Raw genomic sequence first — 72,089 nt, forward strand, 5'->3', positions numbered from 1 at the left:
GGTGTCTTGATCTATCTCTATAGATCTTGATGCCTAATATGTATGCAGCTTCTCCAAGGTCCTTCATTGAAAAAACTCTTGTTCAAATAGGCCTTTATGCTCTCCAACATCTCTATATCATTCCCCATCAATAATATGTCATCCATATATAGTACGAGAAAAGCTACAGAGCTCCCCCTCACTTTCTTGTACAGACAGGCTTCTCCGTAAACCTGTATGAACCCAAACGCTTTAATCACCTCATTAAAGCGAATGTTCCAACTCCGAGATGCTTGCACTAGCCCATAGATGGAGCGCTGGAGCTTGCATACTTTGTTAGCACCTTTAGGATCGACAAAACCTTCTGGTTGCATCATATACAACTCTTCCTTAAGATTCCCGTTAAGGAATGCTGTTTTGACGTCCATTTGCCAAATTTCATAATCATAAAAGGCGGCAATTGCTAACATGATTCGGACTGATTTTAGCTTCGCTACGGGAGAGAAAGTCTCTTCGTAGTCAACTCCTTGAATTTGTCGAAAACCCTTTGCGACAAGTCGAGCTTTGTAAACGGTTACATTACTGTTTGCATCAGTCTTCTTCTTGAAGATCCATTTATTTTCTATGGCTCGCCGGTCATCGGGCAAGTCCACCAAAGTCCATACTTTGTTCTCATACATGGATCCTATCTCGGATTTCATGGCCTCAAGCCATTTGTTGGAATCCGGGCCCGCCATCGCTTCTTCATAGTTCGAAGGTTCACCGTTGTCTAACAACATGATTTCCATCACAGGGTTGCCGTACCACTCTGGTGCGGAGCGTACCCTTGTGGACCTTCGTGGTTCAGTAGTAACTTGATCCGAAGCTTCATGATCATCATCATTAACTTCCTCTTCAGTTGGTGTAGGCATCACAGGAACAACTTCTTGCGTTGCGCTACCTTCCTGTTCGAGAGGGGGTGTAATTACCTCATCAAGTTCTACCTTCCTCCCACTTACTTCTTTCGAGAGAAACTCTTTCTCTAGAAAGGATCCGTTCTTGGCAACAAAGGTTTTACCTTCAGATCTAAGATAGAAGGTATACCCAATAGTTTCCTTAGGGTATCCTATGCATACGCATTTCTCCGCTTTGGGTTCGAGCTTTTCTGGTTGAAGTTTCTTCACATAAGCATCGCAGCCCCAAACTTTAAGAAACGACAACTTAGGTTTCTTGCCAAACCACAGTTCATACGGTGTCGTCTCAACGGATTTAGACGGTGCCCTATTTAAAGTGAATGCTGCAGTTTCTAATGCGTATCCCCAAAATGATAGTGGCAAGTCGGTGAGAGACATCATAGATCGTACCATATCTAATAAGGTGCGATTACGACGTTCAGACACTCCGTTGCGCTGCGGTGTGCCAGGCGGCGTTAGTTGTGAAACGATTCCACACTTTCTTAGGTGTGTGCCAAACTCGTGACTCAAATATTCTCCTCCACGATCAGATCGTAGACATTTTATTTTTCTGTCACGTTGATTCTCAACCTCACTCTGAAATTCCTTGAACTTTTCAAACGTCTCAGATTTGTGCTTCATCAAGTAGATATACCCATACCTACTCAAATCATCGGTGAGAGTGAGAACATAACGATAACCACCGCGAGCTTCAACGTTCATTGGACCACACACATCAGTATGTATTATTTCCAATAAGTCGGTGGCTCTCTCCATTATTCCTGAGAATGGAGTCTTAGTCATCTTGCCTATGAGGCACGATTCGCATGTGTCAAATGATTCAAAGTCAAGAGACTCTAGCAGTCCATCAGTATGGAGCTTCTTCATGCGCTTAACGCCGATATGACCAAGGCGGCAATGCCACAAGTATGTGGGACTATCGTTATCAACTTTGCATCTTTTGGTACTCACACTATGAATATGTGTAACATCACGATCGAGATTCATCAAGAATAAACCATTCACCAGCGGAGCATGACCATAAAACATATCACTCATATAAATAGAACAACCATTATTCTCTGACTTAAATGAGTAGCCGTCTCGCATTAAGCAAGACCCTGATACAATGTTCATGCTTAAAGCTGGTACTAAATAACAATTATTAAGGTTTAATACTAATCCCGACGGTAGATGTAGAGGTAGCGTGCCGACGGCGATCACATCGACCTTTGAACCATTCCCGACGCGCATTGTCACCTCGTCCTTGGCCAGTCTCCGCTTATTCCGCAGTTCCTGCTTTGAGTTGCAAATGTGAGCAACAGCACCGGTATCAAATACCCAGGAGCTACTACGAGCGCTGGTAAGGTACACATCAATAACATGTATATCACATATACCTTTAACGTTGCCGGCCTTCTTGTCCGCTAAATATTTGGGGCAGTTCCGCTTCCAGTGACCTTTTCCCTTGCAGTAGAAGCACTCAATCTCAGGCTTGGGTCCGTTCCTTTTCTTCTTCCCGGCATCTGGTTTACCGGGCGTGGCAACAACTTTGCCGTCTTTCTTGAAGTTCTTCTTACCCCTGCCTTTCTTGAAACTAGTGGTCTTGTTGACCATCAACACTTGATGCTCCTTCTTGATTTCTACTTCTGCAGACTTGAGCATCGAGTACAACTCGGGAATGGTTTTCTCCATCCCTTGCATGTTGTAGTTAAGCACAAAGCCTTTGTAGCTTGGTGGGAGAGACTGGAGGATTCTGTCAATGATAGCATCATCCGGAAGTTCGACTCCAAGTGAAGTCAGACGACCGTGTAACCCAGACATTTTGAGTATGTGCTCACTGACAGAACTGTTCTCCTCCATCTTACAGCTGAAGAACTTGTCGAAGACTTCATATCTCTCGACACGGGCATGAGCTTGAAAAACTAGCTTCAGCTCTTGGAACATCTCATATGCCCCGTGTTGCTCAAAACGTCTTTGGAGCCCCGTTTCTAAACTGTATAACATGCCACACCTGACCAGAGAGTAGTCATCACTCCGCGCTTGCCAGACGTTTAGAACATCCTGCGCTGCTGCGGGAGTGGGAGGGTCACCTAGCGGCGCATTAAGGACATAAGCCTTTTTAGCTGCTTCAAGGATGAGCTTCAGGTTGTGAACCCAGTCCGCATAGTTGCTACCATCATCTTTCAGCTTGTTTTTCTCTAGGAATGCGTTGAAGTTGAGGTTGACGTTGGACATCTACAATATTTATAAAGACAACTTTTAGACTAAGTTCATGACAATTAAGTTCATTTAATCAAATTAAGTATGAACGCCCACTTAAATCGACATCCCTCTAGTCATCTAAGTGATACATGATCCATGTTGACTAACCCGTGTCCGATCATCACGTGAGACGGACTAGTCACCATGGTGAGCAACTTCATGCTGGTCGTATTCAACCATACGACTCATGTTCGACCTTTCGGTCTCTTGTATTCGAGGTCATGTCTGTACATGCTAAGCTCGTCGAGTCAACCTAAGTGTTTCGCGTGTGTAAATCTGGCTTACACCCGTTGTATGCGAACGTTAGAATCTATCACACCCGATCATCACGTGGTGCTTCGAGACAACGAACCTTCGCAACGGTGCACACTTAGGGGAATACGTTCTCGAAATTTTAAGAGGGATCATCTTATTATGCTACCGTCGTTCTAAGCAATAAGATGTAAAACATGATAAACATCACAATGCAATCATATAGTGACATGATATGGCCATTATCATCTTTGCTCTTTCGATCTCCATCTTCAGGCATTGCATGATCATCATCGTCACCGGCGTGACACCATGATCTCCATCATTATGATCTCCATCATCGTGTCTCCGTAAAGTCGTCACGCCAACTACTACTATCACTACTACTACAGCTAACCGTTAGCAATGAAGTAAAAGTAGTAAGCACATGGCGTTGCATCTCATACAATAAATTAAGACAACTCCTATGGCTCCTGCCGGTTGTCATACTCATCGACATGCAAGTCGTGAAACCTATTACAATAACATGATCATCTCATACATCATACATGCAACATCACAACTTTGGCCATATCACATCACATGTCAAACCCTGCAAAAACAAGTTAGACGACCTCTAATTGTTGTTGCAAGTTTTACGTGGCTGATTTGGGTTTCTAGCAAGAACGCCTTCTTACCTACGTGACAGCCACAACAATGATATGCCAAAGCTATTTACCCTTCATAAGGACCCTTTTCATCAAATCCAATCCGACTAGAGTAGGAGAGACAGACACCCGCTAGCCACCTTTATGCACGATGTGCATGTTTGTCGGTGGAACCAGTCTCACGTAAGCGTACGTGTAAGGTCGGTCCGGGCCGCTTCATCCCACAATGCCTCCGGAAAAGAATAAGACTAGTAACGGCAAGCAAATTGACAAACCATCGCCCACAACTTTTGTGTTCTACTCGTGCATGGAATCTACGCATAGAAAACCTGGCTCGGATGCCACTGTTGGGTAACGTAGCATAAATTCAAATTTTTTCCTACGCATGTTCAGATCTTCCTATGGAGAGACCAGCAACGAGAGAGGGGTAAGAGCATCTTTGTACCTTTGAATATCGCTAAGCGGAAGCGTTGCTAGAACGCGGTTGATGGAGTCGTACTCGCAGCGATTCCGATCTAGTGCCGAACAACGGCACCTCCGCGTTCAACACACGTGCAGCCCGGTGACGTCTCCCGCACCTTGATCCAGCAAGGAGGAGGGAGAGGTTGGGGAAGAAGACCAGCAACACGACGGCGTGGTGTTGGTGGAGAGACGAGGTCTCCCGGCAGGGCTTCGCCAAGCGCCGGCAGAGAGGAGGAGGAAGAAGTGCAGGGCTGCGCCGAGGGAGAGGTAAAACTGTGTCCCCAAAGGCCAAAAGTGCCCACTATATATATAGGGGAAGGGGAGAGGGGGTGCCACCCCTAGGGTTCCCACCCTAGGGGGTGCGGCAGCCCTCCCAGATGGGGTTTGTGGCGGCCAGATGGGGAGGAGGGGGTGGCGCACCCCTCTGGTGGGCCTAAGGCCCACCTAAGTTAGGGTTCCCCCCCTCTTTTTCTTTCCCCTGCGCCATGGGCTGAGTGGGGATGCGTACCAGCCCAACTAGGGGCTGGTTCCCACCCCCACTTAGCCCATCTTACCTCTTGGGGTCGCAGCCCCCCTTCGGTGGTCCCCCGGGACCACCTCCGGTGGTCCCGGTGGTCCCGGTACGTTACCGGTGATTCCCGAAACACTTCCGGTGTCCGAAACCATCCGTCCTATATATCAATCTTTACCTCCGGACCATTCCAGAGCTCCTCGTGACGTCCGGGATCTCATCCGGGACTCCGAACAACTTTCGGTAATCTCGTATAACAATTCCCTATAACCCTAGCGTCATCGAACCTTAAGTGTGTAGACCCTACGGGTTCGGGAGACAGGCAGACATGACCGAGACACCTCTCTGGGCAATAACCATCAGCGGGGTCTGGATACCCATGGTGGCTCCCACTAGCTCCACGATGATCTCATCGGATGAACCACGATGTCAAGGATTCAATCAATCCCGTATACAATTCCCTTTGTCTGTCGGTATAGAACTTGCCCGAGATTCGATCGTCGGTATACCTATACCTTGTTCAATCTCGTTGCCGGTAAGTCTCTTTACTCGTTCCGTAGCACGTCATCGTGTGACTAACTCCTTAGTCACATTGAGCTCATGATAATGTTCTACCGAGTGGGCCCAGAGATACCTCTCCGTCACACGGAGTGACAAATCCCGATCTCGATTCGTGCCAACCCAACAGACACTTTCGGAGGTACCCGTAGTGCACCTTTATAGTCACCCAGTTACGTTGTGACGTTTGATACACCCAAAGCACTCCTACGGTATCCGGGAGTTGCACAATCTCACGGTCGAAGGAAAAGATACTTGACATTAGAAAAGCATTAGCATACGAACAATACGATCTAGTGCTAGGCTTAGGATTGGGTCTTGTCCACCACATCATTCTCCCAATGATGTGATCCCGTTATCAATGACATCCAATGTCTATGATCAGGAAACCATGATCATCTATTGACTAACGAGCTAGCTAACTAGAGGCTTGCTAGGGACACATTGTGATCTATTCATTCACACATGTATTAGTGTTTCCTGTTAATACAATTATAGCATGAACGATAGACGATTATCATGAACAAGGAAATATGATAATAACCATTTTATTATTGCCTCTAGGGCATATTTCCAACATCACTCTGAGGCCTACGGAGGACACCATGCGGGAGATCGAACTGCACACAAGGTATTGCAATCAGGTTTCTATTGGCCCACTCACTTCAAGGATGCCCGTAAGTTTGTCTTGTCTTGTGAAGAATGTCAAAGAATAGGTAATATTAGTAAACGTTAGTAAATGCCTATGAACTATTCACTTGTCATTGAACCATTTGATGTCTGGGGCTTTGATTATATGGGACCTTTTCCAAAATCCAACGGGTATACTCATATCCTAGTTTCTGTTGATTACGTCACTAAGTGGGTAGAAGCTATCCCCACTGGTAGTGTTGATCACAACACCTCTATCAGGATGCTGAAAGAAATTATTTTACCTAGATTTGGAGTCCCTAGATATCTAATGACCGACGGTGGTTCACAATTCATTCATGGTGCTTTCCGTAAAATGCTTGCTAAGTACGATGTCCACCATAGAATTGCGTCTCACTATCACCCTCAGTCCAGTGGTCAAGTAGAGCTAAGCAATAGAGAGATTAAACTAATTCTGCAAAAGACTGTCAACAGGTCTAGAAACAATTGGTCTAAGCAGCTCGATGATGCACTGTGGGCTTATAGAACTGCCTATAAGAATCCCATGGGCATGTCTCCGTACAAAATGGTGTACGGTAAAGCATATCATTTACCTCTTGAGCTAGAGCATAAAGCTTATTGGGCAATCAAAGAGCTCAACTTTGATTTCAAACTTGCCAGTGAGAAGAGGTTATTTGATATTAGCTCGCTTGATTAGTGGAGAACTCAGGCATATGAGAATGCCAAGTTGTTCAAGGAGAAGGTTAAGAGGTGGCATGATAAGAGGATACAAAAGCATGAGTTCAATGTAGGTGATTATGTCTTGCTATATAACTCTCATTTAAGATTCTTTGCAGGCAATCTTCTCTCTAAATGGGAAGGTCCCTATGTTGTTGAGGAAGTATATCGTTCCGGTGCTATTAAGATCAACAACACGGAAGGTAATTGTCCTAGAGTTGTAAGAATCAATCATTATATCTCACGTACTCCCATAAATGTTGAAAGCAATATTATCAATACCATAACTCCGAAAGAAGACCTAAGGGATATTTATCAGCCTGTTTCAGACTCCGAAAACAAAGAGGTATGTGATTCGGTAAGAAAACTGAGTCCAAAACTTTTCTAGTAGGAAATTTTCTCCGTTTTGGAATATTTGAAAAAATACATAAATTGGAAGTAGTCTGGAAAGTGCGCGAGGAGGCGACAAGCCTGCACGGTGCGTGCCCACCCCCTGGCCGCGCCGTGAGGGCTTGTCGCCACCTCGTGCGCCTCCCGGACTCCGTTTTCGTGCGGAGTACTCCTTCTGGTCTGGAAAAAAATCATTATATATACTCCCGTTTCGTCTGACCCCTGCATCACGCAGATCTCTTCTGTTTATCGTTTCAAACCTGTTTTCTGCCGCAGATCTAGGTCAAGATGTCGTCCCAGGAATCTGTGGGGGAGAACAACCTTCGTCAAATCTATGGAGAAGTTCATGCTAATATGAAAAGGATGGAGGTCATGGAGGCTAAGGAGAGGCTACCTAAAGAAACCAAGGGCAAAGCTAAGGAGAAGGATCAGGCATGGGACGAAGTGCAATCTGTGCTCAACAAGGAAGAAGTTGAAGAAGTGGATTTCCTCTAAACCTACCTCCACCTACTGTCTCCATCTTTGATTGAACTCTTGAGGTTTTGTGAAACAACTCGTGCTCGCAATACTTGTCTCACTCGTGAAGTTGTTTTGCTGGAAAAACATATCGCAGATCTCCAAGGTATAAATCAAAGATTAATGGCCCTCTTGGAGTCAAAGATTGCAACAACTCCTCCATCACCACCACCAAAGGAAGACAACTGAGCATTGGTATGGGCAATCTACTTGGCTTGTTCCAAGCTTGGGGGAGTTGCCTCGGTATCGTATCACCATCACATCTTTTGCCTTTACCTTTGTTTTAGTTTTCCTTTTCAGTTTTTCTTTCTCTAGTAGATTAAAAGTCTAAGTGTTTTAGTCTTGAGTTTTGCTTTGTGTCACCCCAATGTATTCGAGCTCGTGAGCCATATAATAAAGAGTGTCTTAGTTGAAGGGCTTTGCCTCTTGCCATGATCAAAAGAGTGAGAATAGAACAAAAGTATGAAAGATCATGTAATGATCTTATGGGAAGTGATGGCTTCACATATAAAAAGAATGAGGATTGAAACTTGTTGAGGGTAGGCAAACGTAGACCTTGGTCATTGTTGCAATTAATAGGAAGTGATAAAGAAGGAGAGGTTCACATATAAATATATCATCTCTGACACCATCTATGATTGTGAACACTCACTAAACTATTACATGCCTAGAAGTAGATGTTGGACAAGGAAGATAACATAATGAATTGTGTTTGCTTGGCTCTGAAAAATGTTATATGATTAGAGATCCCTTAGCATGTGATGATTGCTTCCACCTCACATTAGCCAAAACTCCCGCACCAAGTAGAGATACTACTTGTGCATCCATTAACCATCAACCCAGTTTTGCCATGTGAGTCCACCATACCTACCTATGGATTGAATAAGATCCCTCAAGTAAGTTGTCATCGGTGCAAGCAATAAAAATTGCTCTCTAATATGTATGATCTATTAGTGTGTGGAAAATAAGCTTTATACGAACCTGTGATGAGGAAGACATAAAAGCGACAGACTGCATAATAAAGTTCTTTATCACAGGGGGCAATATAAAGTGACGTTCCTCCGCACTAAGAGGACAGGCATCCGAACCTCAAAAGCGCATGACAACCTCTGCTTCCCTCTGCGAAGGGCCTATCTTGTACCTTTACTTTTTGCCCTTGAAAGAGTCATGGTGATCTTCACCAATTCCTTATTTCGCCTTTATCTTGGCTACCGTCATATGTTTGGGAAAGATCTATATTCATATGTCAACTTGGAGGTAGGCATTCATGAATTATTATTGTTGACATTACCCTTGAGGTAAGCAGTTGGGAGGCAAAACTATAAGCCCTTATCTTTCTCTATGTCCAGCTGAAACTTTGATCTCATGAGTACCACGTGAGTTGTAGCAATTGTAGAGAACGAAGGAATGATTGAGTCTGTGGATTTGCTTTACAAGCTCTTATTTGACTCTTTCTAATGTTGCGATAAATTGCAATTGCTTCAATGACTAAAGGCTATCGGTTGTTACTTCTCGGTAAGGTTCTTGATCCATGCTTTACTTTGTGAAGGAATTATCACTTTAGCATAAGAGATTATATGTTGGTATTGCTGTTCTGATCTTGATCATGATGCATGCATGTTCGTATCTTGTTTTGTCGACACCTCTCTCCCTAAACATGTGGACATATTTATTGAGCTAGGCTTTCGCTTGAGGACAAGCGAGGTCTAAGCTTGGGGGAGTTGATACGTCCATTTTGCATCATGTTTTCATGTTGTTATTTATCGCTTCTTTGGCTGTTATTTCACTTCGCCGTACAATTCTTATGCCTTTTCTCTCTTATTTTGCAAGGTTTACATGAAGTGGGAGAATACCGACAACTGGAATTCTGGCCTGAAAGTGGAGCAAAGTTGAGATACCTATTCTGCGCAACTCCAAATGCCGTAAAAATCAAGATGGATTTTTTTCCCGATTTATCAAAAATACTGAGCCGAAGAAGTGCCAGAGGGGCGCCAGGGGGTCGCCAAAAGACTGCACGACGCGGCCACCCCCAGGCGCGCCATGGGGGCTTGTGGGCACCCTAGCTACTGGCCCACTTGCCCCCCTCTTTTCCTATATGAAGGGTTTCGTCCAGGAAAAAATCAGAGAGGAGCTTTTTCGTGGTTTTGCCGCCGCCACGAGGCGTAACTTGAGGAGAACCAATCTAGAGCTCCGGCAGGACGATCCTGCCGGGGAAACTTCCCTCCCGGAGGGGGGCATCTTCGCCATCGTCATCCCCAACACTCCTCTCATCGGAGGGGACTCGTCACCATCAACATCTTCATCAGCACCATCTCATCTCCAAACCCTAGTTCATCACTTGTAACCAATTTCCGTCTCGCGACTCCGATTGGTACTTGTAAGGTTGCTAGTAGTGTTGATTACTCTTTGTAGTTGATGCTAGTTGGATTACTTGGTGGAAGAGTTTATGTTCAGATCCTTGATGCTACTCATTACCTATCTAGTCATGAATATGATTATGCTTTGTGAGTAGTTACTTTTGTTCCTTAGGACATGGGATAAGTCATGCTAATAGTAGTCATGTGAATTTGGTATTCGTTCGGTAATTTGGTATGTTGTATGTTGTTTTTCCTCTAGTGGTGTTATGTGAACGTCGACTACATAATACTTCACCATTATTTGGGCCTAGAGGAAGGCATTGGGAAGTAGTAAGTAGATGATGGGTTGCTAGAGTGACAGAAGCTTAAACCCTAGTTTATGTATTACTTCGTAAGGGGCTGATTTGGATCCACTAGTTTAATGCTATGGTTAGACTTTGTCTTAATTCTTCTTTCGTAGTTGCAGATGCTTGCGACAGGGGTTAATCATAAGTGGGATGCTTGTCCAAGTAAGGGCAGTACCCAAGCGCCGGTCCACCCACATATCAAACTATCAAAGTAACAAACGTGAATCATATGAACATGATGAAAACTAGCATGACAGAAATTCCGGTGTGTCCTCGGGAGCGTTTTTCCTCCTATAAGACTTTGTCCAGGCTTGTAACTTGCTACAAAAGGGATTGGTCCACTTTGCTGCACCGTTGCTACTTTTGTTACTTGTTGCTTGCTACGAATCATCTCACCACACAATCACTTGTTATCGACACTTTCAGTGCTTGAAGATATTTCCTTGGTGAAAACCACTTGTCAGATCCTTGTGCTCCTCGTTGGGTTCGACACTCTTACTTATCGAAAGAAGAAAATGCAGTCCAAGAGCAACCTCTTGGACTAGTCATGCACGATTCACACCTGGAAGGATGATGAAAGGGAGCCCATCCTCCCTAGGCATACGACTCGAGACTGTCGCCTGCTCCGGCAGGCAATAGGCAGAGAACCCTTTGGGGAAAAGGACGATCGGGAGGCTACCCCTGGGTATCTGAATATCGAGAAGGTCCTCATGATCTTTGTCGATGTTGAGTGTAAGAGCCGATTGAAGGTCATCAATCGGGGGGTGAACATGGCAGTTCCGACTATCACGAAGTATCTTGAATGGGCAAAGGCGCCCATCACATTCGATCAGCCGGACCACCCTGCCCACATTGCCATCCACGGGAGCCATGGCACTGGTTGTCGATACAACTGTCAATGGAGTCCGACTGCGTAAGGTCCTCATGGACGGTGGTAGCGGCCTCAACATGATCTACACCGACACGCTCAAGGCCATGGACACCCCGTTGTCTCAACTGAGCAAGAGCAACATGCATTTCCATGGGGTCATCCCCAGAAACAAGGCCGAGTCACTCGGCCAGATCGCCCCAAACATCGTATTTGGCGGCGAAAAAATTACAGGAAGGAGCGACTAACCTTTGAGGTGGTTGACTTCTGAAGCGCTTATCACGCCATCCTGGGTAGGCCTACCTATGCACGTTTCATGGCTCGACCATTCTTTGTGTATCTTAAACTGAAGATGCCAGGATAGAAGGGCATGATCACCGTTGTTAGAGCATATGTCTCCATATGTGGTTTTCGTAATTGATGACATTCCCTATGGACTAATGGTTGTCTTAAGTTATATTCGAAGGATTTTTCCATAGGCACTTCTTGAAGTCCATCTGTTGGTGTCAAGGAGTTTATATGATGACCAAGGTGGTATTCAAGGTATTATCCAAAGATTGGTCATAAAGACACAAGGTTGATCAAGACTAAGCAAAGACTAAATCAAGATGATCAACACACAAAGTGTACAAGATGTACCGAGAGGGATCAAGTGATCCCATGGTATGGTAAGCATTGACCATAACACTTTTGTGTACTAACCCATGGTCCTTGTGAGAGTTCTTTGTGGGGTTAGGTGTGTCTCCATGGGTTCGCGTCAAGAGGAAGATCTCATTCAACCTATGAAGGATGACATCAAGTGGTGATCATCATCAAGATTGCGGTGTGCAAGTTCAAGTGGACCATCATGAAGATATCATGCTTTAAGCTTGCCGTCCATTGTTGTGGTAATGGACTTGTGAAGATGTGCTAAAGAGCGGCTCACCCATAGTGAGTATGGGGGAGCAATCAATTAGTCTTCGTGAAACCAAGGCAATCAAGAAAGGTAGTTCATATTGAGGAAGCCAAGATCATCATCATCTAGCTCAAAAGGACTAGGTGCAAGGTATAGGTTTTCCTTTGATAGGTTTTATATTTTAGGACAGATTGCCGTACTGTCAAGAGGGGCTCTCAAGTGAGTGGCTTGATCGTATCTTTCATTGAGAGCTCAAACCATTTGCATCCTTGCATCATATTTCTTAGTTCTTATTTGGTGTTTCTCTTTGTGAGTTTTAGAGCTTATGGTCATCTTCATGACAAGCTCGAGTTCATCAAAAACGGAGTCCATATGCATCTTCTATGATGTTTTCGATGTTGAAGTTTTTGCTGGTTCTTCATTCATAGAGGTCTCACTTCTCTATATCATTGGCATTTTCTAACTGCATGTTCTTAAGATTTTATGTCACTGTTGGATAGCTTTTGTCATTGTGAATTCAACAATCTTGAGTTTGCTCGATTCGGAGTTCGTATGCGAAAGTTAGAGCAGTTTCAGTATCCAACAGTAGTACCGCTCCTAGAGTGGTAGTACCGCCACCGGAGCGGTAGTAATTTTTTACTACCGCTCCGGAGCGGTAGTACCGCTCTAAGAATGGTAGTATTTTTTTACTACTGCTCCCTTATGGTAGTACCACTCTAGGAGTGGTAGTACCGCTCCGTCGGACTTTATTTGCACGTCCTTTTTGGCCTGTGCATGGTTGGTGAACATACCGAGTGGTAGTACCGCTCCCATGAGCGGTAGTACCGCTCTGTGCAGGCTGTGATGCATAAAGGTTAGATTTTTCCCAACCTATGAAAGGGGGTCTTCTTCCCCATTGAACCTTATCTCTTTAGCTCGTGTTCTTCCCCCATTGTTGACCTTCTTCGAGCTTGCTAACTCTCAACCCTCCAATGATTCTTGCTAGTTCTTGAGGGAAAAGAGAGAGGAGATCTAGATACACATTTCCGCCAATCACTTTCTCCTCTATGTGAGGGGAACCCCTTGGATCTTGACCTTCGAGTTCTTTGTGAGCACCTTGTTCTTCCTCTCATATTTCTCCATAGCTTTTGTTGTTGTGGAGGGATTTGAGTGTGAGGGACTACCACTTCGTGTGTTCTTGCCATTGCATTAGTTGCATCGGTTTGAGTTCTCCACGGTGATACATGGAAGTGATAAGTTGAGAAGCTTATTACCCTTGGGTACTTGGTACCCTAGAAGCTTGGTAGTGCCTCAAAGCCCAATCATTGTGGTGTAAAGCTCCGGGCAAGCGTCGAGGTCTCTAATTAAGTTGTGGAGATTGCCCCGAGCATTTGTGGTCACATCGAAGCCATATGCCATTGTGGTGAAACTTCGTGGTGTTGTTGGGAGCCTCCAATTAAGTTGTGGAGATTGCCCCAACGTTGTTTGTACGGGTTCGGTGACCACCCTCAAGGGTCCCTTAGTGGAATCCCCGCATCTTGCATTGTGCGAGGGCGTGAGGAGATTACGGTGGCCTTAGTGGCATCTTGGGGAGCATTGTGCCTCCACACCGCTCCAACGAAAATTAGCATCCTCAAGGGTGTGAACTTTGGGATACATCGTCGTCTCCGCGTGCCTCGGTTATCTCTTACCCGAACCCTTTACTTATGCACTTTACTTTGTGATAGCCATAGTGTTTCTTGTCATATATCTTGCTATCACTTAGTTGTTTATCTTGCTTAGCATAAGTTGTTGGTGCACATAGGTGAGACTAGTTGTTTTAGGTTTTGTGCTTGACAAATTAAACTTTAGTTTTATTCCGCATTTGTTCAAGACTAAACCATAATTATTTTAAAGCACCTATTCACTCCCCTCTAGGCGACATCCATGTCCTTTCAATTGGTATCAGTGCTTGCCATATTTGGAACCTTCATGTTTGGGTCCATGATGTCATGGTTATGGAAGTTATTATTTCATGTGTTATTTCATGTGGTCATGCCTTGTCATCTTCCCTTGCACCCTTGTTTTTCCCTTTGTGAGAGTGTTGTGGTTAGTCCTCATGAGTTTGGTTTGGTGTGATGTGATGTGGTGATGTGGTGGTTGCCAACCTTGGGTTCAAGCCATGTTTGTTTTCAAACTAGATTCATCCAACCCCTTCTTCTCTTTTATTTTGAACCCATGTTGGAACTTGTTTTAAAACCTGATTTAAAATGTTGTTCTTTTAGATTTAATTCTAGTGGGTTTAACGATGTGTCAAAGGGGTTTTAAAAACTTTAATTACTTGTGGTTTAATCCCCAAAATAGATTTAAATAAATCTGTTTTACATTTATTTTAGTTGCTCCAAAAATCCTGTTTTCATTTTATTTAAATAGGTCATAATTCCCTTATGACTAGGGGGATTTTGTTTTTATTTTTGGGTTTGCATAATTGTGTAGATGATATTATTTTTCTCTGTTTTGTTTTAAAATAGTTAAACCCTGTGTGGTTAACTCTCTGTTATCTCGCGCCAAAGGTTGGGCTTCCTCCCCCCCGCAGGCCCAGTGCCTCTCTCGTCGTAGCACATCCCATCTCCCGTGTCCATCTTCTTCCTCCTTTCCAGCGAGGCACATGTCCCACTCGTCAACATCTCTCTTCCTTCCCCTTTCCACCCGTTGATCCTCCTCCCCTGCTCGTGCAGGCACATGGGTGCTGTGGCGCGTCCCTCTCCTCCTCCTCCTCCTATAAAGCCCCTCGATGTGTGTGCCCTTCCCTAGGGTTCCTCCTCGCCGCCGCCACCTCTTCTTCTTCCCCTGTGAGCAGATCTGAGAGAGAGAGAGAGAGCATGTAAGTCAGGGAGAGGTAGTGGAGGTTCAGGTTCAGTTCGTCAGGGCAGATCGTCGCCGGCCTCCCTCCTCGTCGCCGGCAGCGTCTCCGTGGCGACCAAGGTGTTCTCGGGCATGGAGCTCCTTCCTCCTTCCTGTTCCCAGCATTAGAAGAGAGGATCTTCCTCTCTGGCGCACCCTCTACGGAGGCTCCGTCAAGCTAGAGCAGGTTGCCGTGTCGCCCCGCCTCTTCTTCCTGCTTCATCGTAATCGAGCGCTTCCCCGACGTCCCCTAGGTGAGCGATCACCTCTCCTTCCCGATTCCCTGTGCGTAGAACCCCTCCTGGAGTCGTAGAATCGCCGTCGTCGCCTCCTGTGTTGTCAACGCCTTCGTGTCGTCGAGCCGTCATTGTGGTGCTCCTCCCGGTGAGCTTGGGCCAGGAATGGGACCCTGGTGATCCCCTCTTCCTCCCAGCAAGAGCCCGCTGCCCAATTTGATCTGTAGCATCGTTGGCAACCTTCCCCTGTTCCGGCCACCGTCGACTGGTAGGAATAACAGAGGGGGATACCTAAGAGGGTCACGTCCCCCTCTCTGTTAAGCAACGTTCGACTAGCAGAGTGGTAGTAGTGTGTTTTGGCGCAGAGCCAGTCGTGGGTTCGATACCCCAAAGCGCCACCCTTTTTTTGCTTTTGTTTTTTCTGCTACAGTAGCTCGACATGGAGAGATAACCCTATTTGCTTCCTCTGCTCTGTTGAGCGCGTGCACTAGTAGAGTGGTAGATGTGTGTGTGTGGGCTACCATGGAGACCTGGGTTCGATCCCACGGTCCTCCCCTTTGTATTTTTGTTTCCTTTTCCTTTTTATTTGTTTTCTTCTTCTTTCCTTTTCCTTAATTTCGATGCAAGCTTGCTTATTGTGTGGATCCAAGACCATGTAGTTTCTCCTTGTGCCTTATATTGTGGTGTAGGTAGTGCAAGCATGTGTGTGATGTGTGAGGGTGCTTATGTGTGTGTGCTCCACACACACATGGATATGTGTGGTGTTTTCCTACCATTAGAAAAGTGTGTGTATGCATATTTTGTGTGTGTGGTTGATCTAGCATGTGTAGGTGTTTGGTTTTTGTGTGTGTGTTTATACATATAGTTGTGTGTGTAAATGTGTGCTCATACCCATGTGTAGTTGTGGGTGTTGTGGTTATATGTGGGTGTTGTGGTGATATGTGTGTGCCTGGTGGTGTGCTAAGGCACAAGTGCATGAGGGCTACCCCTCATGTTCACCATTGGTGTTGTGAGTGTGAGCATGTGCAAGTGTAGGTGAGGGTAGTGCACATCACATGTGATAATGCACTATTGGAGCTCATATGATTCTAGGTAGATTTTCAAGCAAGCTTTGTGCCTAGATGATACATGAAAGTACCTATGTTTTATATATGATTTTGGGGTAGAATCATCCCACTAATCCACTGGTAGAATCAGATTTCACTTCAGAGCAACTTCATAAACTGTCATTTTTCTGTCTTGATGCTATGTTTAGAGCTTGGTGCCATGTGGTGTGTTGGGTCTATGAGGATGAATCCTTGATGCGGCAGTAGTGGGTGAACCCCTATACAACATGGAGTCTTTGTTTTATACATAGGAGTTTGTATGTGCTAGTTGTGCCTTATCAAAGTTGACATGTGGCTGAAATTGTCAGCTTTGTGAAAATCAGTGATTTTCACTAAGTCTGAGAAACTGCTGTTATTTTCTTCCCATGTTGATGTGGTTGCACAAGCTCATGTGTTGGGAATCAGACCCTGCAACAAACTAAGGTTTGTGAGATTTTGGGTTTGTCTAGCTCTCTGTTAAATTTCATGCACTTTCACTTCCTGTAGATATCATTTGGGAGTCTGTCAAAATGCTTTAGAGCATAAGCAGCTGGTGAAAATCTGAGATTTTCACTAGTCCCAGAAATTTGTTATTTTTGTCCAAGTTTGTGTCCACAGATCTTCTCATGTGTGATGCCTTTGCAGTAGCTTCTTGCTAAGGCTCGTAGAGCTTTTGAATGGCTTTTGCCACATATCTTGTTTGGTACATTTGGGTGGCTGTAGGTACTTTGAATGGTGTAGACAAACTGCTATGATGCTGTTTAGGACAGATTGCATGTTTTAGTGGTTTTGAAGCTTGTGTGAGCATTGTTGATGGTGTGGTGTGATTCTTTGCACCACTCCACTTATACTTGTTTGTTTGAACATGTGGCAACCCGGTAACACCAGAACAGTGCCATTGGAGTGTGCTTGTGGTGGATTTGAACCGTAGGACTCCATATCTTGTTTCGTAGTTTCCGGTTGATCCGTAGCTCCGTTCTCTACGTTCTTTATATGTTTTTGCATCGTTCGTGATGCACCTGTTCATGCCATCCTCATGCATGTCAAGATAGCTTAGTGTGAAGTTATGTCTAGAAGTTTATCTTATCATCTCATGCATAAGAGTATGACTAGAATAGTGATGCATGCTTCCTTCTCATTCTCATGCATCATGTTGTTTGTTGCATCATGTTGTGTTGGTGTTCATTGGCTGTTATTTTTATCTTGGGTAGCACCGATATCGGAGAGAGAGTATGTGGATTCTGGAGGTACGTGCATGACGATCAAGAGCAGTTCCAAGCTGAAGACATCACATGCAAGATGACCGTGACCTTGATACCGTATCTAGCTTTGTTATGCTTAGAATCACGTTTCCTTCGACATATGCTCGCTGCCTACCACTTGATAAAATGCCACATATCATTGCCATGAAACCCAAACACCTTCCCCTCCTAGCTAATGTTGTTTGGCTAAGTAGGCTTGCTCAGCTTCTAATGATTACCTTTGCTAGTTGTAGGTGCCAGCTATCTCATGTGATAACATGAGTATTTTGATATCATTATGATTAAACTGCTATTTAATAAATGCACCTATATTCTTGGTAAATGATGGAAGGCCTAGCCTTTTTCTGGGTGATTTGTTCCGTTATTGCCGCCTTAGTTTCGGCTACCGGTGTTTAATTCCATAACTGATCGCTCCTAACACGGTCGGGGTTGTTATGGGGACCCCCCTATATAAATCGTGTAGTGTTAAGGCTTGTCCGGCAGGACCCAACATTGGTTTTAATTTGCTAATCACCTAATAATAATTTTCATAGGGAAGAGCTACCCCTAGGATTTAATCAACAACCCGGGCCAGTGCTCCTCATGAGTGTTGGTCCAAACTAAGGAGACTATGGGACCACCACGGGGCAACCCGAGGTTTGGTATAACCCGTAGTGTGACTCATCCGTCGTGTCCCGAGACTGAGATACATGGCTCTTATCGGGGTCATCGACACGACGGGAGGTCCTGCTAGGTTCGTCTTACCTTAGCGACATATCTTGCGTATAGGAATCCCGGTGAAACTTTGGGTCTCTTCAAAGTTGAGGTTTTCCTCTAAGGAATCCGATGAGATCACGAGATTCGTGATAGAGGATTACTTTGCGGCACATGACCGTTTGTGATGGACTAGTTGGAGCACCCCTGCAGGGTTTAATCTTTCATAAAGCCATTCCCGCGGTTATGTGGCAACATGGATAATTTGTTAACATCCGGTTCTAGATAACTTGAACTAACTCTAATAAAACTGCCAACTGTGTGCGTAACCGTGACTGTCTCCTTCGAAGACCTCTCTTCGATCGGGAACACGGTGGGGTTATGTTTGACGTAAGTAGGTGTTCAGGATCACTTAGTGATCACCTAGACTTCGACCGTTCGCGTAGACCACCATATCAATAACTCTGATCTTCGTAAGTTAGCCACCATAGAAGCTTAGGATGCTGCAACCTATACACTAAACCTTCCTCACCCAATAACTTGACTAGATTCATTACCAAGGTCATCCGGTTGGTGAGTCCCCGTGGCTCACAATTTACTACAACACCCCAAGAGGTATAGGTACGCCCGATGCACGAGATCCAGATGGCACACAGCTGGCGTGGCAGTATGATGAGGAGAACGACCGTCTGTACGTGAACTATCCAGAGGACTGAGGCCGTGGTCGTGATCGTGCGCCAACATGCGGGATATCGTAGTCTTTTCCTTGTTTCATGCAGCCCGTAGCGGGACTATCTTGTCTGAATAATTGTGTGGATGTAACCCTGATATTATACCATGTTTGATGGCAAATGTATGCCCTATTTGTCAATCTTTGTTGATGTATTTCTATGATTATCTCAGTTGCGAAATGCTTAAATGCGCCTTTTTACCTTTTGGGGCATCGCCCCAAAATAGGAAAGGGCCGCATCTTAGTCGTTACATTTAACCACCTAGAGAGTAAGGATGTCGACTAGGGGTTAAGGATTCTCTAACACTCTTCATTTCGATGGCACAAATTTTGATGTTTGGGTAATTCGCATGCTTAATCACTTTAGCGTCATGGACCCAAATTTGGAGCGAATTGTAGATATGGGTTTTTCTCCTCTAAAGGATTCTCAAAATATAAATTTAGAGGATGAGAAAAACTCTTATCTCAATGCGCAAGCTTCTAATGTGGTTTTTGATGCTTTGAGCAATGTAGTTGTATTTCAACTCATGCCATTTTGGGATGATCATGGGTTGTGGACAAAGCTTCAAGACAAATATGGTACGTCCAAGATTTGTGGGAATGATTGTTATCCCTCCACCTCCGGTCGTGTGGTCTTCTCAACTTCATCTACTTCACCTACATGTTGATTGCCACAAGGTAATGATATGGTGAGTAGCGGAGATCATTGCAATGATGATAGTGGGCTTATTGTTGATGATCCTTCATCACTATATTATTACAATGCTTCATCTTTGGGCGTTAACACTTTGAGCAGTCTTAATGTTTTACATGCTTGTGTTGATAGTCCGTGCATATCATGTAAAAACCGCTTGACTAAATCTCGTGATGATATGCTTTCTATATCTTGTTGCCATGATAAAAATGTATCTATTTCCTCGAGTTGTTGTGCTAACAATGTAGAGGAAACCCATCACTCCATGGAACAAGATGTGGCCTTAAATGATGCTTCAACGGATCCCACATCATCATGTATTGTTTCTCACTTTTTCCTTATGGCTAAGGCTTCATAGGTATCTCCTACTTTGAATCCCAATATATCTCATGATGATGATGTTGATGATAATGAGGATCAGGATAAATATGAAGAGAGTTATGATATTGCATCCTTAAAAATTAAGGGTGAAATGATTTTTAAATCTATTTATAAGAATAAACATGCTTGTTCCAACTTCATGGAGATCATGTCTATTACCAGTGAGGGCAAGAAATATATTGAGGAGTTGGAAACTCACCTCGAGGAGCATGAGGCCACCATTGAGAGAATGGAAGGTCATGAGCGTGATTACGGTAATGAGATCGCGAGGCTATCTCAAGCTCTTGAAAATGAACAAACTACCAAGGAATCTCTTGAGGAGACCTTTGATCTAGAATTATCTAGATTAAAGGAATCTCATGATAGAGATCTCGAGGTGGCTAATGATTTTAGAACTAAAAATGATAAGCTTGAAGTTGCACATGCTAAACTCCTTGAGGACTATGAGCACCTCGAAAATGGATCAAGGTCTATTAAGAGTTCGCTCATCAAACTCACCGAGTCTCATGCTCAACTTGAAGCGTCATATGCTAAAGAGCTTGCCAAGTTGCCTTCTCCTCTTATTGTTAATAATGATGCTTGTGCTACTAACTCTATTTCTTGTGAAGCATCCATTTTAAAGGAGAATTTTGAGCTAAAGGCTCAACTTGAGTTGTTATCTAGCAATTATAGGAAATTGGAAGAAAGTCATGTAATGCTCACAAGCTCTCATGATGATCTTCTAGTATCCCATAATGTGCTAAAATTAGCTCATAAGGCTACTACTACCAAGGTAACATCAAGTAAGCCTCATGTGGACATTAGGACTATTTCTAGTCAAAATGCTATATTGCCATGTGCTAGTCCTCGTAATTCATCTACCCATAATGTTGCTACATCTTGTGATGAATTACTTTCCTTGCTTTGTTGCTCTAACAATGAAGCTTATACTTCCTCTAGTACTTGTGTTTATACTAACCATGTAGAGGAAATCGAAGAGCTCAAGGCCCAAGTCACTTCATTAAAGAAAGATTTGGAAAAGAGTCAGGAAGGGATGTCCACACTCAACAATGTCTTGTGTGGGCAAAAATCCCCAATTGACAAAGGTGGATTTGGTTTTAACTCTAACAAGAATAATAAGTCCAAAAGCTTCAAGAAGAAGGGCCAAGAACAAGTCAAGAATTTTGCCAAGATTTTGCTTCAAGTGCAAAATTGAAGGGCACCATGTTAGATCTTGCCCATTAAAGAAGAAGACACAAAGTCACAAGCAACAAGGGAAGCGGCCACAAGTTCAATCACATACTCAACTTCAAGTTGAAGAAAGGCCTCTTCCCAAGAAGACCTAAGCCAACATTCCTCAAGTTGAGAAATCAATTGGGAAGAAAGTAAAGGGTAGATGTTGCTACTTATGCCGTGAGAAGGGTCACTTCGCTTCTTCTTGCACGAGAGGTAATTTATCCAACCCAATCATTATTGATGATATCTATTCTCTTGGGAAGTATAAGGTTGGCATTGTGTTTGCCAAGTTTGTTGGTACTCAAAGTGGTGTCAAGAAAAGAACCATTTTGGTAGCCAAGCCTATTGTGACTAACCTCTTAGGACCCAACGTGGTTGGGGACCAACAAGCTCAAACTTGATCAATAGGTGATCGTGGAGGACATTGGAGACTTGGTTTCATCTTGAAGAGTTAAGGGACCTTCATAATTCATATTATTTCAAGTCAAGTCATTTGGATTATCGAGTTTCTATCTTATATCCAATGTGCCTCCTTACGGTAACTTGTTACTTCCCCCTTTGCATAATGTGGTTTTGTACCATGCATATGTTTGTATATGTTGTGCTCCCAACTTGCTTATCTTGAGTAATCAAGTATGTGTATATCGGTTTGCACAACATGTACATGTGAGTCTTGTATTGAGCCTCTTTGCATCTTGTTTGTATCTTTGTTGGATCTTTTGAGAGATTAATGGATTATCCCATTTTGGGGGAGTGATGTGCTCTGCACACCTCACAATCCTATAAATGTGTATACATGAGTAATACCACTTAGTATTGATATTACAAGTTTATCTAGTCTCCATCTGGTATGTCCTGCTCATGAGAAATTCATATTCTAAATGGTCCATTAATTATCTCTTGTTGGGTTTCATTTGCCACTTGTTAATAATGTTAGATCATTGCATTATGTGGGAGTAATATGCTATGTGCATATTACAAGTCTAGAAAATATGTATATTTGAGGTATTGCCACTTAGTGTTGATGTTGTAAATTATATTGTTCCTAGATGGCATGTTAGCTCTACAAGTGCCATTTGCTTGCTTTTTTTAGGAGTAAAGATGATGTTGGATATTTTTGCAATCTACCAATGGAAATTGTTGCCAAATACTCCTTGTCCTTTGACAATTGGTATTCCCTTCATGTGGTAGAAATTGCTAATCATCTTTACATTGAATTTTATGTATCGTTTGTCTTCCTTGCCTCTTGTGGATTGGTTTGAACATGTCTTGTGTTTCTACAGATATAGAGAAAGTGATGATACCGTCTTTTGCATTTTGTATTCAAATGGAAATTATATATAATGCACATCCCTTGGGGGAGTTATCCTATTTTCTTTGGAACACGCTCTTTATACGTCTATCATAAAATATTTTGATCCCCATCAAGTGTGTGTTGATGGGAGGCAAGTCTTGATCTTTACGATGCTTTGTGCCATCATGAAAATTTGTAGAGGGTTTGGTTTGTTTGGAACCTAGCTCTCTTTTGGAAACTAGATACCTCGTGTTTGTTTTCCTTCAATTGGTATCTTGTTTCCTTTTGTCTGGCATGTGTCAATGGATATCATTCTTTGATGTATATTTTAATTGGTATCCTTCAAGTGATAATTTTTTGTTTGGTATTTTATTTTCACTTGATACTTTGTCTTTTGGTGTCTTATCAACTATGTGTTGAGTTGATTTTTGAATGCCTTGAGCGTGCATATTTACTATATACATATAGTTTCTTTTGCATGCTTTCTTTCCTTGACCCTATATATAGGGGAAACTCCACCTTGTCATAAATTGGCTAAAGTGTGCATGAAATTCAATTTCATATCTATATGGACATATTTATGTGGAGTTTGTCCTATGTATTGTTGGTTTCCTAACTCTTTGGTCCCAATGAGTTTGGGCACAATTTTGTTTGTTTTGTTGTTCTAGAAACAATTGGAGAGGCATTGGATGCTCGGCTCACCTACAAGGAAGGTGTTAACACCATGTGCTTATTGGATCCAAGTTAGGATGATCAACGAACAACTATCTACTACATCAATCCAGTGCTGTCTTGGTAACAAGTATCTACTTTATGCATACATTTCTTGCATTCAACCTTTCATAGGTTGCATCATGGCATGAATTTCTTGATTCCTGCTTGTGGTACTTGTTTCCTTGCACAAAGAATCCGAACAATGATGTCTTATTGTTAGTTGGGATGTATTTGATGTTCATAAGTTGGAAGTTCATATTGTACAATAAGAAAATATTAGGCCATGTGCTATGCTTTCAAGCAAAGATCTTATTGGTATATTTATGACTTCCATTTGGATATCTTGTTTGTTCCTTCTTGTAACCATTTCGTGTGTACATCTTTCTTTGTGGATATATACCATCATGATTTTCTTCTACCTTTTACACATGAGAGAAGTTACATCTCTAGTTGATATCCTGTTTTCTTTCACGTCCAATGTTGCATTTCCTTTTTCAGTTTTTGGTGGCTTCGTGAAAGTATTTGTCTTGAGTGTGGATCTTTTATCCTTGCATCTTGATGCACTCATTGGTGGTGAAGATTATTTTTCCTCATACTTGTCTTGACAAGGGTGTTGACATTTTGGTTGGTATCCCTTCTCTTGACAAAGTTATTATTTCCTTTCTTCACCATGGGTTGTCACAAGCGTTGGTTCTCAATTTGTTTATTAGTAAGCTTGTGAACCTATTTGCTAGTAGTGTGTGTGTGGGAAGAATATGTCTTCTACTTTGTTCTTATTTCTTCAAGACTATATTAATGAGTAATGCTCATCCTCACCTTAGTCTTCTCAAGTGCCTTGCCATGACTCACACACATCATTTTGGTCGAGTCTACTCTTAAGTTGCCTCTTTTACATGTTGCTCAACCATATGTTTCGTGCAAGTGATATACTTATTGTCTCATCTATTTTATTGCACATGTTGTGTGCTTTTATTAATTTTGGGGGAGCAACGATCTTATTTTGTGCACTTGTATCAAATACAATAAAATAAAATAAAATCTTATTAGTGCAGAAATTATGGGGAGCTTCTCTAGTTTTGATAAAACACACTATTGTCCTTATCATAATATCTTTTATTCATGTTGTTCGAAGGACCATATGATTGCTTGTTCCTATTGGTATCCTTTGATTGTGTGCTTCTCTCGTTTGTATGTCTTTGTGACATACGATCCTTCTTGCAATCTTAGGGTCCTCGATATAGTTTGTTTTCCTCCAACGTTTATCATTGTATTTGTGTATTTCTTTGCACTATTGTTGAGAAGTACACACTTTTTGGAGGACCACCTACTATATTGGCTTTCTAAACTTTTTTTCCATTTTGGCAATCGATGCCAATTGGGGAGAAGTTTAGAGAGTTTAATTTGGTGATGCATAGAGGGTTTTGCTTTTATTGCTTAAGCATTTACATATTTTACGCTTTGGTGTGCGCTTGGTTATGCTTATTTCCTTATATAAAACCTCTTGTACTGATTGTCATCAATTACCAAAATGGGGGAGATTGTTAGAGCATATTTCTCCATATGTGGTTTTGGTAATTGGTGACACTCCCTATGGACTAATGGTTGCCTTAAGTTATATTCGAAGGATTTTTCCATAGGCACTTCTTGAAGTCCATCTGTTGGTGTCAAGGAGTTTATATGATGACCAAGGTGGTATTCAAGGTATTATCCAAAGATTGGTCATAAAGACACAAGGTTGATCAAGACTAAGCAAAGAGTAAATCAAGATGATCAACACACAAAGTGTACAAGATGTACCGAGGGGGATCAAGTGATCCCATGGTATGGTAAGCATTGTCCATAACGCTTTTGTGTCCTAACCCATGGTCCTTGTGAGAGTTCTGTGTGGGGTTAGGTGTGTCTCCATGGGTTCGCGTCAATAGGAAGATCTCATTCAACCTATGAAGGATGACATCAAGTGGTGATCGTCATCATGATTGCAGTGTGCAAGTTCAGGTGGAGCATCAGGAAGATATCACGCTTGAAACTTGACGTCCATTGTGGTGGTAATGGACTTGTGAAGATGTGCTGAAGAGTGGCTCACCCATAGTGAGTATGGGGGAGCAATCAACTAGTCTTCGTCAAACCAAGGCAATCAAGAATTGTGCTCCATCTTGAGGAATCCAAGATCATCATCATCTAGCTCAAGAGGACTAGGTGCAAGGTATAGCTTTGCCCTTGATAGGTTTTCTATTTTAGGATAGATTGTCGTACTGTCAAGGGGGCTATCAAGTGAGTAGCTTGATCGTATCATTCGTTGAGAGCTCAAACCATTTGCATCCTTGCATCATATTTCTTGGTTCTTATTTGGTCTTTCTCTTTGTGAGTTTTAGAGCTTATGGTCATCTTCATGACAAGCTTGAGTTCATCGAAAACGGAGTCCACATGCATATTCTATGATGTTTTCCATGTTGGAAATTTTTGCCGGTTCTTCATTCATAGAGGTCTCACTTATCTATATCATTGGAATTTTCTAACTGCATGTTCTTAAGATTTTATGTCGCTGTTGGATAGCTTTTTTCTATGTGAATTCAACAAGCTTGAGTTTGCTCGATTCGGAGTTCGTATGCGAAAGTTAGAGCAGTTTCAGTATCCAGCAGAAGTACCGCTCCTGGTGCGAGCGGTAGTACCGCTCGTGGAGTTGTTGTACCGCCCCCGGAGCAGTAGTAATTTTTTACTACCGCTCCCGAGCGGTAGTACCGCCTTTGGAGCGTAGTACCGCTCTAGGAATGGTAGTAATTTTTTACTACCGCTCCCTAGCGGTAGTACCGCTCCGTTGGACTTTATTTTGCGCATCTTTTTGACCTCAAACATGTTTGGTGAACCTACCGAGCGGTAGTACCGCTCCATTGAGGGGTAGTACCGCTTTGTGCGGGCTGTGAAGCATAACGGTTGGATTTTTCCCCACCTATAAAAGGGGGTCTTCTTCCCCATTGAACCTTATTTCTTTAGCTCGTGTTCTTCCCCCATTGTTGACCTTCTTTGAGCTTGCTAACTCTCAATCCCTCCAATGATTCTTGGTAGTTCTTGAGGGAAAAGAGAGAGGAGATCTAGATCCACATTTCCATAAATCACTTTCTCCTCTACGTGAGGGGAACCCCTTGGATCTTGACCTTGGAGTTCATAGTGAGCTCCTTCCTCTTCCTCTCATATTTCTCCATAGCTTTTGTTATTTTGGAGGGATTTGAGTGTGAGGGACTACCACTTAGTGTGTTCTTGCCATTGGATTTGTTGCATCGGTTTGAGTTCTCCAGGGTGATACGTGGAAGTGAGAAGTTGAGAAGCTTATTACCCTTGGGGTACTTGGTACCCCTAGAAGCTTGGTGGTGCCTCGGAGCTCAATCATTGTGGTGTAAAGCTCCGGGCAAGTGTCGGGGTCCCTAATTAAGTTGTGGAGATTGGCCCGAGCATTTGTGGTCACCTCGAAGCCATATGCCATTGTGGTGAAGCTTCGTGGTGTTGTTGGGAGCCTCAAATTAAGTTGTGGAGATTGCCCCAACCTTGTTTGTACGGGTACGGTGACCGCCCTCAAGGGTCCCTTAGTGGAATCACGGCATCTTGCATTACGCGAGGGCGTGAGGAGTTTAAGGTGGCCTTAGTGGCATCTTGGGGAGCATTATGACTCCACACTGCTCCAACGGACATTAGCATCCGCAAGGGTGTGAACTCCGCAACAAACATCTCTACCTCACTCAGTAGGCCGGTGAGACCAAGCAGGTTCACATCCACCCCAACGATCTGAGTGGCTCCGCAACAAACATCTCTACCTCACTCAGTGACAAAGAGGAAGCCGCGCACGTCCAGTTCCTCCGTGAGAATTGGGACATCTTCGCATGGAAGCTATCTGACATGTCGGCTGTTCCCAGGGAGGTGGCTGAGCACCGCCTCCTAGCGGACTCCAAGGTCAAGCTCGTCAAGGAACACTTGTGTCAATCCTCTGTGGAAAAATGCAAGGCGATGGGAGAGGGATCTCTTAGCTCCTAGGTGGCGAGTTCATCCGGGATGTTTACCACTCCAAGTGAGTCATGAATGTAGTCATAGTGCCCAAGAAGACAGTTCACTCCAAATGTGTATTGACTTGAAACACCTCAATCGAACCCGCCTCACATAGATCAGATTGTAGACTCTACTTCTAGATGTGAACGCCTGTTGTTCCTGGATGCATACTCCAGGTACCACCAATGTATGGACCCAATGAAATAAAAATGGACTTCGTCACCCCATTCGGGTGCTTTTGCTACATCACTATGCCATTCGGTCTCAAATAAGCTGGGGTCACTTTCCAGCGTATGATCCAGAAGTGATTACACGGACAGATTAGTCGGAATGTGGAGGCTTATATGGACGACATCATTGTCAAGTCCAGGAAAGGTTCCGACCTCGTGAATGACCTCGCCGAAACCTTCGTGAACCTACAACGATACGGTATCAAGCTCAACACGGCCAAGTGCACCTTTGGTGTGCCAACCGGCAAACTACTCGGTTTTCTCCTCTCCGAATGAGGCATCGGTGCCAACCCTGAAAAAATCGGCACTATAGTCCAAATGAGATGACCTGAACGCATCCATGATGTCTAGAGGCTTACAGGTTGCCTTGCGGCTCTGAGCCACTTCTTCTCAAGACTCGGCGAAAAGGCAATGCCTCTTTACCGATTAATGAAAAAAATCTGACACATTCGATTGGACCAACGAAGCGCAAATTGCATTCAACCAACATTAGGATTTGCTTTCCACCCAACTGTTGTTAGCTGCTCCAGGTTGCCGGGAGCCCTTGCTCCTGGACATCGCTGCCACTAGCCAAGTGGTTAGCATCGTTCTCACCATAGAGCGTGAGGAAGCACACAAAGCATACAAGGTTCATAGGCCCATCTACTACATCTCAAAAGTGTTGATACCCTCAAACAAAGGTTCCCGCATTACCAAAAATTGGTCTATGGTATCTACCTGACCGTGAAGAAGGTGGTCCATTACCTCCAAGATCACTCGGTCACAGTTATCAGTGATGCCCCCTTCTCGGAAATCCCGTATAATAGAGACACCACTAGCAGAGTGGCCAAATGGCCGATTGAACTCCTCCCGCTGGAGATCAAGTTTGAAGCGAAAAAAGCAATCAAGTCTCAGGCCCTCATGGATTTCCTGGCCACATGGATAGAACAAGAGAAGCCAGCCCCTTGTTATCCCCGAGCATTGGACTATATTCTTCGACGGATCCAAGATGCTCCATGGGTCAAGGGCTGGAGTAGTCCTTGTTTCCCCCATGGGAGACCGATTGAGCTACGTGCTCCAAATCCACTTCGACTCATCTAACAATGAGTCTGAGTACGAAGCCCTCCTGTACGGGATCCGTATGGCCATCTCACTCAGTATCCGATGTTTGATGATCTATGGCAACTCGGATATCGTCATCAATAAGGTAACGAAGGAATGGGACAATCGGAGACCAGCCATGACAGCTTACTGCAATGCAGCCATGAAGCTAGAGAAGATTTTCGAAGGATTGGAGTTGCACCATGTGCCACAAGCCAAGAATCAGGCGGCCGACAACTTGCCAAGATCGGTTCCACTCGACGAGCCATTCCAAAAGGTGTGTTCCTTGAAAACTTACGCGCCCCTCAGTTAAAGACTATCCTTTTACAAAGGAGCACCCACAAGTAGTCGATCCTACAAATCTGACTTAAATCAACGTCCCCGCCATGGTCAACCTCGTCCATGAGATGTTGGTCATTACGCCCGAATGGACTCAGCCTTATCTGGATTACTTGCTCCAACAAGAACTCCGTGAAATCAAAGAGGAAGCCCGCCGAATCGTTCGTCGGTATAAAGCTTTTGAAGTTTTGGGAGACAAACTATACAAGAAAAGTGCTACATGAATCTATCAGAAGTGCATTTCTCTGGAGGAAGGACTGTAAATATTGCACGAGATTCACTCGGGAATGTGTGGTCATCACGCGTCCTCTCGGATACTGGTGGCCAAGGCGTTCCAAATATGTTTTTATTGACCCCGATCCAATGAGGCAGCAAGAGACCTGGTCGAGATATGCGGCACATGCCAGTTCTACAAATATTAGTCACACAAGCCTACACCCGCGCTGAAAACAATTCCGCTCACCTGGACTTTCGCCGTGTGGAGTCTCGACATGGTCGGCCCTTTACTGACTGGGTCGAGTAGATTCACCCACCTGCTAGTAGCGGTGGATAACTTCAGCAAGTGGGTCAAAGCAAAGCCCATCAAAAGCCTAGGTTCAAGAAGTGCCATCACGTCACGATATCATCACCGACAACGGATCCAATTTCGACTTGGATGAGTTCCGCGAGTTCTACCATTCCCAAGGTACTAGGGCTAATTACGCCTCTATGGCTCACCCGGAGTCGAATGGACATGCAAAGTGAGCGAATAGTATGATACTGCAAGGATAGAAGCCCCGATTGATGAGGGATGTCAAGTACGCCGCACACGCATGGGTAGAAGAACTGCCATCTGTCCAGTGGGGCATGCGGGCAACTCCGAATCATTCCACCAGGCGTACCCTGAAACGTCCATTTTGCATCATGTTTTCATGTTGATATTTGTCACTTCTTGGGCTGTTATTTCACTTCACGGTACAATTCTTATGCCTTTTCTCTCTTATTTTGCAAGGTTTACATGAAGAGGGACAATGCCGGCAGCCCGAATTCTGGCCTGAAAAAGCATCAAATTTGAGATACCTATTCTGCGCAAGTCCAAACACCGTAAAAATCAATGAGGATTTTTTCGGATTTATAAAAAATACTGGGCCAAAGAAGCGCCAGAGGGCGCCAACAGGCACCCACAAGCCTGCTTTGCACGACCACCCCCGTGGCCGCGCCATGAGGGCTTGTGGGCAGCCTGCTGGCCAACTGGCCCCCCTCTTATGCTATATGAAGGGTTTCGTCAGAAAAAAAATTAAGGAGGAGCTTTTTCATGGATGCGCCACCACCACGAGGCGGAACTTGAGCAGAACCAATCTAGAGCTCCGGCAGGACGATCCTGCCGGGGAAACTTCCCTCCCAGAGGGGGAAATCATCGCCATCGTCATCACCAACACTCCTCTCATCGGAGGGGACTCGTCACCATCAACATCTTCATCAGCACCATCTCATCTCCAAACCCTAGTTCATCACTTGTAACCAATCTCCGTCTCGCGACTCCGATTGGTACTTGTAAGGTTGCTAGTAGTGTTAATTACTCTTTGTAGTTGATGCTAGTTGGATTACTTGGTGGAAGAGTTTATGTTCAGATCCTTGATGCTAGTCATTACCTCTCTGGTCATGAATATGATCATGCTTTGTGAGTAGTTACTTTTGTTCCTGAGGACATGGGATAAGTCATGCTAATAGTAGTCATGTGAATTTGGTATTCGTTCGGTATTTTGATGTGTTGTATGTTGTTTTTCCTCTAGTGGTGTTATGTGAACGTCGACTAAATAACACTTCACCATTATTTGGGCCTAGTGGAAGGCATTGGGAAGTAGTAAGTAGCTGATGGGTTGCTAGAGTGATAGAAGCTTAAACCCTAGTTTATAAATTACTTCGTAAGGGGCTGATTTGGATCCACTAGTTTAATGCTATGGTTAGACTTTGTCTTAATTATTCTTTCGTAGTTGCGGATGGTTGCGAGAGGGGTTAATCATAAGTGGGATGCTTGTCCTAGTAAGGGCAGGACCCAAGAGCCGGTCCACCCACATATCAAACTATCAAAGTAACGAACGGGAATTATATAAACATGATGAAAACTAGCAGGACAGAAATTCCCGTGTGTCTTCAGGAGCGTTTTTCCTCCTATAGGACTTTGTCCAGGCTTGTACCTTGCTACAAAAGGGATTGGGCCACTTTGCTGCAATGTTGCTAGTTTTGTTACTTGTTGCTTGCTACGAATCATCTCACCACACAATCACTTGTTACCGACAATTTCAGTGCCTGCAGATTTTACCTTGCTGAAAACCACTTGTCAGATCCTTCTGCTCCTCGTTGGGTTCGACACTCTTACTTATCGAAAGGACTATGATTGATCCCCTATACTTGTGGGTCATCATACCCCTTTCTTCATAGTGTACGGATCTGAAGTTGTTATGCCGAGTGACTTATGTCACAACTCCCCATGTATAGCAATACAATGAAGCTCAAGCGGAGGCAGCACATCAAGACAGTGTGGACTCTTGGAAGAAGACAGAGAATTGGCCCTCATTTGGTCCACGCTATATCAGCAAGATCTGAGGCGCTACCATGATAAACAAGTCAAAGGGGAAGCCTTCTAGGAGGGTGATCTGGTCCTCCGACGGAACCAGCAAAATCCCCACAAGCTAGCACCTCCATGGCAAGGTCCCTTTGCAATCTCCAAGGTCCTACACAATGGAGCTTGTCGTATTTGCAACCTCAAAAATGAGATGGAAGAGCCCAGAACCTGGAACACGGACCGGCCCCACAAGTTCTATACATAGACCATGTATCTTTGTTTCTGTAACAGTTTCGAATGATTTGACAAATAAATAGTTTTCCTTCTTCACCTTTTTTGTCGGATTCGGCTCACGTTGTTGATTTCTTCGAAAATTGCAGTCGGCCAGGGACTGCCTTCACTCGGTCCACAATGTTTGACCGTCCTTAGGAAGCTCTTCACCAGGGGTAACCTCTTGATCAATCTCCGAGATGACCGATTGGAGCCACCACTTGAGGCAGACCAACAGGTACTCGATACGGTCCTCCACTCTGAGAAGAGCCAAAGTAGCGCTGTCCCTTAGGAGCCATGTCTGTCTCCTCATTGACGTCAACACAGGAAGCTGGATGTAGACAAAAAAGCAAAGGATGTGAAATATCACTCGGAAATCATAAAGATACTGCAAGGAATCATTCAGATTCACATCATACCTTTAAGTTTATCGCTCATATCTTTGTCGTAGTCCTCGACATACTGCTCCATTTCAACACTCTTGGCGGTGACCTCCTGGAACTTGGTCTCCCACTCAACATAATGTTTCTTGAGCTCGGCAAGTTCTTGAGCAGATTTCTTCACAACAACCTTCAAGAGTTAGTTTTCCTCTTCAAGCTTTTGGAATGTCATGAGCTTGGCTTTAGCCGCTTTGGTTTTTTGTTTGCCTCCTTCCATGGACAAGGGGCCCCGTACCCCATTGATCTCTCTCGAGTTAACATCGGAACTAAGACCGCCACCAACTTCTTCAGTCGATAGCAGTCTCGAGGATTACACCCAGTGTGTGAGCGCGCCCCCGCTGAAAGTGAACACCTAGTTGGTGTGCCCTGTGCAAGCCCACTCGGGATCAGAAACAAAAAAATGTACATAAAGGAAAAAAAATTCCAATTCCCCTTTCGAGTCGACGTCTACAAAAGAACTTACCAAGATGTTCTTCTCCACAGGCTCGCTGGCATCTTATGCCTTCTTCCGTCATCCAACCATTAGCCCCAGTTGGGCTAGGACCTCCTTGTGTGCGCCTTCTTGGTCCTCCGGGACATGGTGCAGCTAGAAAATATTGGCCATAGGAGGAGGCGATGGAGTGGCAGTCGAACCAGTTCCGAGTGATGCCCCAGTTGAGGTAGTCCCCCAAGCCACGGGAGTCACATCCTTGGCAACCAAGGATTAGCCACTCAGCTCGGAGTCGCGTCTTGCATTGGCGCTTCATCAACTACCGGAGGACTAGCCGAGTCAAGCTCGATCACGTCTCGCGGCCGTGCAAATGTCGAAAGGCACTCAAAAGATCCTTTCGAGACAAAATCTCAAGTCCCAAATGAAACACACATGAGTTCAAGAATTACCTTTGGAGGAAACGACGTTGGCGTTAGCCTGTCCTTTATCTGATGTCTTGGGATCCCGCGAAGCAGTCGATATTTCAAGCGTGCAACAAAACAACAAATAAATCAAGCATCACCCGGAGCACCTTGCCCGATAAAAACAAATCACTCGGCAATATTTACGCCAAAGCCACTAGCATGTCAACCTTTATGCGTGACATGACGACCTTATAAGGCTTGGAGACCATGGTCTTGTGTTGCTTAGCGGCCTTCTCCGGCGACACCAGAGGCTCACTCCATCCCCATTTGGAACTGCAGGTTGGCCTGGATGACACAGTCGGTTCTGTCACCCTCGAGGTCTTGGTGCCCCCGACATAGACTCTAGGGTCCTGGCGCACCTTGGTGCGCGCCTCAGTCGGGACTTCATCGGACAGAGAAGATTCCGCCTCATCCCCATGTTCGTCATCATCGTCACTCTCCACGGTCTCCTCTTCATCATCGCCATCTTCATTACCATCCGAGCCCTCTGGACGCTCGATTTCACTAGCCACATCAATTGGCGTGCGATCAACGACCGACATGGAACTGACCAACGCCGCAATGGCCCGCTGAATGGGGAAAACAAGTTCACAAACAAAGACAGAAGACAACAACAATGAATTTCACTCAAATTGAACATATGAAAGTTTACCTCATTCGACGGATTATCCTCCAAGAAAGGATGCACCAGCTTGGTGCCCCTAGGGTTGTCATACACGAGGTTATGGTTTTGAGCTTGTTCTCCAACTCTTCTTCCCCGATCTCCTCCGGGTGAACGCGGGTTGGGTCATTCGGTATTTCGTACCTCCACATGGGGTGGGCTCTGGCCTAGAGGGGTTGGATCCTCTGCTGAAAGAAGACTTCCAGAAGATCCATCCCGTTGACACCCTTCCGTAAGAGCGCAACCAGCGTGATCACCACGATGTCTACATCAACCTTCTCCTCTTTCGACACGGTCAAAGAAGTAGACAACTATACCCGCTCAGCCGAGTAAGGTGGAAGACTCGACTGACCCTCACCGACTGGGATGTCCTAGCTATAAAACCACGAGTACTGCCAATCCTTCACAGAATCAGGGAAGGACATTTGGGGGAAACTACTCTTCCCTCTATGTTGTATTCCTAAACCCCCGCAGAGCTGCACTACCTTCACCCCCCCCGATTGAGAATACTTCTTCACCATCATCACTCGGCAAGTGAACAGGTGCTTGAACAATCCCCAGTGCGGATAGAATCCGAGGAAGTTCTTGCACAAACCCTAAACTCGGAAATTAGCTAAATACGAGATAGGATTTGGGGATATGATGAACCCCCACGCTAAAGAAATCAAGAAACACGTAGAACAATGGATGCGGGGTCTTGGAAAAACCTCTCCCGACATGGGTGACGAGGAGCACTCCCTCATCCCCTCGGTGCAGGCTCCCACTAGCCCTCCTCCGCCAGTCGCCAGCTCCATGGGGCCACTAGCCTCTTGCTCTCCATCTCTAGCACGTGTCCCTTGGAGACGCGGGACTTCATCCAGCCCCGTGGATCCAGCCCGACGAGAGCGCCCCGGCACTCAACGAGGACCCTTGACCATGTCGCACAGCGAGGTTGTCGAGGCGGGTGAAGGGTGGGGACGGGGAAAAACTCTTATCTATGGCAGCAGAGATTGGGGAGACGAGTAAAATGTTCCGGATCTAGGGGTGTGATCCTCTCCTCTCTCCGTCTTGCCCCTTTAATAAACCACCCAAGGATTCCCCATTGAGTAATTCACCTGCGCCTGCAGCACGACAATGACATCTCAGGCGTGGGAATCGAGGCGCCTCACCACTTCCTCCACTTCCCACGTCGCCGTCATTTCCGCTCCCACTTGCGTGGTCCCTCAGGTCAAAAAATACGGAAATACTGCTGCACTCACAACCCGAATGGATTCCACATCCGTGGCTCAAAATGAAGTGAGTCGAACATCCAGTGGCTTGTCCTTCTATGGGACTCCAATCACTAGGATAGATGAGAGAGTGACCTGATCACCCTTACCATAGAGTGAGTGGGACCCGTCCTAACTCCCCGCTGGACATTCGGAACTCCGGGCTCACGATCGTCTGAATCGACAACTTATCTTCCCGAAACATAAACAATTGGTACCGACTTCAAGCATGTAGACATGCTCAAACACTCAGAATTTTTCACTCCTGAATTCGTAGTGGTTTACCGAGAGTGCAAGTGTAGTAGCCTTGAGCTAAGACACGGGCGTGTCCGAGACACCAAGGACACTAAGAAGTGCCTTTCCTCGTCTAGTTAAACCCCATCCAGTTCGGGGGCTACTAATGGGGTTGTACATTAGGGATAGGGCCACAGACCTGCATTCCAAGGCCCACCTAAGGCCCCACATGTACATCAATGTCTTCAAAGCTACCGGTGCAGTTTGGGTCTCACTCGGGCAAACATGTTCTCACTCGGTTTCTCAAGCTCACTCGGACCATCCTCGGTCAGTCTGACGTTCCTTGACACTCAAACAATAGCAAGGTGTGGACGACGAAGGGACTGTAACGGCAACAGACTTAAACCACCACACCAAGTGAAGTGAAGACCAACGCTACCAGTAATGCGAGAGTTAGAGGTGCTGTTACTAGTAACTTTCATTGTTATTAGCAATAACTCACCCTTGTAGTGGCGCTCAGTCGGTCGTGCCACACTCTATATAAGCCGCACCCGAGCTCCTGGGCAAGGGTTGAGAATTCTGTATTCTCACACCCCCCATAAACAAACCAGCCTCTAGGCTCGAGACGTAGGGTCATTACCACTCCAGAGTGGGGCCCGAACTCGTACATCCGAATGCAACCACTGCTTCTTAGCTAGGCTAAGCCCCTTGTTCGTACCCCTGGTACTATTGTCAGGATCGTTCGCACAACATGCGGTGTAGAGGCAACGGTCCTGACAATGAGTATTAGGGTATGAATGAGAGGCGAAGCATACCTACGATGCAAAGTGTATCACTCGGATTTAGCGACTTCGGGCCACTCTCGGAGAGGTAAAAAACCCTACGTATCATCCCCGTAGGCTTTGTGTGTTTTTTTCTAGGGGGGTATGCTTACAAGAGAGCGTTGAGCTCTTGCCACGAAGCTCACGTCTGGCTTATATAGAGTCTGCCGAGCACTAGTAGTGAGCCGCGTCAAGGGCATTTAATGAACATAACTACAAAAGTTATTGAAAACGACAACCCTAACTATAGCAGTTACATGTAACGGTATCTGTGAGTGCACTTCATGCATGGTGTTAAGTTCTTCGACCGTTGAAGCTTCCACGTCACCCTAATGCCATCTATGTCCGAGTGGCTATGTCAGGCTGACTAGAGGGAAGACGTCCGAGTGACCAAAATACATCTTAGTGGATTCCAAGATGTAAGCATCTGAATGCGCTTGTGGTCCTATGACCTTTAGGGCACATGTGGGACCCTAGGTGGGCCGTAGATGTCAGGTCCGTGAGTCTACCACTAGTAGGTAACCCCATCATTAGCCCCCGAATCTATTGAGGTTTTGTAGGATGAATGGGGTGAACCTTTTGATTGATTCGAGTGCTCTGTAGGCACTTTAAGGTTTGTATCCGAATGATTATTCATTTGGAATTGGCAAAACCGCGACGGATTCTCGACTTTATTTTTTTAAGTGAATGGACCAGGTTGATTGTTCGGTAAATTTGGTGACAGCCAAATATCACTCGGCAGAGTTGGGCCGGTGGTCGGTGTCGGTGTCAAAACCGTGTGATCTCGAGTGGGGGTACAAACTGCGGATCTTGGGTCGATGGGTAACAAGGGACGAATGAGATGATGTTTTCCCAGACTCGGGCCCTCTTTATAGAGGTAAAACCCTACATTCTGCTCTTGTTGATTGATGAAGTAGTATGGAGTACATAGTTGATCTACCTCGAGATCAACTATTGTGGTCTAAAATCCTAATGGCGATGAGATTAATGTGTTCTACAAACTATGGCCCCTTGGTTTATATAGATACCAGGGATGATAGGGTTACACAAAGTTGGTTGCATCAAGAAAGGAATATGCTGATTACTACTCCTCCTTGGATTGCACGCCAAGTCTTCGGAAGAGACCGTCCTTATTTTAGTACCACCAATGATGATCGAACGGCCTAGGGAGTAGATAGGCGACCCGAGGACCCCTTAGTCCCGGACTCCCCGAGTAGCCCCCGAAGAGGCCTCCAATGCTGAAACCTTTAACCTCTGGCTACTTCATATACACAGAGTTTTAAGCTTGCGAGGTGAGTTCCCCTCTTCCTTTAGTTGATGATAGTTCGGTTGTCGATGACTTTCCTTCCATCAAACACATAGATACATGTATACATAACTAAATTTCAATTTCCAGGCCGACCGTTAAACCATGAATAGTATTTTTTTCTGCTATATTTGAAAGGTCGCGGCTGGTCAAGGACTATATCCCTTTATGAAAGAGTGGTTCGAGACCATTTTTACTGACATGTTCCATCACACACATCCTGTCCCTCTTTTCCAGGGATATGGTTTATGATTTGGGTTATCCCATGCAGCCACAGCCGCACGATTTTATTGGGAAAAGGCAAGGTTCACGGTGTAGTGGTGGGGCTTTTGGTATTTCAGCGAGTAATAAAAGGTAGAACACCCACTATAGCCCCCTCACACATTCTAGATCTTGAACCGCCGTTGCCATTCCTTGCCTCCAAAGCTCCAGCGCTGAAGCCCCCCTTCTCTCCTCGTTCCCTCAAATCCTTTGCTCAATCCTGCAATGGCCAGCTCACTCTCAAAGGGCAAGTGGTAGGACTCTTACATCATCGAGAACGACATCCTAGAGCTCAAGAGCTCCGACTACCTACCAGAGAACATACCTCACACTGCTCCGGAGAAGGGTGAAGTTATCCCCACGCCAAAGAATGGGGAGAGAGTAGTTTTCATTCCTCATTTTGTTCATGGTCTGGGTTTTCCCTTCACCCCTTTGTTCGAGGTATTATGTTCTACTACAGGCTTGACTTCCACAATCTTCCCTCGAACTCCATTACACACCTCTCAGCTTTATCACAGTGTGCGAAGCATTTTTATGTGTCCACCCCCACTTTGGCCTATGGATGAAAGTTCTCAACGTCAAGCCCAAAGTCGTCAACGGCGAGAAGGCTAACTACGGGGGAGCAATGATCAGCAAGCTTGCTGGGGTCTAATGGCCGAATGACAAATTCATACACTGTCAAGGCGTGGCAGAAAGAGTGGTTCTACATCACCGAGCTGCGTTGCGCGAGAGAGGCAGCTCCTTGATATGTCTCCAACTTATTGATAATTTATGTAGTATTCATGCCATGTTTACCTATGTTTACAATAGTTTTATATGGGTTTGCTGCACTTTATATGATTTATTTAGAATTAACCCCAACTGACGCTGTTTTCACCACAACTACCGTGGTGTTGTTTTTCGTGCAGAAATAAAAGTTCTCGGAATTGGACGAAACTTTTTGACGATTTTTTGGAATAAAAGAGAAATACTGGAGAAAAGAACCACCACACGGGGGCCCTTCGTGCCCACTAGCAACGAGGGCGCGCTAGCCCCTCGCTCATCACACTAGTAGGAAAAGGGGCTTTAGTCCCGTTTCTCCAACCGGGACAAAGTTATTTGGATTAATGCCCATTACTTTTACTCCCGGTTGGCTTACGAACCGGGTCTAAATGATCTCCATGTGGCCGCCATGGGGTGCCCAGGGAGGAGCACCTTTAGCCCCGGTTGGTAACAACAACTGGGACCAAAACGCGGCCAAGCGTCAGCAGCTCGTAAGCCCTGGGTTTTTGTTTTTTGAAAGGGGGGTTAGTGGTTTTGGTGGGTTTTATTAGGGGTTTCATGTTGTGTTAGCTAGCTACAACATATAGGGAGAAGTGACCTCTCTTTCTCCGTGCTTGGTCGACGGTAGCTACTATACATATAGAGAGAACTCGAAGCTAGCTAGTAAGAAAATGAAGGAACTACCTATATACAATATATACCAACTCTTGCGATTCACAAAAAAAATTGAATATAAAATATATAATATATAATAACTCTTGCGATCCCTAACTAGCTAATATCTATCCACCAATACCAGTATGGAAATCCAGATGATATTCTCCATCTGATGGTATGACATGCTCAAGAAAGAATCCCGCTAACTTCACTTGAATTGCTCATATGCGATGAGTTGGTAGGAGTGCGCCCCGCTTCCGCGCGATCTAATTTAAAGAAGGGGGTCAATAAGTATATATATGAATGAAACTCAACACATTTGATGGTAATAAAATAAAAATGTGAATATTGTTTACGTACTTCAAGTTCTTTAAAACACGTGCCCTTCTCACATATCGTGTGGTGAATCCGCTCGCAAATGTAGAATCCACATCAATTATTCCCAGATTCCTGCCTCTCTAGAACTTTACGAGAGTAGAGTTTAGTCCATATAATAATCAAGCATGATAATGGTATTGAAACTAGAATGAATGATAGATGCGAGAAACTAGCTAGTACTACTTTCTTGGGAGAAGGAAATTCGCAGCTCCTTATTCCATTTACCTTGAGCTTTCTTGGTGAACTTTTTCCAAACATGCCTGACAAAGAAAAAGATTACTTGATATCAGGAAATGATAGAAAGTTGTCGATATGGTGCGATAATGATTGAACTCACTTTTGGAGCATTTCAGTAACCGGCGCCGAGTGTGGAAGGTCTTTACGTAGCGAGTCCAAGACAATTACTAATCGAGGGTCATATTAATGATTAGCAGAACAAAGTGAAACCTACACACGCATAACTCATCAATTACACTTAACCTCGAGTAACCAAAACATAATGTGCATAAGAAAACTAGTAACACTCACCCGAAGTTGTAAGGAAATAGTATTTCCCTTCTATCATGTTGTCAAAGTAACTCAATTAGCAAGTTGTTCTCTGTATCCTTTGGTGTATTACATATGTTATGTGCATTTACGGTATCTAGGTTAATGAACCCAATGTCATATATTTGTCCTCTTTTGCATTCGAGGATCTTCAATCTGCATAATATAGCAAGGATAATTACACATGCAAGAACGAAGGAGCTGAGCTAGAGACTTAATTATAGAAATAATACTTACAGACAATAGCAACTAACGATCGTTTTGTCGAGGGCGTATTGATGGTATAACTGAAATAATTCGTCAAATTCAACAAACAATGACCTGGTTCCATTGTAAAAGTGCTCCTCTTTAAATCCCATGTAGATACAATTGGTCCCCTCCTTGTAGGCATTCAAGTACCAATTATGTAGTCTTCGCATCATTGTTAATAGTTCCTCAACTTCTCAGGTTTGACAAGAGGCTTCCCATGCTCGTATCTAATGGCTACTATTGGGTCAATTTCGTATTGTACATCATCGCTTATGAAATTGGCAGCTGTTGGGGATATTACCTGCGGTATGACTCGCCCTAATGGGCCGGGTCAGGAAAGTGGCGACTCGTACATATATGACCAACATAAGCCTTGGTTTGCTTGGGGCGTGTTGGGATATTTTGTAAGAAGGCCTCCATAGCCCATGAGGTGGATGACAGTTATCTAATGGCTACTATTGGGTCAATTTCGTATTGTACATCATCGCTTATGAAATCGGCAGCTGTTGGGGATATTACCTGCGGTATGACCCGCCCTAATGGGCCGGGTCAGGAAAGTGGCGACTCGTACCTATATGACCAACATAAGCCTTGGTTTTCTTGGGGCGTGTTGGGATGTTTTGTAAGAAGGCCGCCACAGCCCATGAGGTGGATGACAGTTCAAGGATGGTGAAGAAGATGAGCCGCCAAGGATTTTTCCTTGGCTTGAGGTACACCGCGACTTAGAGATAAGGAAGGCCACGATTTGTAATGTGGCCAGGACTTTGTAAACCATGGGGCCTCGACTTGTATATAAAGGCAAGTCTCTAGGGTGAATAGGGCAAGTTAGAAATCATCGAGAGATAGGACAAGCGAGTTACGCCCTCCTTGTAATCGAATCCACCAGCAATATACTCAAGCATGACGTAGGCTTTTACCTCCACACGAGGGGCAGAACCTGGGTAAATCTGAGTCTCGCTTCCGCTCACCCCCTTTGAGTCGCCACCAAGGTGCGATGGCTCCTTCACTAAGTCCTTTCCCGAGGACATCTGCCGTGACAAAACCAGGACAGTTGGCGCCCACCGTGGGGCCTGCACACGGTGGAGTTGAGTTCTCAAAGAGAGCCCTCCTGGGGTTAGGAAGCTACGCGGTTGGCGTCATGACGAAGATCCGTCAAGGGAAGTACTACATCGACAACTCGTGATGGGGGCCTGAGGCCGATTCAGTCGAATCTGGATACAGGGTCCCCTTCGGCAAGATCCACGTCTTCATCAGCAAGATCGAAGCACCCGTGCCTGAGCCGGACACCGTCACCAACATCGTCGAGCCGGCTCGGTACGTCCGTCCCATCAAATGACAGGACCGGCCGCGTCACATTTTAGTTGGTTTTACGCAGGGAATTGACTTGTCGGATGAGCCGGCGATCCAGGGGGTCACGCCCGTCAATTCGAACGACGAGTCATCCATGGGCGATATAGATTCAATCTACGCTCTCCGTGAAGGGCAGCTTGGGGGGTTGCCGGAGGCAGCGGTCTCTGAGGAAGCAAGGGGTCCGCACCGTCAAGTCGCCATCTACATGGCGGGGGCGGCACCACATCAGCCAAACCCGGCGGGCAACAATGAAAACGCGGGTCGTCAAAGGCTTCAGCTCAGGCCATGGCGGACCTGGTAGCAGAGACGGCCAAGCTCATGGCGATCGTTGTGACGGCGGAAAACCAAGAAATGATCAACGCCGAGCTGGCAAAGCTAAGGGAAGACATGGCCAAAATCCAGCGTGACATCAAGGAAGAAGCCGCCAGGATGGCAAGACAGTCGGCCCTAATTACTGCGGAGACGGAGCGACTGAACACTGAGGGGTGGCGTCTCTAGCGACAGCAGCGCGCTTTGGACACAATCCACCAGAGGCGGCATCACGGCCACCTACCCGCCGATCTAAACCCAACTCGGCTTTTCGACAGCCCACATACGCCAAGAGTGGAGCCCAATCGGACGTGGCAGGTCGCCCCAGGAGGCGAGCCGGCTCGGCCTCCGCCTCAGCCCATGGAGACACATGCAACGCGTTTCCACACACCATGGGGCCACTTCTCGAACCCCGTCGACAACATGCTGGTGGCGACCCGTCACCTCAAATCCATTCCCATCCACGTGAACTATCCGACCGAGGTGGAGGCAAGAAACGCCATCGAGATGCTTAAAACAGTGGTGGTGCAATAGGCGCAGTACTCATATAGCCGTGAGCGGCTACACTCCATGCCCCAGGCGAGTCACACCAAGAGTTGCCATGACGACCCGCCGGCAGTGAACAACAAACCCCGACGTCTTCCACAAACCAACCTGCCCGACACAAGGGTTCAGGACCTTATGGATGGACCACGAACCACCCGCCAAGTGGAAGCAGCGGCCGCGGCGGGTCAGGGTTATCTGATCTATGCCATACCATCTCCCGCGACGACTGAGACCGGTGGAAGGCACCCACCATTCGTAATGAGCATATGCCAAAGGATTTCAAAGGCCCGCGAAAGGTACCCAACTACACGTCGGACTTGGGGCCACGCGCATGGATTAAGAGTTACGAGCTTGCGATGGATATGCTCGATGTGAGCGAGGCGGCTTGCGCTAAGTACTTCACCATGATTCTCAAAGGAACAGCGACACGTGGTTGAAGAGCTTACCACCCAACTCCATCAACACCTAGGCCAAGTTGAAGGAACGCTTCATTAAAAACTTCAGAGGAACCTGTAAACGTCTGATGACCATCGTTGACTTGTAGCACTGTGTCCAGCGTCCGGACGAGTCGGCCCATCGTTGGACGCGGCGAGTTGCGGAGGTAATCCATTCATCAGAAGGCATTTCAGCGGCTCCCGCCGTGTTGATCCTAGAGAAAAATTGCCACTATGAACCCTTGGTGCTCAAACTTGGGCGCCTCAAGCATAAAGTACAGGACATGCGAGAATTGATGGACACCCTGACCAGATACGCCGAGGCAGACGACACTAAGGACCCCGGGGAGGATGATGACAAGATCAGCACCGCCAGGAGAGGCGAGTTGCCGAGAGGTCACTCTCAATTCCATGGAAGGGGCTACCATCACCCCGCGGGTCAAGGCAAAAGGAGGCCACAGGAGGGCGTTAGTGATTTCGTTGCCAACACTAGCACTGGCAATAGCAACCAGCTTTAGCCGAAGAGGGGGTTTAGCGGGAAGAAGCCACACAACTATTACGAGATGCTCAAGGGCCCGTGTCCGCAACACGCCACCGCTGTCGGCCCGGCTACCCACTCTTGGGAAGATTGTTACGTGATGCAGGAGTTTCGCGTCGAAACACTCAAGAGGGGGCAAGGAGGCATCCACGGTGGACAACAAGAACGCTTCGGCGCTGCCGGACCACAAAGGAATCCGTTTGGTGGATTCCCTAACCCGGGCCCACAGGGCGGGTCCCAGCCTAATCATGGGCAGCATCTGGCTTGGGACAACCAGCAACACAACTCGCAGGACGCCTTTCGACAGACCCCCCCCACAATGGTTCCCAGCCACAAAACCATGACGGCGGCTTCCAGAACAACCCCAAATAGTTAAACAATGGGCAATACCACGTGTTCACCACTAGCACTTGCAAGAGGGACCAAAAGGTGAAGCACAGGGCTTTTAGCGTGGTTGAGCCGGTGCTTCCCAGGTACCTCAATTGGTCGGAGCAGCCCATCGTTTGGAGCAGAGAGGATCACCCGCCGCGGGTCGATAATCCTGGCGACTTGGCTTTGGTTGTGGCGCCCCAGGTCAGGGGCTACACATTTTCTAAAGTACTTATGGATGGTGGCAGCAACATAAATATCTTGTATTTCGATACTTTCCGATGGATGGATTTCTCGAAAAACAATTTGATGCCCTCCTCCACGGTTTTCCATGGCATTGTCCCTGGTAAGTCGGCATATCCTGTCACGCGGATCAAACTTAATGTGGATTTTCGCACAAAGTCTAATTATAGGAGCGAGTCCCTCATGTTTGAAGTGGTAAAAATCAAGAGGCCTTATCACACACTATTAGGAAGGCCGGCTTACGCTGACTTCATGGCCTGCCCATGCTACGTCTATCTCAAGCTCAAAATGCCGGGCCCTAAGGGAACTATCACAGTCAATGGGGACGGGAGAATAGCTCAAGAATGCGAAGAAGGAGACGCAGCCTACTCTGAGTCAGCCTGTGCAGCTGAGGAGCTCAAGTTTCATCAAGCTAATGTTGACCCAACGGACATGACGCCGCTCAAGAAACCTACAATCGATTCAGAGCCGCCTCTCAAATTTAACCAATAGATGACACGAAGGTGGTGGATTTCACACCTGGCGACTCATCCAAAAAGTTCACCATCGAGACGGGTTTGGATCCAAAATAGGAAATCGCGCTCATCGAATTCATCCGTGAGAATCGAGACATCTTCGCATGGAAACCTTCTGATATGCCGTGTGTACCGAGGGAATTCGCTGAGCACCACATTAATATTGATCCGAAAATAAAGCCGGTTCAGCAGTATCTTCGCTGCTTCAATGAAGAAAGGCGTAAAGCAATTGGAGAGGAAGTCGCCCGACTTTTGGCCGCTGGGTTCATCATTGAAGTATTCCACCCCGAATGGTTGGCCAACCCGGTTCTGGTACTCAAGAAGAACGACACCTTCCGCATGTGTATCAACTACACTGACCTCAACAAGGCCTGCCCAAAGGATCCTTTTGCTCTCCCTCGCATCGATCAAATCATCAATTCTACAACGGGTTGTGAACGGTATGCTTCCTGGAAGCTTATTCAGGGTATCACCAGATCAAGATGGCTTTGGCGGATCAGGAGAAAACAACATTCGTAACACGCTTCGGGGCTTTTTGCTATGTATGTATGCCGTTTGGTCTCAATAGTGCCGGGGCGACTTATCGGCGTTGCATCCAGAATTGCTTGCACAGCCAGATTGGGCGTAACGTCCACGCCTATGTGGACGATATACTCCCTCTGTAAACTAATATAAGAACGTTTAGGTCACTATTTTAGTGATCTAAACACTCTTATATTAGTTTACAGATGGAGTAGTGGTCAAATCCCAGAAGAAGGAGTCGCTTTTGGAGGATCTTAAGGAGACCTTTGACAATTGGCACGTGCACAAGATGAAGCTTAACCCAACCAAGTGTGTTTTCGGTGTTCTTGCAGGAAAACTTTTGGGTTTCTTGGTGTCAGATAGAGGTATTGAGGCTAACCCGGATAAAATTGAGGCGACCACTTCGCTTGGCCAGCCGGCCAAAATCAACCAAGTTCAGCGCATGGCGGGGCGTATCGCAGCCCTAAGTCGATTCATATGTCGCATTGGGGAGAAAGCCATCCCCCTTTATCAGTTACTCAAAAAAACTGATCATTTTGTTTGTACGGACGAAGCCAATGAAGCCTTCGAAGCCCTGATAAAACAGTTGGCTAAGCCGCCCGTCTTGGCAGCCCCGACCAACAAAGAGCCTATGCTCGTGTACATTGTTGCCAATTCTAAGGCAGTAAGCATTGCGGTAGTTCTCGAGCGTAAGGAAGAAGGGAAGGAATACCCGGTTCAACTATCGGTCTACTTTGTCAGCGAAGTCCTTACCCTCTCCAAACAATGTTACCCGCATTGGCAAAAGATAGTTTTTGGAGTATTCATGGGAAGCCGGAAGCTGAAACACTATTTCCAAGAGCATCCCATCACGGTGGTTAGCTCTGCCCCACTTGTCGATATTATACAAAACAGAGAGGCTACTGGGCGGATTGCTAAGTGGGCCATCTTGCTTGGTCCTCATCACGTGAAATACACTCCCCACATGGCTATTAAATCCCAAGCTCTGATGGACTTCATCAATGATTGGACCGAGTTGCAAATTCCAGAAGACAAACCTGATCACACGTATTGGACAATCCATTTTGACGGGTCTAGACAACTGGAAGGCTTGGGGGCTGGTGTGGTATTGACTTCGCCTCAGGGAGACAAGTTTTGTTACGTCCTTAGACTCATGTTCCCGTGTACCAACAATGCAGCAGAATATGAAGCTCTGCTCCATGAGTTATGACTCGCCATAGAAATGAATCTCATCCGAGTCAGGTGTTTGGGCGACTCAGATCTCGTGGCACAACAGGTTTCTGGCACGTGGGATTCCAGAGATCCCTTGATGGCGGCTTATAGGCGGGCCGTGTCAGACGTGGCGGGTTATTTTCATGGCTATCAAATGGATCACATTGATTGTCGACTTAATGAACCGGCAGATGCCCTTTCGCGACTCGGTTCACAACTTAAGTGAGTTCCCCCTAATGTTTTTTTGGATATATTGCATAACCCATCAGTAAGGCTGCCTTCAGAGGAAGACTTGGCGGTCCCAGATCCTGAGTCCCAACTAGTGGCGGCTCTACGTGCTACCCCGGATTGGGGAGTTCCCTACATAGCGTATCTACCACGAGGCGAGGTACCTACTGATGAGTTACTGGCTCGCCAAATTGTCCGTCGATGCAAATCCATGGTCATTCATAACGACGAGTTAGATAAGAGAAGTACTTATGAGGTATTTCAAAGGTGTGTCTCCTCCGAGGAAGGATGTGTGATTCTTAACGAGATTCATGCAGGCGACTGTGGTCATCATGCCGGGTCATGCTACCTGGTATCTAAAGCCTTTCGGCATGGGTTTTATTGGTTGACAGCTCATGCAGATGCTGAAGATATAATTCGCCGATGTGATGGTTGCCAAAAATTTGGGCGTCAGATGCATGTGTTGGCTCATGAATTACGGATGATCCCAATCACGTGGCCATTTGCGGTCTGGGGGCTGGACGTGGTTGGTCCTTTCAAGAAGTTGTCCAACAAAAGACTCACCTATTGGTTGTGGTTGACAAGTTTACCAAGTGGGTTGAAGCAGAGCCGGTTAGTAGCTGTGATGCTGACACGGCTGTCAAGTTCATGAAAAAGTTGATTTTTGCGAAGGGAGCACATCCGGCTTGATGTTTCTGCGGTGGCCCACCCTCAGTCTAATGGACAGGCAGAGAGGGCGAATCAAGAAATACTGCGAGGGATAAAGCCCCGGCTTATGGTACCTCTCGAACATACCCCAGGATGTTGGGTTGAAGAATTGCATAAGTATTATGGAGCATTAGAACCACACCAAATCATTCTCCGAGTCTTACTCCCTTTTTCCTGGTCTACGGGGCAGAGGCAGTATTACCAAGCGATATCAGACATGATTCGCCACGGGTCGCTGCTTATGTGGAACAAGACAACGAGTTAGCACGTCAAGATTCATTGGATGCCTTGGAGGAGGAACGTGATTTGGTTGCGTCACGTTCGGTGAATTATCAACCAGATTTGCGATGTTATCGCAGCCGCCGAGTCAAGACCCGAGCCTTTCAAGAGGGCAACTTAGTGCTTTGACTAATTCAAGACCACACTGGTATGCATAAGTTATCCCCCATGGGAAGGACCTTTTGTTATCAGCAAAAATCTCCAGAATGGTTCATATTATTTGGTGGATCTTCTCCCGGATAGGCCAACAATAGATGCCGACTCAACCGGCCCATGGAACATTCCCCACTTGCGGCCGTACTACACTTAGAGCCATTGGCTCCTTATTTATGTTTATAATTTAGAGTTTGTAAACTTTTCTATATAAAGCAAGAAAGCCGGCGCCCACGAACTTCGGGGTCCTTTGCCGTTTCAGCTTCTTGAAAGCATGAGTCTTTATTGTTCCAAATAAGCCGTCCAAGCATGGACGTTATCAGTATCAAAGAGCATAAGTCACCATGCTGCACTTATTTCAAAACATGATACTGGAAAGCCAAAGAGGACAACAGTTGCCACGTTGCACGGTTCAAACATGGGCGCCTTATATGATTCTGAGAATTAAAACCGACTTACTTGGGGGCTACTAGCTCCCACGTCGTTTTGCAGTAACAGCGTATACGCTTCTGCAATCCTATGTCTGGTTTTTTCCTTAACCATAGGTCACTTGGGGGCTTCCTCTCACTGAGATCAGCTTGAATACCCTCTTGGCTAGCGAAAAAATAATGCATTACAAATGGTTATACTGGACTGTGTTGGACGAACCGCCCTATGGACCCATGTACTCTTGGCGAGTCAATCCGTTTCTCGACTCTGAACTTGCCTTGGTTAAAACATGAAAGGTACCAGCAAGATCCAACAGATGGAAAATAGACAAACCATTGGTTCACTGAACCTGCTTCACTGAAGCTTGACTCGCGCCTGATCAGCCGGTCTAAATAATTCAGGCTGTTGCAAAAGCCTTCTTGGGGTAACACTAGAGTTTTGCAAACTCGTCTTGTCCTGTCGCGACTCATCGAGCTGACGAATTTTATGATTATCTCTGTGGCACTGCCATAAAGTTTTCATATTTTTTTTATAAATTGCCTCGACTCACTGAGCCGGCTCTTCATTTATCACTCCCGTGAGCCGGCTCTTCGTTGATCACTCGCTGCGACCTACTCAGCCAGCATGTACCCTGCCGCGACTCACTGAGCCGGCTCTAGGATTATTACCTGCCGCGACCTACCGGGCCGGTCTATTAACTGCTGCGATTCATTGAGTCAGCTTATACTATTTTCCCTAAAAAACTGGTTGACGAATTTCTTCAAAATATGACACAAGATTGCGAAAGGCGATTCATGATTCACAAAAGAACGACACTTCCAAACTGTCAAGCATAAGGATTGGGAAAGACGATTCATGATTCACAAAAAAGACAACACTTCCGAACTGTCGAGCATAAGGTATGGTTGTGAGACTGTTTTGCTGAAACCTAAGACTATTACATGGCTCACTAGGCCATACCGGGCATCATTTCCCGGTCAGAAAGAGATCAAAATGTTTTTGGCAGACCGATTTCATGATGAGTAAGTTCAAGCCGCCTCCGGGTCACCTTGCTTCAAGCTTTCTCCATCTTCGATCTGTAAGTCGCCCATTTTCCAATTGCAATTGGTCAGGGCGACAAACTCGTCTTCGTCGCTCAAGATGATAGATAAATCAGCATCAAAATCGAAGGGATTCTTACGCCATCATGGAGTCAGGCTGGTAACTTCATACGAAGGAGGAGTCACATTTCATTGCTATCATCATACGTCGCCTGGTATTTGTTTAAGTCTAGGCTGGCTGCTTGTTGTGTCCTCATGGAGCGAGACTCTTTCACACAATGGTGGTACTCCTCTTTGGTGAACTCTGACTCATCATCTTTCAATTCTGGGAAACCGGCAACTACCTCTCCTGGCTTAAGTTCAGGAGCATAGGCCAAACACCGGCTTAGGGTGGTCAGTGCTCCTTTGCGGGTGGCTGATCTTTTCAGTTCTTCTACTTGAGGAGGCAATGTCGACAGGCAACCCAACATATGCTTGATGGATTTTATTGGCTCTTTGTTGCCCATCACAGCCTTCATCTTCATCATGCCTCCCGTATATAACTGCTCTGTAAAAGTATAAATCGCCTTCAGCTTCAGAATGCAGTCATTTTGGAGAATGGCGGCTCGTGGAACTACAAAGGACAACATGTGACAATTAGTATTTGCAAGATGTTTTGCGGCTCTTTTCAGATAAAGGGAATTGATCCTTACCAAAGATAGCTTGGGTCATGTTGGAGATATGCTTTTTTAAACCGGAGAGTTCTTGCAGAGCGGCTTCTAGCTTCTCCTCGGCTTGTTCTGCCCGCTTCATGATGGCGTCTTGATCAACATGGGTTTTCTTCTCAAATTTCTGGTGTTCAGCCTTCATCTTCTCCATGTCAGCAAGGGCCAACCAATATTTCTCTTCATATTTAGCCCGAGCATCCTACTGTTCGGCTAAGTTTTTCTTCAAATCAGCTAAGGATGAGTCGGCCCGGGTCAAGGATTCCTGCAAACAAATTTTGGGGAAGCAAGTTTCAGAACTGTTGCAAGCAACATCCCTGACACTTGGTGGCTAATGCATGATTCTTTCCAAGTCATACAAGATTCAAGACCCGGCTCATCTTTCAAAAAGATGACCCGACACTTGGGGCCTACAAGTTGAAGTTTTTTTTACTAAACTCAAGACCCGACTCATCTTTCAAAAGATGACCTGGCCCTTGGGGGCTTCAGGTTGAAGTTTTCTTTACTGAATTCAAGACCCGACTCATCTTTCAAAAGATGACACGGCCCTTGGGGCTACAGGTTGAAGTTTTTTTTACTAAATTCAAGACCCGGCTCATCTTTCAAAAGATGACCCGGCCTTGGGCGCTACAAGTTGAAGTGTTTTACTGAATTCAAGACCCGACTCATCTTTCAAAAGATGACCCGGCCCTTGGGGGCTACATGTTGAAGTTTTTTACTAAATTCAAGACCCCAAAAGATGACTCGGCCCTTGGGGGCTACAGGTTGAAGTTTTTTACTAACTTCAAGACCCGGCTCATCTTTCAAAAGATGACCCACCCTTGGGGGCTTCAGGTTGAAGTTTTCTTTACTGAATTCAAGACCTGACTCATCTTTCGAAAGATGACCCGGCCCTTGGGGGCTACAGGTTGAAGTTTTTTTTACTAAATTCAAGACCCGACTCATCTTTCAAAAGACGACCCGGCCCTTGGGGGCTACGGGCAGATATGGGTCTCACAGATAACGCAAATAACACAATTCATTAAAGGAAACTAGTCTTCTAGTAGGCTAATGGGTGGAAATACAAATAACAAAGGACATACCTCATGTTTGATCCGCATCATGTTGGCCAAGTTCTTTTCCATTTCATAGCTTGTTTAAAGGCGACTTACGAAACCAGAGTAGAGTTGCTCAAATTCAAGCTTCTTATAATAGGGAAGCTTCAGCTTGGTAATGTCTCATTCTGTAGAAGAGTGGGTCTCTTTGGATGCATGTTTTGTTAACACCACAGTTGCAGGCTTAGAGTAACTAGTACGAGTAACAACTATGGTATCTGGGTCTTCAGCCGCCTTGGAAGAGCTTGGCGGGTTAACATTTTCAGTCACCTCCTTCAGAGGGCTTGAAGGATCAGTCCGGACATCAGGAAAATCATCCCCAAGGTCATCATGACTCGCCGCTGGGTCTTCATCAAGTTCTCGGACAAAGGTGCTCATACCAAACACCTCAGCTGCTTTAGGAGCAGAAGACGAGTCGCTAGTTTTCCTTTTCTTTGCTTGTGCTCTGAGATGTAAATACACCAAAGTTAGGACAGGTATCAATATTGGGAAGGAAAAAGGTTAGTAAAGGAACTTGCCCCTGAACACGAATCATTGGGGGGAGAGCCGACATTGCTGAGTCGCCGGATGAAGGAGGTGAAACTTGATGGATAAGAGTTCAAGGAGTGAACGAACGCTGTGCAACATTTTTTCACAAGAAGGGAAAGGTGCTAGCAGGAGTATACCTCACTTTGCTATTTTCGACCAGTTGTCTTTTCGGGTAACCCAGAAACTAAGTCGCCAGAATGGCTTCGGGTATGACATTGGGGGGTGTACCTCGCCTTCTTCAAAAGGAAATTGGGGTCCAGACATGGGAACTTTTGCATAGATCTACCTGGCCGGCTTGGGAGAAGAAGAAGTTGAGTCGGAAAAAATAGAAATTACCTTGACAGCGTCATCTTGGCTCTCATACTCATCATCCTAGGAACAAAGGTAACGAGGCATAAGCATAAGTCAGAACATAGTAATAAGAAACAAAAGAGTAAATTTTTACCTCTGATTGGTCTTCGTCGGCCCGAGACTCGCCAATGATAGATGACTCCTTGGTTGCGGCTTTGCCCTTCTTCTTCTTCTTCTTCTTCTTAGGAGGCAGCTTGGTTGTTTTCTGTACAGTCACCTTCGGCCTTCGAGACCAAAATGCTGATCCTCTCTGATAGATATAATGACAGTTCAAATCTGGAACATTGGTGAATATATTGAAAGAATAAAAGGAGGCGACTTAGGTTGTTACCGCTGGAGCGGGTTGGAGAGGCAGAAAGGCTTGAGCCCAATATTGGCGCAGTTCTCTAAAGGCTCGCTAGTTAACTTCTTGATCATTTGAACAATGTCTTCTTCACTAAGTCTTATATGGAAGAAATATTGGGGGTGCTTCAAGCTACCATCATACTCACACATCAGGCCATCTCGGCGACTCAAAGGCAGAATCCTCCACTCCACCCAACAACGGATTAGGTCAATCCCAGTAAGCCCATTGTTGGTCAAAGACCTTTGCTTGGAGAAAGCAGGGATGAAAGTTGATTCTTCTTCTTCAGATAGTTTTTCTGGCAGCTTGAAATACATGGGCAAGCGTTCTTCTCTGAAACCCGGAAGTGGGTTCTCGACGGGTTGAGATGTGTCGCGGCAATAGAACCAAGACTCTGCCCAGCCTTTGGGATGGTTGGGAAGAACGACAGATGGGAATCCACATTCACGACGTCGTTGAAAGATAACCCCCCAAGTTCCAAGCAGGGCCTGCTGGTGAATTCGGTCTGGCGGTTTAGATAGAAGAATTTCCTAAACAGTAGCACTTTGGGTTCTATCTGCAAATAAGCCTCACAAAACACCTGGAATTGGTAGAGGTTGCTCATGGATTTTGGCCCCAAGTCTTCAGGGTGAAGCTTGAGAAAGTGCAAAACATCTCTGAAAAACTTTGACCTGGGAGGCTTGAAGCCTCGTTCAAGGTGATCAACAAAAATGACTACCTCCCCCTCGGCAGGATGGGGAGTCGCCTCGCCTAGGGCGGTTCTCCAGCCAACGACTTCTTTGGGGTCAATATAACCCGCCTTAACAAATTTATCAAGATAGGCGTCGTTGATTTTGGTTGGTAACCAATTGCATTTCAAGATAGTGCCCATGACTACAAAAGGAAGAAACAAGACGGTTTATTAGAACCCACATAGTGGCAACTCGCTAGTTGGATGATCTCCGGTACAACTACAGGGATATTATGACTTGCCAATTAAGAAATCAATGTTGTATCTATGGGGATATTCTAACTCACCATGGTGGAAGGAGGCGACTAGCAATTCTACAAGGGTTTTTCCTTAGGGATATTCCCGGAAGGAGGATAAAACATGTTTCTAAAGATGAGCGATAATTTACGGATCTACGGGTGGATCAAATTGAAGGAATAATGCCCGTCGAAATTACGGAGGCTATGAATGCAAGAATGCGACATGGATGACATATGAATCCATGAGGTAAACACTAAATGGCCAGGTGATGCGATGAAACTACCACGATTTATTACTGCAAAGGATCTACAATAAACGTGTTGGACGGATTCAAGATGGAGGAAGTGATGTTCATAGCATTCTGGGGCACACCTAGAAGAACATGGGAATTCGAGGTTTAACCCTAATGGAGGAAGGATGTTTACCTAACAAGGAGGGCGATGCCGAGAGATGGTTGCGGAGGATCCGAGACGGAGGCCGCGCTTTTGACTGACCTGGGGACGCCTAGACTCCGGTGGCCAGCGATGGAGCTTCGGGAGAGGCGAGGAGGCCGAAGCACGGGCTCGAGGAAGACGAAGCAGTCGAGGAGATGAAGTGGAGGTAGGTGACGGCGCCCCCACTCCCCTGTGGTTATTTAAAGGCCTAGGGCAAAAATGAAACGGCAAGCGTGGGAATCAAGGCGACAAGTTCAAAACCAGCAATGACGACACCTTAATTTTTGGGATAACAGGATGAAGACGAAAAAGATCCGTTGGGAGTGATGTCATCGGATCCCGGGAATGGAGGAAAGGGTGATGTCATCAATAAATGACTTGACGACTCAGACAAATTGTGAAGTATGGCGGCTTGTCACTTATGGAAAGTATGGGAATGGTACGAGTTACCCAGGATAAGCGTGGAAGTTTATTGGCGTGAATAAATTCAAGTCAATCTGGGCCTAATGTTGGGGATATTACCTGCGGTATGACCCGCCCTATTGGGCCGGGTCAGGAAAGAGGCGACTCATACATATATGACCAACATAAGCCTTGGTTTGCTTGGGGCGTGTTGGGACGTTTTGTAAGAAGGCCACCACGGCCCATGAGCTGGATGTCGGTCCAAGGATGGTGAAGAAGATGAGCCGCCAAGGAGTTTTCCTCGGCTTGAGGTACACGGCGACTTAGAGATAAGGAAGGCCACGATTCGTAACGTGGCCAGGACTTTGTAAACTCTAGGGCCTCGACCTGTATATAAAGGCGAGTCTCTAGGGTGAATAGGGCAAGTTAGAAATCATCGAGAGCTAGGTCACGCGAGTTACGCCCTCCTTGTAATTGAATCCACCATCAATATACACAGGCATGACGTAGGCTTTACCTCCCCACGAGGGGCCGAACCTGGATAAATCTGAGTCTCACTTCTGCTCATGCCCTTTGAGTCGCCACCAAGGTGCGATGGCTCCTTCACTAAGTCCTTTCACGAGGACATCTGTCGTGAAAAAACCACGACAGCAGCAGTCAAACCAGGATAATTAGCGGCCACTACCCCCGGTTCAACATTAGCGACATCGGTAAACAACTTGAGCGGGGGGCACAATTGCCTCTCTTGTTCATCGAGCTGGGGAATTGTTTCCTACGTCTCGAACCACTGATACTTGAGCTTTTTGACGGCTTCGCTTTCTCATACTGGTTTTCAATAGTTCGCTCATAGTGTGATGGCAGCGGAAGCGGTACCGTTGGTGGTTTTTGAAGGGCATCCAGACAATGCTTCACTTTTATCGGATCAAGTTTCTCCTTTGGAGGTGGACATTTCGGTGCAAGTTGTTCCTTAGTATAGGCAGACACGATTTTCGCGTGTTCCTCTACAATGTTCTCATATGGTAACTATTTAAGAGGCTTGAGGCTTGGACCATATTTTAATCTCTTTCCGCCTATTGTACTGCTAGCTGCGGAGCGGCGGTGACTCTCTTCCCACCTATTGTACTGCTAGGCACTCGAGCGACCGCGGTTGTCTTACACGCCGGAGGAGGCGGAGGAGGAGGAGGCAGAGTGCGCCCATGCGTCGGAAGAGGCATAGTGCTCTCACGCGCCGGAGGAGGCAGAGTGGGCTAATTAAGATGGATTTTTAGAAGCTTCACACTTTCTAAATACTTCAGTATCTTTGTTTATAAGCATATTTGCAGGACAACAAAGAAGCCACATGTTCACTTTTTGAGCCTTACTAGAGTGGTCCTGATACAAGTTTAAGCCTCTTTAAGACTTGCTAGAGTGGTCCCGATGCAAGCTCAAGCCACTTGGATGCAAAGATTTATTTTTATGGCCGTAATGCATTTGTGATGGCACTAGTCTTTTGTGTTCCTTCTTAACACAAGCTTTGAAACTTCAAAGATCTTGGTTCTAGTGGTCATTTGAAGATCTTGCCACTATTCTTGCCTACACTTGAGATGAATATATTTGAGATATTTGAATGCGTGAAACAAATGTTGTTCAGATCCTTTTGATCTTGATCATGTAAAAAATGCACAATGTAAATGTGTTGAATGTACAAACTCAGATGTGCATGTTGATTATTTATAATTTAAACTGACAACACAACCCATATGGCATTCGTTACATTTCAGAAATCCATATGGCAGCCAGACAGGAAAATGGGATTTGGAAACCAAATCCCATCAAATGAATTATTTGGAGAATGTGTTTGGGAGGAGGAGGAGGGGAATGGCGGCGGGGGGCTTGGGTAAGGGGGGAGCTCACGAGGGGCGCGGGGGTGGAGCTATGGAGGCCGCCGTCGCCGTTGAGGAGCCGGCTCGAGGACACCCGGCGACAGGGAGGAGGGTGCGCGAGGAGGTCTGGCGCCGGCGGCGTTCAACGGGCTCGGGGACGGGAGGGTGTCGGCGATGTTCAGCGGGCTCGGGGACGGCACGGCGTCGGCGAGGGGCGACAACGTTGTCGGGCAGCCTGGCAACGTTGATGTGCTCGTTGGCACCGTGAGGGAGATGGAGAGGAGAATAAACTGAATCGGGGGAGAAGTGCAAGTGCCGCTTATATAGGACACCCTTTAGTCCCGGCTGGTGACTCCAACCGGGATTAAAGGCCCCCCTTTAGTCCCTGTTGAGGCCACGAACCAGGACTAAAGGCCAAGTTCAGCAGGAGAAAGGGCGGGAACCGCAAGCCTTTAATCCCGGTTGCTGGCCTCAACCGGGGCTATAGATAGACCTTTAGTCCCTGTTGAAGCCTCCAACCGGGACTAAAGGTTGTTCCTAGCACGGCGTTGGGCGGGTGGATGTTCAGTCGCACCTCGCTAGCGGAGAGGCATCGGCAATGGTTTATAATCGCGGCTGTGCATACCCAGTCGAGTTCCTCTCATATGCAGGCCTGCGGGCCTAACCTACTCTCGTTGCGTGTGGGCCTACTAGGCGCGCTGCGGGCCTACATCCTGGCCCAATAAGGGTTTCTAGTCGTATGTAGGTTGTGGTGGCCCAGTAAGCGACATTTTTATTACTTCTTTTTGGTTCCTTCTTTTTAACAACTGAATACTTTGATAATTTTAGTTAATATTTTTTTGTTTTTTTAGTTCATTCTTTTTAACAAAGCAATACTTTGATAATTTTAGTTAATATTTTTTTGGTTTCTTCTTAGTTCATTCTTTTTTATATTTGTTTATTCTTTGATAATTTTAGTTAATATTTTTTTAATTAATTTAGTTAATATTTAACTGATTTCAACTCTAGACTTTTTCTGCGTTCAACATGCACCATTCAAAGCCCCGTCATCAAATTTTCACCCCTTTTGACTTCATTTGGTATTTTTCGTGCATTTACTCATTTTTTGAGCCAAATGACCCTGATATTGAAAAGCACTATAAATCAACTTTGAAAAGGTTGAAAGTTGGCATGGTTTCATCATTACACCCACATAGCATGTGTTAAAAAGTTGAGAGGGTTACGGCAAAAACTGGATGCACTTCATGTACAAAATGGACAATCTCTTCCGAAGTATCACGGTTTCGGAGGAAAACTCGTGTGTTACAAAGGCATTTCCTTTTTTTCAACTAGTTTCAACTCCAGACTTTTTGTGCGTTAAACATGCACCATTCAAAGCCCCATCATCAATTTTCAACCCTTTTTGACTTCATTTGGTATTTTTCGTGCATTTACTCATTTTTGAGCTAAATGACCCTCGTATTGAAAAGCACTATAAATGAACTCTGAAAAGGTTGAAACTTGACATGGTTTCATCATTTCACCCACATAGCATGTATTAAAAATTTGAGAGGATTACGACAAAAACTGGATGCACTTTGTGTATAAAATGGACAATCTCTTTCGAAGGATGAGGGTTTCGGACGAAAACTCATGTGTTAATAAGGGATTTCATTTTGCTCAACTAATTTCAACTCCATACTTTTTGTGCGTTCAACATGCACCATTCAAAGCCCCATCATCATTTTCAACCTTTTTTTTTATTTCATTTGGTATTTTTCATGCATTTACTCATTTTTTAAGCTAAATGACCCAGATATTGAAAAGCACTATAAATAAACTCTGAAAAGGTTGAAAGTTGGCATGGTTTCATCATTTCACCCACATAGCATGTGTTAAAAAGTTGAGAGCCTTACGGCAAAAATTGGATGTACTTCGTGTACAAAATGGACAATCTCTTTCGAAGTATCAGGGCTTCACACGCAAACTCACCTGTTACGAAGGGATTTCATTTTTTAACTAATTTCAATTCCAGACTTTTTGTACGTTCAACATGCACCATTCAAAGCCCCATCATTAATTTTCAACCCTTTTTTAACTTCATTTGGTATTTTTCGTGCATTTACTCATTTTTTCAGCTAAATGACCCTGATATTGAAAAGCACTATCAATGTATTCTGAAAAGGTTGAAAGTTGGCATGGTTTCAGCATTTCACCCACATAACATGTGTTAAAAAGTTGAGAGGGTTACTGCAAAAACTGGATGCACTTCTTGTACAAAATGGACAATCTCTTTCGAAATATCAGGGTTTCGGACGAAAAGTCATGTATTACAAAGGGATTTCATTTTTTTCAACATGCACCATTCAAAGTTTATTCTTTTTAGTTCATTATTTTTAGTTAATATTTTAGTTGTGGAGAGAAAGTCTTCACTTTTTCAACAAGTGTGTCCCTTTCTTATATATTGCGCCGTAACCATGGACAATCTTCATCACATACATCACAATGCTCTAGAAAGCTTGCTCACATCATATTAAATATTCTAACACACAAATCTTACTTAAACAGGGACATACTATAAAGAATAGTTCAGATATCCATTACAGAAAGTCCTTCATAACATGAAGAGACCCCCAAGCACTACTCATCATCCGGATCATAATACTCATCGTCCAGATCAAAATACCCCCAAACAGTAGATACTAGCGGTACGACGTGACGCTGCCCATAGTTGAAGATTCTAATCTTGCGGTACAACTCGTATGAAACATACCCATCTTTTGCTGCATACTCAATGTCGACTCCAGACTACATTTAATTTTGTATTTCATTTCTTTGCTTAATCAAATCCACATTAGAATAATTGTGGAGAGAAAGTCTTCACTTTTTCTTTGCGTGTGTCCCTTGCTTATTGCGTCGTAACCACGGATAATCTTCATCGCTTAACAGGTTGCTTGGGTCAGCCTTGACTTTGAATGGAGGAATTTCATGAAACTTTTCATAATTTTCAGTCATGTTTGTCTTGCCCTCCACTCCCACGATGTCTCTTTTCCCTGAAAGAACTATGTGGCACTTTGGCTCATCGTATGATGTATTTGCTTCCTTACCTTTTTTCTCGGCTTGGTAGAAAATGTCCTTCACATAGAAAACCTGCGCCACATCATTGGCTAGGAAAAATGGTTCGTCTGTGTACCCAAGATTGTTCAGATCCACTGTTGCCATTCCGTACTGTGGGTCTACCTGTACCCTGCCTCCTGACAGATTGACCCATTTGCATTGAAACAAACGGACCTGAAAATCATGTCCATAATCAAGTTCCCATATGTCCACTATGTAACCATAATATGTGTCCTTTCCCATATTGGTGTTTGCTGCATCAAAGCGGACACCACTGTTTTGGTTGGTGCTCTTTTGATCTTGGGCGATCGTGTAAAATGTATTTCCATTTATCTCATACCCTTTGTAAGTCAATACAGACCAGGATGGTCCCTTGGCCAACGAGTACAACTAATCTTCAACAGTGTTGTCACCCATGAGATGTGTTTGCAACCAAGTGCCGAAAGTCCTGATGTGTTCACATGTAATCCAGTCGTCACACTGCTCCAGGTGTTTGGAGCGCAGAATATTCTTGTGTTCGTCGACATACGGGGTCACAAAGGTATAATTCTATAGAACTCTATAGTGTGCTTCCACCCAAGAATGCCGGCCATACATATTATTGTGTCCGCTCCTAGCATGCCTTTTCTAGTCAGTCTCCCCTCATACCGCGATTGACGGAGACCAATCTTCTTAAGGCCAGGAATGAAGTTAACACAACACCCAATGACCTCCTTTGTTTGAAGGCCCGTGGAGATGCTTCCTTCTGGCGTAGCACAGTTACGAACATATTTATTTAAGACTCCCATGAACCTCTCAAAGGAGAACATATTGTGTAGAAATACAGGGCCGAGAATGCCAATCTCGTATACTAAAGAACTTGGATGTGCGTCATGATATTGAAGAAGGATGTTGGGAACACCTGTTCGAAACTGACAAGATATTGCACCAAATCACTCTTTAACCTTGGTATGATTTCTGGATTGATTACGTTTTTAGAGATTGCATTGAGGAATGCACATAGCTTCACAATGGCTAATCGAACATTTTCCAGTAGAAGCTCCCTCAATGCAACCGAAGCAGTTGCGCCATAATCATGTGGCAGTCATGAGACTTGCGGTTCTGGAACTTTTTCTCTTCCATATTTATTATCCCCTTTATATTGGATGAGAAGCCAAATGAGACCTTCATACTGAGCATGCATTCAAAGAAGATTTCCTTCTCTTCTTTGGTAAGAGCGTAGCTCGCAGGACCTTCATACTGCTTTGAATGCATGTCGTCTTTTTCGTGCACATGTTGTTGGTCCTCCCGTGCCTCTGATGTATCTTTTGTCTTCCCATACACGCTCAAGAAGCATAGAAGGTTCACACAAACATTCTTCATCACATGCATCACGTCGATTGCACAACGGACTTCTAGGTCACTCGGAACAGATTGTCCACCGTGAGCATTTCCAAAAATTACTTGTAAATGCTTGCCTTTCTTTCGACATTGATGGTTGGTTAGAAGAAATCGACGATGTCCCACGTACACATTTTTCCTGGATTTGTCCAAATATATACTTTTGGTGTCATCTAAACAGTGCGTGCATGCGTGATATCCCTTGTTTGTCTGTCCTGAAAAGTTACTTAGAGTAGGTCAATCATTGATGGTTACAAACAACAACACATGTAGGTCAAATCCCTGCTATTTGTGCTCATCCCACACATGTACACCTGTTCCATTCCAAAGCTGTAAAGGTTCTTCAACTAATGACCTTAGGTAAACATCAATGTCATTGCCGGGTTTCTTAGGGCCTTGGATGAGCACTGGCATCATAATGAACTTCCGCTTCATGCACAACAAAGGAGGAAGGTTATAGATACATGGAGTCACGGTCCAGGTGCTATGATTGCTGCTCTGCTCCCAAAAGGATTAATGCCATCTGCACTTGAAGCAAACCATACGATCCTTGGGCCACCTTCAAAGTCCACCCACCTTCTCTTGATTTGTCTCCAGTACGACCCATCAGTGGGTGCTCTAAACTTCCCATCTTTCTTATGGTCTTCCTTGTGCCATCGCATCAACTTGGCATGCTCTTTGTTTCTGAACAAACGTTTCAACCATGCTATTATAGGAGCATACCACATCACCTTTGCAGGAACCCTCTTCCTGGGGCGCTCGCCCTCAACATCACCATGGTCTTCTCCTCTGATCTTATACTGCAATGTACCGCATATCGGGCATGTGTTCAAATCCTCGTACTCATAGCGGTATAGGATGCACTCATTAGGGCATGCATGTATCTTCTATACCTCCAATCCTAGAGGGAAAAAACCTTCTTTGCTTCGTACGCACTGTCAGGCAATTCATTATCCTTTGGAAGCTTCATCTTCATTATTTTCAGTAGGTTCCCAAATCCCTTGCCAGATAGACCATTCTCTGCCTTCCATTGCAGGAATTACAGGCTCGTACCGAGCTTTGTGTTTTCATCTTCGCAATTTGGGTACAAACCTTTTTTGTGATCCTCTAACATGCGCTCGAACTTCAACTTCTCCCTTTCACTTTCGCATTCTCTTTGTGTATAACAAATGACCCGACAAAGATCATCATCGGGTATATCGTTTGGTGCCTATTGATCTAAAGCTTCCCCCATTGCATTATCACCGTATTCAGGGAACATAGGATCCAGATAATTGTCATCATCCTCTTCTTCTTTATTGTCTTCCATCATAATCCCTCTTTCTCCGTGCTTGGTCCAAACATAATAGTGGGACATGAAACCCTTCTCAAGCAGGTGGACGTGAAGGGATTTCGGGGAAGGGTAATCCTTCATATTATCATTGTTAACACATGGACAGTACATAAAACCATTCTTCTTGGTTGCCTCGACCACATCGAGAAAATTATGCAGGCCCGTAATGTACTCCGTAGTGCATCGGTCACTGTACATCCACTCACGGTTCATTTGTATTATGAAAGTAAGTATATCAAAAACCATTGAAGAACATCATGAATAGAGAAATGACCAAATTAATACAAGTTCATTATCACACTAAAACCAAAGTACAGTAGTGATCAAATGTTACTACTGCAAAAATAAATACATAAAGTTCATATATAGTTCTCAAAAAACAACATACAACTATGTAAAACATTTAAATGCAACAACAAATGCGATTAAAATCGCAACTAAGGTAACAATTGACCTGACAACATAAGCATCCATCTTCAACCGCATTGCATCCATCTTGATCTTGTGATCATCGGCGACATCGGAAACATGCAACTCCAGTTACATATTCTTCTCCGCAATTATTTACAATTTTTTCTTCAAGTAATTGCTTTCTTTTTCAACTAAATTTAACCTCTCGACAAGATGGTCGGTAGGCATTTCTGGTTCACATGCATCCTAGATGATAACATCCATGTCATGTTGGTCGGTATAATTGTCATAAACACTAAATGAAACAAATAGTTATAAAAGAAAATATACGACGTCCGAATCATAGGCTGGACAAGGGCCGACGTGGGCGGATGCCAAAACCATCGCACTATATAATAACAAAAATAATAAATTAAGTAATCTATACAAGTATCTATCTAAATCATACAAGTAAGAAATTTTCTTTTAAAAATAAGTTAAGAACAAGAGGCTCACCATGGTGGTGCCAGCGATGAGATCGGCACGGGCAATCGTCGACGGTGAGGACGGGCATGGGACGGCACCCTACACATGTGCAGACTCTAAGAAGTTAATTTGAGCTCAAATTTTGCATCAAAATCAAAAGAACTCCCACATACACTCCTAGACTAAAACCCACAAACCACTCGACTTCTAGAGCATTTGAAATGATCTAAACTAGTAGTGAGAGATGAAAGGATGAAGTAGCTAACCTTTTAGAACACTTGTGTAGTTGGTGCACCGCCAAACCTAGAAAAATCTTGAGGAAAATGGAGATCGGAGGTCGAGCATGGAGATGAGAAATCTTAAGTGTGGCTCGGGCATTTCATCGAAAACCTGTTGTGCACGCAAGAAGGGTGGCAACAAGAGCATGGCATGCGCAACTCAACCAAAAAACAGAGGAGCGGGTTGGTAGGGCGAGGGTATATATATGCATATTTTTGGTCCAGGTTGGTGGCCAGAACCAGGACAGAAGGCTAACCTTTAGTCCCGGTTCCAGCCACCAACCGGGACTAAAGGTGCTGCACCAGGAGCGAGGACCATTGGTCCCCGTTCGTGTCTAGAACAAGGACCAAAGGGGTCAGACGAACCGGGACCCTGGCCCGGCCGGTGCCCTGGCCTCACGAACCAGGACTAAAGCACACATTTGCCCCGGTTCATAATAGAACTAGGACTAAAGCCCTTTTCTCGGCTGGACCAAAGCCCTGTTTTCTATTAGTGTCATGGTACCTAGTGGGCCTCGTGGCCCATCTTGGCGTGATTCCAACGCCCAAAAATCCTATAAAAATAGAAAACTCCAACAATAACCGTAGATGAGAAGTTCCTCCGCCGCAAGCCTCTATAACCACGAAAAAAAAATCAGGAGACCGTTCCGGCACCCTGTCGGAGGGGGAGAACATCTCCGATGGACATCTTGATCATCCGGACGGAGGCCATGATGAGGAGGGAGTAGTCCACCCTCGGGGCTAAGGGTTTGTACCAGTAGCTATGTGTTTAATCTCTCTCTCTCTCTCTCTCTCTCTCTCTCGCTCGCTCTCTCGTGTTCTTGAGATGTCATGATCTTGATATATCACGATCCTTGTTAATATAGTTGGATCATATGGTTTTTGTCCCATCCTATTGTTGTAATGAATTGAATCTTTCACTTTAAGATCTCATTATGTTGCATTGAATATTTAGGTTTGAGAGCACATGATGTATGTCTTGCATGCGGATCCCCGTAGTTACGTTAGGGTATTCTAGTGACTCACTTGATATATGTTTTGGCACTTAACTCACGGATTACCGAGGTGACATTGGGGTATCTATGCATAGGGGTTGATGCACGTTTTCATACTATGTTCTCCATAGAAATCATGGGGTGCTCCTTGATGTTCTTTGTGTTGTATTGAGTATGATGAATCGGAAATTGTTTGATGCATGTCATATAATTAGCCCAAGGATACTTGAGGTGAAATTGTTGTATCTAGGTGACATTAGGGTTGATTGATATGTATCAATGGTGTTATTTCAGTAAGAACTCTTGGATAGATTGATCGGAAAGGATAACTTGTTATCTTAGTACGAACTCTTGGAAAGATTGATCGGAAAGAATAGCCATGAGATGGTTTCGTACCCTACAAACAATTTCTTCTTAGGTTCTCCGCTAGATAGGAAGTGTGGCCTGATTCTTCATCACACGTCGAGGGGTTGTTATGTGATCCAATTATATTGGCATTGTTGAGAGATTGCACTAGCAAAAGTACATACCCTAGGCCTCATTTTCAAGCATTGCGATACCATTTATGCTCACTTTTGTTACTTGCTACTTTGTTATTTTTATTGTTCCTATGACAAAAATTAATATCTACTATCATTACTACACTTGTATCACCATTTCTTCACCAAACTAGTGCACCTATACAAATTACCATTGTATTTGGTGTGTTGCGGACACAAGAGACATTTTATTATTTGGTTGCAGGGTTGTTTCAGAGAGATAATCTTCATCCTACGCCTCCTACGGATTGATAAACATTAGGTCATCCACTTGAGGGAAAATTGCTACTATCCTACAAAACTCTGCGCTTGGAGGCCCAACACGAGTCTACAAGAACACGTTGTATAGTAGACATCAAGCTCTTTTATGACACCGTTGCCAGGGATGTGAGTGCTTTAAGGTATATCTTTAGATCTTGGAATTGAATCTTTTAGTTTCGTGTTTTATCACTAGTTTGGGTTATAACAATGAAATTACAAAATATGGAATTGAGGTTATCTCATATTGTTTATCTTTATCATGTCTTTCTTGAAAATGATGGAAATGAAAATAGTGCTCAATTGCTAGAGGAATAATTTATGAAAATGCTTAATGTGGAATCCTTGAATGATGAGCATGATTGCAATATTGTTGGTACGAATTCTCTGAATATCCATGATGCTAAGGATACGCAAAGCCACAATCTTGGGGATATTATATTTGATGAAGATGCTATTTTTAGTCCTCCAAGCTTTGATGAGCAGATTTATTATGATGAAAGCATGTCTCCTATTTATGTTGATTATATTTATGAAAGTGGGTTTGGGAGAGTGTCAAATATAGGTACTAATGATCCCACCTTTTTGGAGGGTGTTGATTCTTTTCATAATGATAAAAGTGTATTTGGAGAGGTCATAACTTTATTTAGTGATGAGTACACTATTTTGGAAGAGGTTTCAATTGACTATGACAACAAAGTTGCTATCTATGATGATTATTATGACGACATTTATACTATAAAGTATAATCATAACCATGAAACTTGTCATCATGATTTGAATTTTCATTTGAGTTATGCCACTCAAGTATCACATGATAGTTACTTTGATAAGTTTGCTCCCACTATTACGAATGAGAAGAATTTTGCTTGTGTGGGTAGTAATAAAAATTCTATGCATGTGCATCATGAAAAGAATGTTGTATGTGATTTTATAATGTTGAATTCATTCATGATGATACTAAAAATTATTATGAGGGTGGAACATATGCTTGTAGGAATTGCAATAATATCAAGTATCCTCCCTATGTGTTCAAAGTTTTGAAGTCATGCATGTTTTGCCTTCCTATGCAAGTTGATTCTTTCCACCTTAAATTGTTTGCTTGTAGAATCCCTATGAATAGGAACTGGGTTAGACATAAATGTTCTTGCCATGTGATTCATGATGCTCTCTCTCATATTTCAACTACTATTCCTGTACGAGCATCATTGAAATCATCATGCCTAGCTAAAAGTCATTAAAGAAAAGCGCTTGTTGGGAGACAACCCAATATTTATACTTTTTGTTTTTGAGTATTCACATGATTAAGCTATTTTATTAATCATGTTTACAACTTTTATTTCAATAAAGTGCCAAGTAAAGCCTTTGGGATAGTGTGGATACTTGCTTGTTTGAATCTGTGCAAAAACTGAAACTTTTAAGCCCGGTGCAGAATTCTATGATTTTACTGGAGTGTCAAAAAAGTCTGAAATTTTTACCATTTTTGTATGAAAATTATATGCTTTGTACTAATTTTTCTGAATTTTTATAGACAGGGAAGTATGGGTTGCATGCAGATCTTCATAGACTGATCTGTTTTTGACAAATTTTGTTTTTCATGCATAGTTTGCTTGTTTTAGTGTTTCCATAGCTTATATTTAGTGATATAAATGATGGGAATGATATAATAGAGTAGGTATTATGTGATATCAATTATGAAAGTTGTCTTTGATAGTACGCAAGTGAATGATCTATATTTATCATACTAGCCCATCTCACGAAGTTCCGTTAAGTTTTGTGAAATTGAAGTTTTCGAGTTTTGGATGAGATACCACTATTAGGAGAATAAGGAGCAGCAAGAACCTAAGCTTGGCTATTCCCATGGCACCCCGAAGTAATATTAAAGGAAGACTCAAGCATCTAAGCTTGGGGATGCCCCAGAAGGCATCCCCTCTTTCATCTCCAACATTATCGGTATATCTTACTCAGAGCTATATTTTCATTCATCACATGATATGTGTTTTGGCTGGAGCATCATTTTATATATTTTTCCTCTTTTATATGTTATTCATAATCTTGTTTTCCAATAAAAAGTTCCAATAATTGCCTTTAGAATGCTTGAATTGCATGTGTGATGTGTGCTGTACAAAAACAGAAACTTTTGTTGTAGTATTTGAATTATCATATTTTATTAGAATGTGGAAATTTTTTTAAATTTTGACACAGTATTGCAATATAAATTATTTATGATTTCCTAAAGTTTCATATATTTTTATATACATAATTACACTTTTTATATTGATTTTAACAGACTGTTCTGTTTGGACAGTTTCCTGTCCTAGTTTTGTCAGCTACTTATCCTATAGTTTCCATAGCCTATATTGGTAGATATAAATTGTGGAAATGATATTAAATAGTAGATAATGTTTTAATATTATTATGAAACTTGTCTTGGCATTACATGAACTGTCTATTTACTTTTACGTGTATTAACCTATCTCAAAAGTTCTTTTCAAGTTTTGTGTGGATGAAGTTTTTGAGATTTAGGTGAAACCGGGATATTAGAGGATTGAACAAGATACAAAATCTCAGTATTGGAGATGCCCAAGGCACCCCAAGTAAAAATTTCAATAATTCTCAAGCATCTAAGCTTGGGGATCCTACGCATCCCACTTTTCTTCATCAACAAATATCGGTTAACCTATGTTGAGCCTAAATTTTTATGTGTCCACATGATATGTGCTATTCTTGGAGTGTCTTTTGTTTTATTTACTAAATGAAATAAAATATTAGACATGAAAATATTTATTGAGAGAGTGTGCTCACATAGCTACTTAAACATTTTACTACTCATTGATCTTCACTTATATCTTTTGAGAGTAGTTTGATTGAATTGCTCTAGTACTTCACTTATATCTTTTTGAGCATGGTGGTGCTATTAAATTTGCTCACATGCTTCACTTAGATTCCTTTCAGAGCTAGTATAAACTTTAAGAAATCCTATCTTGCTTCACTTATATTATTTCGAGAGTTGAAAATTTTAAAGAAACTTGCGCTCTCGTTCTTCACTTATATTTGTTTGAGAGCTTGTTATTAGCAACGCAAATTTGCATTAATTGAAATTGTTCCCAAAGTGATATATATCCAGCGGAGATATAATAAAAACTTTAATGAAGATCATTGGATGTTAAACTTTATTCTTTGCAATAGTTTTGCAATATGAAGATAGTGATATGTGAGTTATGTTGATGAGTAATAATGCTTTAGTAAGAATATTGGTGTTAGTTATGTTTAATGTTATGAAGTAAATAATTATGTTATGAAACTACATCCTACTTGTGTTGCATTATTTGGTGTTAGTTATGTTTAATGTTTTTTATGATGGTTTTCGTTACTTGGCTGGGCGCTTCTCAATCTATTTGTTAGCCTTCACTTGTAATAAGCGGGAATGCTGCTTGTGCATCCAAATACTAAACACAAAGTTGTGCCAAATGAGTCCAACATACCTACCTATATGTGGTGTTTCAGTGCAATTCCAAGTAAATTTCTATGTGCCAACTCTAATGTTCAAAATAAACTTCTCTTTTGTGTGCCTGTACTGCTCATGAAGCGGTGAGGGGTGGCCGGTATCTTCCATGTTAAACAGGTCATTCTTAAGATGAGTGTTTGTTCACTTGTCGTTGCACGAGAGTATGAAGTTAATAGGGATGCCCAGTCCCAAAATGCAAAGAAAATTTATTTTATATTGTCAAATAATAAATTCCTTGTAAAGTGTTGGTATGGACGGTACCCGTGGATACGCCTAGACGTGGAATGTGAAAGAATGGTGGAAAAAGGAATACACTTTATTTTCAGTTTGAGCACCGCCTATGATTTGTTTAGCATGGGAGATATTGGAAACTATTAGTCGTTTTCGTTGACAGGAAAAGCATGCCACCCAAAATAATTTTATCTCTGGATTTTAAGCTTTGAGCTCTAGCACCTCTACTAATCCGTGCATCCCTGTGCGAAGAGCCTATCAATTTACCTTTATGCAAGTTTTTGAGTCTCCATCTTCTCTTATAAAGCACCAACTATGGAATGCTATTATTATATGAGGGATCGATAGAAGATGTATCTACAGGGGGAGTGAATAGACTACTTGTCAAGATAAAATTTCTAGTTAACCCAATTTCAAGGAAGGCAGAAATTCAACAGTTATAACGAGTCAAGTACACACCACACATGCAGTTCTAAGAGTATATCAGTGGAATGTAAAACATGCAAGTGTAATGTAGAGGAGTAAGGTAGGGAGATCAAATGCATGAAATTGACACGGCGATTTTTGGCATGGTTCTAATAGGTGCGCTAACGTACGTCCATGTTAGTGGAGACTTCAACCCACGGAGGGTGATACGTCTCAAACGTATCTATAATTTTTGATGGTTTCATGCTGTTATCTTGTCATCTTTGGATGTTTTATGTACCTTTTATATCTTTTTTGGGACTAACTTATTAATTCACTGCCAAGTGCCAGTTCCTGTTTTTTCTGTGTTTTTGGCTCTTTTCAGATCTGATTTTGGAACGGAGTCCAAACGGAATAAAATCCCCGAAATAAAATTTTCCCGAACGAAAGAAGATCAGGGGGCTTGAGGGCCAAGCGAGGAGAGCTACAGGGGACCCACAAGCCTTCTAGCCGCCACCAGGGGGGCGCCGGCTAGCAGGCTTGTGGCCTCCCTGGCGCCCCCCTGACCTAGCTCCTTCGCCTATATATTCCCTAAAATACAGAAAAAAATCAAGGGATCCACGAAAATACTTTTCCGCCGCCGCAAGCTTCCGTTTCCACGAGATCTCATCTGGAGACCCTTCCCGGTGCCCTGCCGGAGGGGACTTTGGAGTTGGCGGGCTTCTACGTCAACATCATCGCCCCTCCAATGACTCGTGAGTAGTTCACTTCAGACCTACGGTTCTGTGAGTAGTAGCTAAATGGCTTCTTCTCTCTCTTGGATCTTCAATACAAAGTTCTCCATGATCTTCATGGATATCTATCCGATGTAATCCTCTTTGGCGGTGTGTTTGTCGAGATCCGATGAATTGTGGATTTGTGATCAGATTATCTATGATATATATTTGAGTCTTTGCTGATTTCTTATATGCATGATTTGATATCCTTGTAAGTCTCTCCGAGTCTTGGGTTTTGTTTGACCAACTAGATCTATGATTCTTGCAATGGGAGAAGTGCTTGGTTTTGGGTTCTTACCGTGTGGTGACCTTTCCCAGTGACAGTAGGGGCAGCATGGCACACATTGTGTAGTTGCCATCAAGGGTAACAAGGTGGGCTTTGTCGTAGATATGAGATTGTCCATCTACATCATGTCATCTTGCTTAAGGCGTTACTCTGTTCTTTTGGACTTAATACACTAGATGCATGCTGGATAGCGGTCGACGTGTGGAGTAATAGTAGTAGATCCAGAAAGTATCGGTCTACTTCTTTTGGACGTGATGCCTATAGATATAATCATTGCCATAGATGATGTCACGACTTTGCGCGGTTCTACCAATTGCTCGACAGTAATTTGTTCACCCACCGTCTACTTGCTTTCATGAGAGAAGCCACTAGTAAAAACTACGGCCCCCGGGTCTATTCACACCTATCGTTTCCACTTTCGCTTTAACTTTTCTTTGTTACTTTGTTGCTTTCAGTTCTCACTTGGCGAACAATCTTTAAGGGATTGACAACCCCTTCATAGCGTTGGGAGCAAGCTCTTTGTGTTTGTGCAGGCAATTGTGATACTCCTTAACTGGATCGATAACTTGGTTCTCAAACTGAGGGAAATACTTACCACCGCTCCACTACATCACCCTTTCCGCTTTGAGGGAACCCCAATGCCAGGCTCCAAGGCCACGGGGAAAATCCTTTGCATATTTGCCTAGGAAGTCCCCAAAGGCGTAGCCGTAGCAGAAGGATTCCTGGTGCCGTTGCTGAGGAGTGTCAAGAGAAGAACAGTCTCCCGTCAGCACGTTTCTCGCGTCGTTGGAAGGTCTTTTGTTGCAGTAGCAGAAGTATTTCTGGCGCCGTTGCCGGGGAAGGAGATATCTATCCAAGTAGGACTCACAAACTCATCTTTTGCATTTACTTTTTTTAGCAGTTGCCTCTCGTTTTCCTCTCCATCACCTTTTGCCTAGCTAAGGGCGTTAAACAAAATCGCTTGCTGGGAGGCAACCCAACGAATCTATCCTTTTTATTTCTGTTTTGTGTTTTCCACACTTTCATAATTCTGTTATGATTGTGTTTTTTGTGTTTCTTTTTGTGTTTGTGCCAAGCAAAACCGTTATGATTAGTCTTGGGGATGATCGTTTGGTCATGCTGGAAAACAGAGAAACTTTCTGCTCACGAAAATAATTTTCATTTTTTTTCTGTAAGAGATTTTGAGTTGATTCTTTTTGATGCTGATTTCTACGAAAATTCTTCAGCTTTTGTAAGTTTTAAGAATTTTTTAAGTACCAGAATTATACGAAATATACAGATTGCTACAGACTGGTCTGCTGTTAACAGATTTTGTTTTTGTTGTGTTGGTTGCTTATTTTGATGAAACTATGGATAGTATCAGGCGGTATTAGCCATGGAATATTGAAAATACAGTAACCCAACATCAACATAAGTATAATTTAAGTTTGCTACAGTATCTAAGGAAGTGGTGGTTTGCTTTCTTATACTAATGTTATCACGAGTTTCTGTTTAAGTTTCGTGTTCTGAAGTTTTCAAGTTTTGGGTGAACTTCTTATGGAAAAAGAGATAAAGCGTGGCAAGATATCAAGCTCGGGGATGCCCAAGGCACCCCAAGAGATTCAAGGATGCCGTAAAAGCCTAAGCTTGGGATACCCCGGAAGGCATCCCCTCTCTCGTCTTCTATCCATCGGTAACGTTACTTGGGGCTATATTTTTATTCACCACATGTTATGTGTTTTTGCTTGGAGCGTCTTGTATCGTAGGAGTCTTTTATTTTTGTTGTATCACAATCATCCTTGCTGCACACCTAGAGAGAGAGACATGCACACACCGTGATTTTGTCGAGCTTCACTTATATCTTTTGGTAGACAATTCAGCTCACATGTGCTTCACTTATATCTTTTGAGCTAGATACTTTTGCTCTATGTGCTTCACTTATATCTTTTAGAGCATAGCGGTGCGTGGCGTGGTAGTTGATCTATGATTTGAAAGTAGTCTCAAAAGGGGTAGTTATCCAAAGGGATACGAAAACTTCCACCTTCACATGCATTGAATAGTTAGAGAAGTTTGATTCATCTCAATTAGTTTTGAGTTGTGGTTGTGGTAATATTGAAG

This window comes from Hordeum vulgare, chromosome 3H, assembly GCF_904849725.1.
Source record: "Hordeum vulgare subsp. vulgare chromosome 3H, MorexV3_pseudomolecules_assembly, whole genome shotgun sequence".
Lineage (NCBI taxonomy): Eukaryota > Viridiplantae > Streptophyta > Magnoliopsida > Poales > Poaceae > Hordeum > Hordeum vulgare.